Source organism: Megascapheus bottae, chromosome 31 (assembly GCF_031878675.1).
Source record: "Megascapheus bottae isolate mThoBot1 chromosome 31, mThoBot2.hap1, whole genome shotgun sequence".
Lineage (NCBI taxonomy): Eukaryota > Metazoa > Chordata > Mammalia > Rodentia > Geomyidae > Megascapheus > Megascapheus bottae.
This window is the reverse complement of record NC_143539.1, coordinates 6,226,781-6,280,981: the sequence shown is the minus strand read 5'-3', so window position 1 is coordinate 6,280,981 and position 54,201 is coordinate 6,226,781. Positions and strand designations below refer to the sequence as shown.

The following is a 54,201-nucleotide window of genomic DNA, read 5'->3' as shown; positions in this document are numbered from 1 at the left end:
AACACCAGCCCTGAGTTTAAGTCCCAGTACAACACACACAGACACACAGACACAGACACACACACACACACAGACACACACACACAGAGACAGAGTCCTTAATACAGGACATGGGCAAACAAACACTCACAAGAACCACATTTATAGACACCATCCTATACACAGTGTTAGTTTAGCTGTTTTTTTTTTAATGTATGTATGTATGTACGTACTGAGGCTTGAACTCAGGGCCTGGGCACTGCCCAGCTTTTTCATGAAAAGCTGGTATTTTACCACTTGAGCCACAGCGCTGATTCTTTTTTTTTTCCCCCTGATTAATTGGAGATAAGAGTTTTAGTCATGGTATTTTCTTTTCCTGGCCTGGCTTTGAATTGAAATCCTCCAGATCTCAGTCTCCTGGGTAGGTAGAACGGCAGGCATGAGCCTTAGCACCTGGCCTCATTTTAACTCTTGACCTCAGATTTACAGAGGAAGAATGTACAGTCCAAAGACTCTAATGGTCTCCTAAGACACACATGAAGGAAGTGTGTCCTAGCTCCTCCTAGCTCTCTGGCTCTAATCCTTTTAAGCTCCATTCTGTCTAATATGTCATGCATATCAGGTATACCTCGAGAGACAGATGACCTGACTTCTCAGGTGACCTGACACAGGGAAGCTTCCACCCTAATCTGTGTGTCAGTCTCCCGTCTGGGAAAACAAAAAAAAAGAGTTGAGGATTTATGAAATCTGGAGGTTAAAGGATTTGAAAACCTTTCAAGGCACTTAAAGGAGTCAGATGCTATCACTTAAAGCTCTGTCTCCGAAAATGTGTTTCTAAGCTTCCGTGACACATCTGCCTTTTTTCACAGGCCTGCTCTCCCTTGCTCTCTACACAGTCACAACAGCCAGGCACCTGTGCTCATGCCTGTAATCCCAGCTACTCAGGAGGCTGAGATCAGAGGGTGGTGATTCAAAGTCAGCCCAGGCAAGAATGTCTCTCTGAGACTCTTCAATTCACCAGCAAAAGAAAAAAAATATACGAAAAAAAGAAAATAAGAAGAAATATATAAAAAAAAACAGCAACAACAGAATTGAAGCCTCTGGCTTACGTGGTAGAGTGCTTGAGCACTAATCTTTGAACACAAAAGCTCGGATTCAATGCCTAGGCCTTAAGTTTAAGCCCCAAGACTGGCACCAAAAAAAAAGAAACAAAAAAAAATAACAAGCTGAAAGTCAAAAGACAGTTTGAGCTTGGCAGAAAGGCATTTGGGAGCTCGGCGTGATGGTTCACACCTGTAAGCCTGGATACCCAGGAGACTGAGATCTGAGGATCACGGTTTAAAGCCAGCCTGGGCACACAAAAGTCCATGAGACTCTTAGCTCCAATTAGCCACCAGAAAAATGGAAGTGGTGCCGTGGCTCCAGGAGTAGGTTGGTAGCCTTGAGCTAAAGAGCTCAGGGACAGCACCCATGCCCAGAGTTCAAGCCCTACAACCAACAAAAAAGAACAAAAGAAAGAAAAGAAAAGAAAGGCATTTGGGGTAGAGCCCGCCACCAGGGCAATGGAGAAAGTCTGGCAGATGTAGATCTAGAGTTTGTCTTTCTAAGGATTGTTGCTCAAAGCCAGACTGGGCAGGAAAGTCCAGGAGACTCTGATCTCCAGTGAACCACTCGAAAAGCCAGCAGTGGAGCTGTGGTTCAAGTAACACAACACCAACATCGAGCAAGCAAAACTCTCTCTCTCTCTCTCTCTCTCTCTCTCTCTCTCTCTCTCTCTCTCTCTCTCTCTCTCTCTCTCACACACACACACACACACACACACACACACACACACGCACACACACACTCAGAATGAACTCAGAGTGGGATTGGCAGGGCAGATTCAAACCAAAGGCCTCTCTTCCTACAGGAAAAAAAGAGAAACCCCAACACTGAGTTTTCCATGAAGAACCTGGTGATGTCCACACTGAGCCTCTTCTTCGCAGGCTCCGAAACCATCAGCTCCACCCTCCGTTGTGGCTTCCTGCTGCTCCTGAAACATCCAGATGTGGAAGGTAAGGCTGGAGGGCACAAGCAACGGAGTGGGGGAGCCCTTGAAATCCCTCTGACGTTGATCCTCGCGCATGCCTCGCTTTGTGTATTTGAGCATTGTAAGTTGTTAACGCGGCTCAAGTTTCTGGGGCCTGGTGGTCAATCGCAGATATAGATTAAGAATCGGATGTGAAGTCAGACACCGGTGGCTCATACCTGTCATCCCAGCGTACTCAGGGGGCTGAGATCTGAGGAACGCGATTGGAAGCCAGCCCAGGCAGGAAAATCTATGAGACACCTCCCCCAGTGAAGCACCCCCCAAAGCCACGCGTAGTGCTAAGGCACAAGTGGGAGGGCATTAATCAGATTCTCATCCCCGCGTCCCTAAGCACACACCCCCTCTGCCTCAGCCAAGGTCCACGAAGAGATTGACCGGGTGATCGGGAAGAACCGGCAGCCTCAGTTCGAGGACCGCCACAAGATGCCCTACACCGAGGCCGTGATCTACGAAATCCAGAGATTTGCCAACTTTGCCCCCATGGGCATTCCTCGCAGGGTCACTATGGACACCAGATTTCGAGGCTTCTTCCTCCCTAAGGTGCACCCCTCTTCTCTCCCTGGGACCCCAGGATGGATTTCCACACGCAGCTTTCCAACCCTCACCCCACTTTCTCACCCAACAATTCCTGATTCCCACTGTGTCACCCCAGCTGCCCCTTTCAAACTACCTGGCATCCTGCTGTCTCCCCCCACCACCACCACCACATGCCTCAAGGGGATTTGAACACCAGAGCCCAATGCCCTGTCTACAGACAACTGACCCTCCTGGTCCAGCCCCCCTCAAAAAAAAAGTACTACCTGGAAAGATACCAGCTATAGCTGGGCACCAGTGATCACGCCTGTAATCCTGGCTACTCAGGGGATGGAAGTTCAAAGCCAGCCTGGGCAGGAATGTCCATAAGACTCTGATCTCCAGCTACCTAGCAAACAGCCAGAAGTGGAGCTGTGACTCAAGTGGTAAAGCATCACCCTTGAGTGCAAAAACTCAGGGACAGATCCCAGGTCCTGAGTTCAAATCCAGGACTTCCTGCTTCAGGAGACTCAGATGTAATATTTCCCATGCTTCTGCCTCAAGGATATAGCAGTCTTGCTCCCCCAAGTTCCCTCCCTCATGGACCCCCAGCTCTGCCGCCTCTGTTTCTCCTCACCTGGGTCTGTGTAACCCACACACACACACACACACTCCCATCATCTTAGTAGAGACAAGTCTCTGCCTTGAGCACACTGATCGTTTGGTCTTCCTAATCAAATCTCCCTTCCTCCTCCTCCTCCTCCTCCTCCTCCTCTTTCTCCTCCTCTTTTCAGGGTACTGAGGTGTTCCCCATGCTGGGTTCTGTGCTGTACGACCCCAAGTTCTTCCCCAACCCTGAAGATTTCAACCCTCACCACTTCCTGGATGACAAGGGACAGTTTAAGAAGAGTGATGCCTTTGTCCCCTTTTCCATCGGTAAGTGACCAGCGCTGGCCACCAGGCCAAGGCACACAGCAAAGGGCACAGCTGTGGGTGCCAGCCCCCTCTCTGGACCACAGCCTCATTAATACCTTTCTCCAGCTTGGAAGTTCTTCTTAGATCCACTCTGTGATCCACTACATGCAAACTTCCATAATTCCCAAACATCCTATATGGGAGTCGAGGAAAGAAGACAACCAAATCTCATTCAGAGAAGAGCAAAAATCAAGAACAGATTGAGTTAGCTAGATTGTCTGTGGCTCACACGTGTCATGCTAGCTACTCAGGAGGCTGAGATCTGAGGAACATAGTTCAAAGCCAGCCCGGGGGAGGAAAGTCCATATGACTTTGATCTCCAATGAACTTTTTTTTTTTTTGCCAGTCCTGGGGACTGAGCTCAGGGCCTGAGCACTGTTCTTGAGCTTTTTCCTCAAGGCTAGCACTCTGCCACTTAAGCCACAACACCATTTCTGGCTTTTTCTATGTGTGTGGTACCAAGGATTCGAACCCTGGGTCTTCGTGTATGCTAGGCAAGCACTCTACCTCTAGGCCAAACTCCTGGCCCTCTCCAATGAACTTTTATCTCAATGAACTTCTGGCTCTTTAGCCCGAAGTAGAGGTGTGGCTCAAGTGGTAGAGTACTATCCTTGAGCAAAAAAAAAAAATTTAAAGGGAAGGATAAATGCCCAGATTCTGAGTTCAAGACTGAGGACTGGCACAAAAGAAAAGGCAGACAGGAAAGGAGGAAGGAAGGAAGGAAGGAAGGAAGGAAGGAAGGAAGGAAGGAAGGAAGGAAGGAAGGAAGGAAGGAAGGAAAGAAGGAAGGAAGGAAGGAAGGAGGGAGGGAGGGAGGGAGGGAGGGAGGGAGGGAGGGAGGGAAGGAGGGAGGGAGGGAGGGAAGGAAGGAAGGAAGGAAGGAAAGAAGGAAGGAAGGAAGGAAAGAAGGAAGGAAGAGAGGGAGGAAGGGAGGGAGGGGGAGGAGGAGGGAAGGAGGGAGGGAAAGGAAGGACATGGTAGCACAGTGGCCTTATTTGAGAGTAGTTTGGGGGTATAGGTATCTAGATTCCCCATTGCTTCAGCCTGGCATGGATCACCCCAGCTTTTATATGAGTGACTCTGAGCTCAGAATTCAAATCTTCCTGGAAAGTCTCTCTGAGATATGGAGCCCTCCCCTCCCTTACAGAATCCAGCTTGAGGCTCCATAATGAAACTAGGCCCCAAGTGGTTGGCTTCACCCCTACTCCTTCCTCTTCTCTGCAGGAAAGCGGTACTGCTTGGGAGAAGGCCTGGCTAAAATGGAGCTCTTTCTCCTCCTCACCACCATCTTGCAAAACTTCCGCTTCAAGTCCCCAAAGGCTCCCCAGGACATCAAAGTGTCCCCCGATTCCTTTGGCTTTACCAGAATCATACCAAAATACACTTTGGGTTTTCTGCCTCTCTGAGCCAGGCCTGTGCTCAGGAAGGAAGAATGGATGGGGCTGGGGGAAGATGGAGGGGGGCTGTGAGTGGACCAGATGCATAGGAGAAGGAAAAAGAAGAAAAGTGAGGGAAGGAGTGAGAAGGGGAAGATGAGGTGACCCTGATCTAGAGACATTTTATTCATAAAATGCTTTGTCAGGTGGCAACTCCTCTGTACAACTAATTAACGATATTTTTTTAAACAAAAAAGAAAAAAAAACATACCTCGCAAAGGAATAGAAAAGGGTTGCTGCACTCTACTGAGGAAAAATATAATAATAATAATAATAATAATAGATAATAATAATAGATACTAGAATGCTACTACTGCTAATAATAGATAGCTTTTCATTCTGCTAAAGATAACTTCTGTTCCCCTCACTTAAATACTTGCAATCCATGAGAAGTGTGCCAGCCCACTTTATAACAAACAAAGCTTCCAGGAGGCAATGGCTCACGACTGTCATCCTACCTACTGGGGAGGCTGAGATCTGAGGATCACAGTTCAAAGCCAACCAGGAAAGTCCATGTGACTCTAATCACCAATAAACTACTCAGAAAATCTGGAAGTGGTGCTGTAGCTCAAGTGGTAGAACACTAGCCTTGTGCACAAAGTGGGTCAGGGACAAGGCCCAAGCCCTGAGTTCAAGCCCACGCCAGGAAGAAAAAGGGAAAGGCAAGCAAAAGCAAGGAAAGGAAAAGAAGAAAGCCTAAGCTTAGAAAGTTATGACAAGCTGAACACTGAAATCTGAGGATAGGGGTAGGGTGGTAGCTTTGAGCTGAAGAACTCAGGGCAGATCCCAGACCAAGAGTTCAATCCCCACGACCAACCAAAAAAAAAACAATCTGAGGATCACAGTTCAAAGCCAACCCAAGCAAAAAAAGTCCATGAGACTCAAATGAACAAGCAAAAAGCCAGAGATATTTTAGGGATATCAAAAAAAATGTTATGAAGTTGAGCATTGTATCCACAACCATGTGAATATAAACATCACTTAATCATGCATATTAACTGGGTAAATTGTATGGTATGTTAATTATCTCTTAATAAAACTTTTCAAAAATAAAGCCAGATGGAAGTGTGACTTAAGTGGCAAAGTACCAGCTTTGAGGGAAAAAGCCAAGCAAGAACTGAAACCTTGAGTTCAAGGCCAAGTACTAGAACACACACACACACACACACACACACACACACACACACACACACAAATTCAAAACAGAACAGGATAGTGATCAAAACAAGCATATGAAGCAAAAATCAGGTCTCCTGGGAAATATAGATAAATTGATCTATCAATAGATAGATAAATATCCCAAGTACATGTTATACATTACTACATATTATATTATATAATAGATAATGTATATCATTTATATAACATAATTTATATTAAATATATAATAGTATAATTTATGTACTATAATATGTATGATATATTATACTATAACATAGACTATATTATATATAATATGACATATATAATACTATATAGTATAAAAGTATATATAGTATCATAGCATATGCTATATAACATAATAGTATACATACTATATACTAGTATATATACTAGTATATATTATATACTATATATAACATATGTTATAAACTGTAATATATGATATGGTATGAAATACATATTGTTTATAATATATGTAATCATGTCATTTTTATATTAATTACATTATATATGCATTATATATACCAAAATGCACACATATGCACATACATACAGAAATCCTTCACCTATGGCAGGAGTTACATTCCAGGGACCCCTGCAATAGGTGAAAAACAGAGAAGCCACCGTGTTATATTTATTTTATTATTTCTATATATTTTAAGGCTTTATAAGCCCTTCCCACTATCCTATAAACCTTTCCTACTCTCCTATTAACCGTTATTAACATTTTATATTGTTTTAACTTTTTTAGGCAACAGTGATTAAAACTGTATGTATGATATACATACCTACCTACACCGCAAAATTCTGCAACATAGCGAAAACTAATTTGATTTTTTTTTTGCAATGATGCCTCAAGAAGTGAGTCTAGGGGCTGGGAGTGTGGCTTAGTGGTAGAGTACTTGCCTAGCATTCATGAAGCCCTGGGTTCCGTGCCTCAGTACCACATACGCAGAAAAAGCTGGAAGTGGCGCTGTGGCTTAAGTGGTAGAGTGCTGGCCTTGAGCAAAAGAAGCTCAGGACAGCACCCAGGCCCTGAGCTCAAGCTGCAGGACTGGCACCAGCAGAAAAAGAAAAATGAATATGGGAGGGACAACTGCATGTATCCCTCCATGGTTGGGTCTTAGTCTACTTATCTTAGTTGTTGTGCAAAGGCCAAAAATTTTAGAACTCTAAATTCTGGTGCAAGAGATCTTGATGGAGCTGAGGCTGGGTGAGCTCTGCCCAGTTCTGGTCCCTGCATGGGGCCAGGGAGGCCCTGGGCAACCCCCCTCTCCCCCTACCCTCCCACCCTCCCTCATCCTCCCACCCAGCCCAGGATTCACCACAGCCCTGGCCTCCATCCATGCAGGCCTGTGGCCTGTACTGGGGACCTGAAGGGCAGTGGCTTGCTGCTTGGGAAGTGGTGGCCCAGGGTGCAGTGCTAGCAGGCCAGTTGTACAGGGATGTCCCCTCCACGGCTTCCAAGGTCTGCAGTGGAGCCTTAAACCCCTGGGGAGCTCTTCCATGTGTCCAGATCGTAGGGAGCGCTTCAGAGGACAGCTTCCTACATGAAGGAGCCTTGGTGCCGCCCCCCAATCAAGACCACAGGGACCTGGGGTGGGGAGTGGGGGAAAGGGGAATCTGTGGATCCATTCTGCCCATAGCTTAACAGCCTGGTGGGATGGTCTCAACACTGCTGGACCCAGGGCCCTGTTGTAGCAGCTTCTCATGAATTTGGGTGTGGAAACTGTTACATAGGGGCATGTGTGTGCATTTGTGTGTGTGAGCATGCCAAATGTCTTATCATCTTGGACGGCCTAAAATTTGTATTCCCTCTGCGTCTCTATCGTATGTGTGTATCAAGGTTATGCTGATTAAGAAAGTGATTAAGAAATTTTCTTTCTCAGAAGAGCTTGACAAAGATGAGTGTCAATTCTTGAGACATTTAGTAACATTTATGATGGCATAAATCTGTTTTTGATTTTTAAAAGCTTTTTGCTTTCTTGCTTTTTTTGTGTGTGGGTCATGGGGCTTGAACTCTGGCCTGGGTGCTGTCCCTGAGCTCTTCAGCTCAAGGCTACCACCCTACCCCTGGGTCCACAGCTCCACTTCCCATTTTCTAGAGGTTAATTGGAGATAAGAGTTTCATGGACTTTAGTGCCCAGGCTGGCTTTGAACCGTGATCCTCAGATCTCAGCCCCTGAGTAGCTAGGGTTATAGGTGTGAGCCATTGCGCCCAGTGTTTTCTTGTTTTTTGTGATGACTGGCTCTGTTTTGATTGTTCAGTTCTGTTTCTTCATCAGTCCATTTAGTTTATTTGGGGCATTTTTAGGTGTGTTTATTTTTTCTTTTCATTTATCATTTACTTTTTTTTTTGCCAGTACTGGAGCTTAAACTCAGGGCCTGGGCACTGTCCTGGGACACTTTTTTTTTTCTCAAGGCTACTTCTTTGCCATCTGAATCACAGCACCACTCTCCAGCTTTTCTGTGTATGTGGTATTAAGGAATCAAATCTAGGGCTTCGTGCATGCTAGGCAAGCACTCTACCACAAGGCTACACTCCCAGCCTATTTTCTTTATATATATTTTTTTTATTTCTTCATTTTCATTTATGGCTTGTAATTTGCTTATGGTATTCCGTTTTATGTTTGTTTTCAGTTAGAATGTACTAGCACCCCACATTTCTTTATGTACAGAATTACATTGATTCTGTTCAATCAATCACATTTTTTCACCACTTTTGAGGCTTGAACTCAGGGCCTGGGCACTGTCCCTGAGCTTCTTTTGCTCAAGGCTAGCACTCTTCCATTTGAGCCACAGCGCCACTCCCAGCTTTCTCTGTGTAGGTGGTACTGAGGAATGGAACCCAGGGCTTCATGCATACCAGGCAGGCACTCTACCACTACATTCCCAGCCCTCAGTCACCTTTTGCATCATTGTTCCCACCTACTGGTTTTCTTGTTTGATTTATTTTTCATCTTATATACTAGGCTTTGGACTCAGAGCCTCCCACTTGCTAGGCTGGTACTCTACCACTTGAACCAGGCATCCAGCCCAGCTTTTTGCTAGTTAATTAGAGATGGAGTTCAACATACTTTCCTGCTCCAACTGACTTCAAACTGTGATCCTTAGATCTCAGCTTCCTGAGTGGCTAGAATGACAGGCATCTTAGCAGGTCCTGGTACGTATAAGGCCCCCGAAGGGTGCTGGAGAAGGGTGACCTTAGTTCCTCCCCGACTGAATCACTGCCCAGGGCACCAAGCTGGGTGCAGTACTGAACGGTGGCTGCTCCAGTAAAGGGAAATGCTCTCATTCCAGAAGTCTATGAGCTTTCCATAGTGGAGAGACCAAATATTAGAGTCCCCTACACCCCGTTCATGAGCCCTTTCCGCTAAGCCTGAACTCAGAAATGCCTAGGAAGGAAAGTTCACTTGACGCGCGTGCGTGCGTGCGTGTGTGCGTGCGTGTGTGTGATCACCAGTGAACCAGCAGAAAACTAGAAGTGGCACTGTGGCTCAAAGTGGTAAAGCACTAGCCTTAAACAAAAGAACTCGGGAATAGTTCCCAGGCTCTGAGCTCACAAACCATGATCCATTGGAGCCAGGAGTTTAGCCTAGTGGTAGAGTGCTTGCCTAGCATGCACGAAGACCCTGGTGTAATTCTTTGGTACCACATACATAGAAGAGCCAGAAGTAGTGCTGTGGCTCAAGTGGTAGAGATCTAGCCTTGAGGAAAGCCCAAGGACAGTGCTCAGGCCATGAGTTCAGTCTCCAGAACTAGTGGAGAAGAAGAAGGAGAGGAGGAGAAGGAGAAGGGGAGAAAGAGGGGAGGAGGAGGAGGAGGAGGAGGAGGAGGAGGAGGAGGAGGAGGAGGAGGAGGAGGAAGAGGAGGATCCATGAAAAGAATCAATTACCTGTATGAAGGACATGTTGGGAAAGAGCTTTGAAACTACCAGTGGAAAAACAAGACTAGTCATGTCTTGCAAAGAGGATAAAAACAGGACAAATTTATTTTTCAGAGATAAGAGGACTTGGTTTATTAGTCACAAAGTGAATTTGCTAACTACCGCTAACTCTCACACAGTTGGGAATTCACAAATCTCAACATAGACATTCTAGACAAAATGGATCCCCCTTCCTGAAGCTGTGTTGAAGTTTGTGCTTCTAAAATTGCAAGACTTGGAAAGTAATTGCATACATGAATCCCTGGGTTTGATTCCTCAGTACCACATAAACAGAAAAGGCCAGAGGTGGCCCTGGGGCTCAAATGGTAGAATGCTAACCCTGAGCAAAAGACAGTACCAGGCCCTAAGTTCACAACTTACACACACACACACACACACACACACACACACACACACACACACACACACGATCCTAGTAGCTACAGAAATATCAAATATTGGGCCGGGAGTTTGGCCTAGTGGTTAAAGTGCTTGCCTAGCATGCACGAAGACCCGGGTTCGATTCCTCGATACCACATACATAGAAAAAAGCCGGAAGTGGTGCTGAGGCTCAAGTGGTAGAGCTCTAGCCTTGAGAAAGTCCAAGGACAGTGCTCAGGCCCTGAGCTCAAGCCCAGGACTGGCAAAAAAAAAAGAAATATCAAATATTCTATTTCTCTGCTATCAATTCTGTCCCATTGGCCCCCATGTTTGTTTTTCTATAAGGGTCCTGGAGCTTGAACTCAGGGCCTGAGTCCTGTCCCTGAAATTTTGTACTCAAGACTAGCGCTCTATTACTTGAGCCACAGCTCCACTTCCAGCTTTTTTTTTGCCAGTCCTGGGCTTGAGCTCAGGGCCTGAGCACTGTCCTTGGACTTTCTCAAGGCTGGAGCTCTACCACTTGAGCCTCAGCATCACTTCCGGCTTTTTTCTATATATGTGGTACCGAGGAATCGAACCCTGGTCTTCATGCATGCTAGGCAAGCACTTTAACCACTAGGCCAAACTCCCGGCCCCACTTCCAGCTTTTTTATTTACTTATTTATTTTGGTGGGAGGAATCACTGGAGATAAGAATCTCACAGACTTTCCTCCTGCCTGGGCTGGCTTTGAACCATGCTCCTCAGACCTCAGCCTTCTGGGTAGCTAGAGTGCCAAGTGTGAACCACTGGCTCACTATTTTTTTAATTTATTTTGTTATGAAGGTCTACTTTAATTCTATTATGTTCAGAAAAGGTGTTTGTTGCCAGGCACAGTGGCTCACGCCTGTAATCCTAGCTACTCAGGAGGCTGAGATCTGAGGATCAAGGTTCAAAGCCAGCCAAGCACTAAGAAGTCCATGAGACTCTCATCTCCAGTTAACCACCAGAAAACCAGAAGTGGCCCTGTGGTTCAAACGGTAGGGTGGTAACCTTGAGCTGAAGAGCTCAGGGACAATTCCCAGACCCAGAGTTCAAGTCCCACGACCACCACCAACAACAACCAACAAGGTACTTGTGTTTATATGGTTTGGACAATTGAAAGTTTTCCTGAGCCTTACTTGGTAACTCTGAGTGGAGAATGTTTCAGTATGGCTCAGAAGCAGACATTCTTGGCTCTGATTGCTCCGAGGGCCTCTCAGGCCACTGAAGTTGTGAAAAAGACCCAAGAAAGTGACAAAGGCCTCTCCTCATTGATACATGTAAATTGTGAAATCTTAGTTCTCTGTTACCCAAAGTTGACTCTGTGTATTTGGTTTATTATTGACTCCACGAAGAAGAAAATCATTTACTAATTGCAAAAGGTGTTCACACCTGCAATGCAAACTACGCAGGAGGGAGAGATTTCAGGATCTCAGCCTGGAGAAGGAAAGTCTGTGCAATCATTTGGGTATTTCCAGCTGCCCCTCTTGGGCCCTTATCTCTTCAGAGATCCCTCCCCAAATCATCTTACAACAACAGCCTAAAGCCAGCTAATCCTCAGAGTTACAACTGAGCTGGCCCCACAGTAGCAAAGGGGCTCAGGCAATTATTCTGTTTGCATATGGCAATATGATACAAATAATCCTCACAATATATAATTTGCATACTTCTTCCATTTAAGTCATTGTCTTGCCTATGTGTGCTCTCCTCTGAAAGCTAATTTGGAAAGGTAAGTAGGAGTAGATATTCTAACATGAAGCCAGCGACTCAGGAGGTGGAGATCTGAGGATGGAGATTCAAAGCCAACTCAGGCAGGAAAGTCTGTGATACTCTTACAAAGTGGAGCTGTGACTCAAAGTGGTAGAACACTTGTCTTGAACCAAAGAGCTTAGAAACAGTGCCAAAGGAAACTTAGACAAGGATGTTATTTTAACTTCTGACATAATATTGTAACCCACACAATTAAATCCATGTCTAATTTTCATCCTGTGGCAATATAAAGGAAAGATTCCTACAGGGTTGGACTGAAGCTTCCTGGTTCACTGATTTAGACATAGTTCTTTGGTTGTTGCTGGTTGGTTGGTTGGTTTTATTTTTATTTTTATAGTTTTGGTCAATCATGCGGCTTGAACTCAAGGATTGGGTGGTATCTCTGAATCTCTTAGCTTGAGGCTAACTCCCTACCATGTTGAGCCACAGCACCACTTCCCATTTTCTAGTGGCTAATTGGAGATAAGAGTCTCAATGGACTTTCCTGATCAGTCTGGCTTTGCACTGCGATCCTCAGACCTCAGCCTCCTGAGTAGTTTGGGAGACAGGCGTGAACCACCAGTTCGTGGCTTCAGACAATGAGTTTGAACACAGAGCTGGCCTTGTTCTCTTCTCTCTCTCTCTCTCTCTCTCTCTCTCTCTCTCTCTCTCTCTCTCTCTCTCTCTCTCTCTCTCTCTCTCTCTCTCTGTCTCTCTCTCTCTCTCTCTCTGTCTCTCTCTCGCCAGTCCTGGGGCTTAAACTCAGGGCCTGAGCACTGTCCTTGGGCTTTTTTCTTGAGGCTAGGGCTCTACCACTTGAGCCACAGCACCACTTCTGGCTTTTCTATGTATGTGGTACCTAGGAATTGAACCCAGGTCTTCATGCATGCTAGGCAGGCACTCTACTACTAGGCCACACTCCTGGCCCTTGCCTTGGATTTTCTACAGTCATTCTGTGCATCTCTTCCACTGCTACTGTGACAATCATTATTATCACCTTGCAGGAGAGAAAACATGAGTGTCAGAGGCTCTGACAGACAACTTCAGGCTTAAGTCTCACAAGCTTTGCTCTTTCCAGAGCTTTCCGGTTCTACAGGCAGACCAGGGGCTTCAGTGACTAAGTAACCGAATCTCTTGGGCCCTGTGTGTGTCATAATATGGCAGAGTAAACAAGTCCCAAATACTTCCAGATTTTCAACAGGGGTTTAGGTTCCAGCATTGGCTGCTTTCACTGTCTAGGTAGGACAAGAAGATGGGAAAGGAGCCATTAGTGTCATGTGTCATGTTTCATAACCAGCAAGGTCATAGCACGGTCTGCCACCCCTGAACACTGGAACAAACAGGGAACCTTAGATGTACCCAGTGTTCAACTCAGGGCAGAAAGAGATAGGAATCTTTGCAGGCTAACCAGAATGGGAAAAATAAGAAAAGGGAGGGGAAGGAGGAGGGAGGAGGAAGGAAGAAAGGAAGGAAGGAAGGAAGGAAGGAAGGAAGGAAGGAAGGAAGGAAGGAAAGGAGGGAGGGAGGGAGGGAGGGAGGGAGGGAGGGAGGGAGGGAGGGAGGGAGGGAAGGGGAAATGTCACTGTGGTTGGACGTGGTAGAACACTAGGTTTGAGCAAAAGAGCTTAGGGACAAGGCCCAGGCCTCTAGATCAAGCCCCATGGTGAAAAAGAAAGAAAGAAGGAAACCAGGCACGGATGGCTCAAGTCTGTAATCCTAGCTACTCAGGAGGCTGAGATCTGAGGATTGCAGTTCCAAGCTAGTCCAGGCAGAAAAGTTCCTGTGAAACTCTAATCTTCAATGAACCATTCAAACACCAGAAGTGGTGCTGTGGCTTATGTGGTAGAGTGCTAGCCTTGAGCACAAAGAAGCTCAGGTATAGTACCCAGGACCTGAGTCCAAGCCCTACAACTGACAAAAGAAAAATAAAAGGAAAGGAAATAAATCAGGCACATATGATTTATTTCTCAGCTGCTCAGGAAGTTGAGGAGAAAGAGGAAGAGGAGAGAAAATATTAAGAAATGATCTGGCAATGCAAGAATCCTCAGTACACAATTTAGAAATAAATAATTATTGAGCTGGGAACATCTATGGTTTGAGCAAACCAAACCCATTCAATATATTCATAATTTTTTTGGCCTGTCATGGGGCTTGAACTCAGGGCCTGAGCATTGCCCTTAGTCTTTTCTCAAGGCTTGAGCTCTACCACTTAAGCCACAAAACCACTTCCAGCTTTTTTCTATGCATGTGGTACTGAGGAATCGAACCCAGGCCTTCATGCATGCTAGGCAAACACTCTAGCACTAGGCCAAACTCCCAACACCATGTTCATCATTTTTATCACTCAATAAACTCATCTTGTGGGGCTGGGAAGTTTGGCATAGTGGTAGAGTGCTTTTCTAGCATTCTACGAAGACCCGTGTTTGATTCTTCAGTTCCACATACATAGAAAAAGCTGGAAGTGGTGCTGTGTCTCAAGTGGTAGAAATCTAGCCTTGAGAAAGCCCAAGGACAGGGCTCAGGCCCTGAGTTCAAGCCCCAGGACTGGAAAAAAAAAGAAGATTAAAAAAATAGACTCATCTTGTTATTCTAATCATCAAGGAACAATCCACTCTCAGAAACTTTTATGTGGAAATTGGCCACATCAATATTCTGTTTATCCTTCTTGGTATACAGGAGAGATTTTTAATTGCAAGGTGCTCTCGGTTTTTAATTTAACTTTGTGTGTCTGTCTGTGTGTGTATGTGTGTGTGTGTGTGTGTGTGTGTGTGTGTGTGTGTGTGTGTGTGTGTGTGTGTACTGGTCCTGGGGCTTGAACTCAGGGTCTGAGCACTATCCCTGAGCTTTTTCATTCAAAGCTAGTGCTCTACCACTTGTGCCATAGCTTCACTTCCAGCTTTTGGATGGCTCATTGGAAATGAGAATCTCATCAACTTTCCAACCCATGCTGGCTTAGAATTGCGAGGCTGAGATCTCAGCCTCCTGAATGGCTTGGATAACAAATGCCAGACACAGAATTCTGCAGGATCTCCTTAGGTTTTGCCTCTATTCCAAGAATACTTCTCAGCCCATTCAATTCTCAACATACTATCCTGATCTCAAAACCCTAACAGATGATGCATGCCTCTAATTCCAGTGCTCACGAGGCTGAAGCAGGTGTGTGGAGAGTTTCAGCTCCATAGTGAGAATTTTTCTCAATGAACAACCAAAAAAAAAACCCACCCTATTTTTAATTTAAAATTGTTAATGTAAAGGGGATGTCCAGAGATGGGATTACTGTTATATAAGTCAAATGATGAGTACAATTCTTCTTTCTTTCTTTTTGTCATCATAAGACTGGAACTCAGAGCCTGGTCACTGCCCCTGCGTCTTTTTTTTTTTTGCTGGAGACATGGTCAGGTCTTTTGGTGGTTAATTGGTGATAAGAGTCTCACAGACTTTCCTAGTTAGCTTCAAACTGTGATCCTCAAATCTCAGCCTCCTGAGTAGCTAGGAGTATATGACCCACAGGCGCTCGACATGAGTACATGTCTTTTGGGACAACGTCACCCTGTCTCTCGCTCACTCGACATGAGTACATGCCTTTTGGGACCACGTCACCCTGTCTCTCGCTCTCTCCCAGTGATTTTTTTCCCTCCTGTCCCCACCCACAAGTTGTAATCGTTCATTTTCCATATAGTACATCACGAGTATCATTGATGTAACTATTTTACATTAATTTTTTTCACACAAGAAGAGGATGAAGTTACAAAAATCCCAATGCTGTGAAGACTCAAACTCCATGTGGCTTGAGAGTTGATCTTCAGACATAGCACTTTGGAAGCAAATAGTTACCCAAAGGATAGATAGAAACTTCAGTGGGTGTAGAGGGGAAAATATTGTGAGGTGGATTCAAACAGTACAGGAACTGAGATTGTGGCCTAATGGTAGAGTGCTTGCCTAGCACGCATAAACCCCTGGGTTTGATTCCTGAGTACCACATACACAGAAAACATCAAAAGTGCTGTGGCTCAAGTGGTAGAGCACTAGTCTGGAGGAAAGCCCAGGGACAGTGCTCAGGCCCTGAACTCAAGCCCCAGGACAGTACAAAACTATGAATAGTAGTGCATGGGAAGCAGAGGTAGAAGGATCATGGTCTAAGATCTACCTTGAAAAAGAAAAATAGGAAGCCAGGTGCAGTGGCTCACACCCGTAATCCTAGCTACTCAGGAGGGTGAGATCTGAGGATCAAGGTTCAAAGCCAGCCCGGGCACTAAAGACCATGAGACTCTTATCTCCAATTAACCACTGGAAAACTGGAAGTGGTACTGTGGCTCAAGGGGTAGGGTGGTAGCCTTGAGCTGAAGAGTTCAGGGATAGCACCCAGGCCCAGAGTTCAAGGCCCACGACCAACAGAAAAAAAAGAAGGAGCCCAATCTGAAAAGCAAATGAAAAGCAAAAAGGGAAGAGAGAATGACTCAAGTACAAAAAGTGCTGGCCTAGAAAGTATAAGTTCAAATCCTACTATCACTATAAACAACAACAACAATGAAAAAGAATCAAAAAGCAGAGTACTGCCAGGAGTTTGGCCTAGTGCTTAGAGTGCTTGCCTAGCGTATATGAAGACCCAGGTTCGATTCCTCAGTACCACATCCATAGAGAAAAGCCAGAAGTGAAGCTATGGCTCAAGTGGTAGAGCTCTAGCCTTGAGAAAAAAGCCCAAGGAAAGTGCTCAAGCCCTGAACTCAGGCCCTGAGAATGGCAAAATAATCATCATCATCATAATCATAATAAGCAGAGTACCAAGGCGATCCATTCAAAGCACTTATTAGAGGTCTTACTCTTATTTACAGAGGGCCTGCAGTTCTCACCATGGACAGAAAAGTAGTTTCTTAGGTATGTCAGAAAGGAGACTGGCTATGCATTTGGTTTACATAAGGCATTAAGGAGTTTTGGGTTCAGAATAAGGTCAGATTCCTGCAGGACTGTGAACAACAGGAGAGGCCTATGTCAGCTCATTACAAAGAAAGCTTGTAGGGAGTGCAAGCATTCAGGACTTTTGTTTTTGTCCATGCATGTGCCAGTCCAGGGCCTTGAACCTAGGGCCTGGGTTCTGTCCCTGAGCTTTTAGGCTCCAGTCTAGTGCTCTAACACTTGAGCCACACCAGCTCATTTTGGTAATTCAGTGGAGATAAGAATCAGACACACCTGGCCAGGAGTGTGACCTAGTGGTAGTGTTTGCCTAACATGCATGAAGCCCTGGGTTCCATTCCCCAGTACCACATACACAGAAAAATCGGGAAGTGATGCTATGGCTCTAGTGGTTGAGTTCTGGCCTTGAAAAAAGCCCAAGGACAGTGCTCAGGTCCTGAGTTCAAGCTCCAGGATTGGCAAAAAGAAAAAAAAATATCTCACAGACCTTTTTGCCTGGTCTGGCTTTGAACCTTAATCTTTAGATCTCCGCCGCAAATTCCATGGCTTTTGGTCACAAAAAGAAAGTATGAAAGTTTTGGGCTGCATTCGGGCCTGATTTTCAGCAAGAAGATGGAAGAAAAAAAGAGAATAAAGGAGGAGGAGAAGGAAGAGAAGAAGGAGGAGGAGAAGGAGAAGGAGGAGGAGGAAAGGGGAGGAGGAGGAGGAGGAAAGGGGAGGAGGAAGAGGAAAAAGAAGAGAGGAGAAAGAGGAAGAAGAGGAGGACAAGGAAGAGCAAGAGGAGAGGAGAAGAAGGAAGATGTCTAGGAGGAAGGAGAAGGCAAGGGAGGTGATCTGGGGTCCACCCTCGCTCACTTCCGTAACTGAACTGACTCGTACCTCTCACAGGCTCAGCTCCTCATCCCAGCCCCAAGGGCTGGCAGGAGAGGGTGGGATCCCTGCCAGGTCCTTTTCCCTGGGTTTATAAAACATCGCAAACAAATCCCACGCCTACAGTAAATACAGGTGCACAATACAGGAGCGAAACTCACCTTTCTGAAGCAAGGCATGCCAGCAGAGCTGTCTACCCACGGACACCGTTCTGACAACGAGGGCTTGCTACAGCTCACCAGGGGTCCCACGGTCTGACCCATTCCCTTCAGTGGCCCTGAGATAGAGAAACAACTTTCTAGTTGTAGCTTTGTGGTTGTCATTTGCTTGTGGTGGTGATGTTTTGAGACAGGGTTGCTGTGGCCTGGACCTCACCATCCTCCCAGTTCCGCCTCATCAGTGCTGGGATTACAGGTGTCTGCTACCACTCCCAGCTTAGCATGCATTTTTCTTCTGAAAGGGCCCAGCTTTGCCCTGGTGTGGTGGTTGCACATGTAAAGCCCTCTGGCCCCGGGGTGGGGGGGGTCCAATCTCCCTTGGACTTCTGCTTTCTGCCTCCTATCAGCAGAGACCCCCCTCTCCCCAGAGAAACCAGTGCAGCCCATAACAGGCCCACCAAGGACTGAGGCAAGCTCAGAGGTAGAGGTCCTGCTAAAATGTGTGGGCCATGGAATCGATCCTTAGCGATGCACACAAACATTGTGGTCGTTATTAATATTGCCAACCATCACCTTTATCAATTCTGTCATCAGCAGCAGCAGCATAATCATCAACATCCCTATCACCACCAGTATCATCATCCCACTAAGACTAAACAGACAGTTATGGGGCCAGGAGCGTGGCCCAGTGGTAGTGTCTTTGCCTACCAGGCACAAAGCCCTGAGTTCGATTCCCCAGAACCACATACACAGAAAAATCCAGAAGTGGTGCTGTGGTTCAAGTGGTGGAGTGCTAGCCTTGAGCAAAAAGTGTCCAAGGACAGTGCCCAGGCCCTAAGTTCAAGCCCTAAGACTGGAAAAAAAAATAGAGGAAAAAAAACGGTCATTTTCACTAGCCCCTCCTCCACTCCCAGAGGTTCTAAAATCAGTCACAGGACACTGGGGGTGCCCAATCCAAGCCCCTCAGTAAGAAGGCAACATGAAATATTCCTGGACTAGGGTGGGGGCCCTCAGGACGACCACATTTTCTCTTTACTGACACCGTGGGACCACATTTTCTCTTTACTGACACCATGGATTAGACCAAAGTGTCTCTGCATTCACGAAGAACAAGCCCAAGTTCTGTTTGACATTCCTCGGTTTGAACCTGGGATTTAAGAAGGCAAACCCTCCACTGCTTGAGTCACTACTTCCCAACCTAGATCTAAGCTCTTGTAGACACTGGGGAGAGGGCACCTTCTGTTCTGTCTCCAACCCCATCACCTTCAAATGCCCCCTTTCTGGAAGTGCACCAACTATTCAAAGGGTGGAGGCTAAATAATTGTTCCATGACATTTTATATGTCAGAGCCCACATAGACGTGTTCAGAGCTTCCAGAAAAAATATTCAGTGTGGGCAGGACGCTGAGGGCTTGACTACTCGAGTACTCGTGAGGCTCAATTACTAACATGAAAAAAAAAACAAAGGCTATAAATCTCAGCCGTGGCATCTCCAAGTAGGCGCTGGTTGGATCTTCCTGCTTTCTGCTTATTCTGCACATACAGAAGTTTAGAATACACAATACAAACATTTCCATCTCTTAAAAGAATGAGGTGTTTTGTAAATTTGGGGCAAGGAGTACAGCAAACACAGGAGGACAAACTAAAGTGGGAATGCAAACAAAGCCTCCAGAATTAAATTCCTACAGCCAGGAGAGTAAGCCGCTTCCCCCAACTACCATGTTCTCTTTAAGATCTGACACCAAAGTCTTAAGAAGATTGGCTTCTCGGATGCAAGTATTCACACCCTTAATCCCCCCAGCTACCACTCGGGAGGCTGAGATCTGAGGGTTGAGTTTCAAGCCAGTCTGGGCAGGAAAATCCATGAGATGAGATTCTTATCTCCAACTAGCCAACAAAAAAAAAAGCTGGAAGTAGAGCTTCAATTGGTAGAGGAAATAGGCACACACACACACACACACACACACACACACACACACACAGTCAGCACTAACAGTGCTCAAAAGGACATAAGTCCTCCCAAGATATACTTTCATTGTTGCCAAATCCCCAAGCCAAAGGCTTTGGCTATCTCACTTCTCTACCATGCATGGCTACTCAGTATCCCGGCCATGCTTACCAAGACTGATTTTGTTTTCCCATCTCAACAACAAAGACAAAGATGGCTCTGTGGAGTTTTAGGATTCACTGGATACTGTAGAAAATGGATACCTAACTTGAGGCGGGGGCGGGAGGGGGAGACAGAGACAGAGACAGAAAGGGAGAGATGGAGGAGGGAGGGAGGGAGACAAGAGGAAAAAATGAAGAGGAAGGAAAGGAGGGAGGGAGGGAGGGGCGGAGGGACGGAGGGACAGAGGGACGGAGGGACGGAGGGAAAGAGGAAGGGGAATGGGAGATGGAGGGAAAAAAGGAAGAAAGGGGAGAGGAAGGGACAGAGAGGGCAGGGAAGGGGAGGGCAGTGGAGCAGAAGGCAAGGGAGGGGAGGTCAGGGAAGAGAAAGAAAAAGAGGAAGGGAGGGGAGGGTCTTGCATGCCTGGGGTGGGGGGGGTCTGCTCTGGACCATGTCTGTCTCCTGTCACCCCCTCTCCCTGGCTGTCACCTGTGTTGACTTTCCTCCCCTCAGGAGGACTTGTGGTGATGGCAGGGAGCCATGTCTGGGATCACTGGGGGCATGGTGGCACGGCTTGTGGCCTGATGAACCCCTGGGAGTGAGGGGCCATGTGGAAAAGCGACAGCCCATCCCGCCTCAGCCCTCTCCCCCACTCCAACTTCCAGACCCTGACAAGCACTCAAAACCCCTTCTGAACTCCCTGGGTGAAGGCCAGTCTCCCCCAAGGGAGGCCGGCTACCCTCAGATCCCTCTTAATCCAGTTCCAAGTCAGGGAAAACTGCTGAGAGGGCTGGAGTGGGTCCAGACTACGCCCTTCCCCAGAGGAGGCAGTGAGGTCCTGGGAAAGCCGAGATCCCTAATCCCATAATCCCCCTCTCCCAGCCTTGCCAAACCAGACTTTCAGGACGGAATCCACACCATCTCCCCCCCCCCTCCAGCTCTCAGGTGCCTGACACCTGGGATGTCACCTTCCCCCAGGGCTCCCAGCCTTTCTTCCTTTGCCCCCCCCCCAGAGGAACAGGGCATAAATCCAGAACTGTGGGAGGTTGCCCCCACCTCCATCAGCTCCTCCAGACCCTTGGCCTCCAGAGCCCTCTGCCAAGCTCTGCTTTTGACACTCTGTCCTCTGACTTGGATGCCAGTTGGGTAAGGAAGCAAGACCCAGCAGATGGAGAACTCTGAGGGATTGGAAGAGAACTTGGAGGAAGAGAGGGTGGGAGGGAGGAAGGGAAGGCGAGAGAGAAAGAGAAAAGAGAGAGAAAGAGAGAGAACATAAGTATCAGGAGAGAGACAATGAAAAGGAGCACAAAGCAAGGCAAAGACCCAGAGACACAGAGGAAGAGAGAGAGAAGCAACTAGAACCAAGAGCAGAGACCCCCCTGTCCTGACAGAAGCCAAGTGAGATCCCACAAAATCTCCAAGTCAAGCTCTAAGATAGAGAACCAAAGACTAGCTACAAAGGGCATAGAGCTGCAGCTCAAGTGGTAGAGCACCAGCCTGGAGCAGAAATAAAGCTAGCAGACACAACCTAGGCCCTGAGCTCAATCCTAAGGACCAATACAATATAGACACGAATATAGATATGAATATGTGTATGAATGTGAATGTATCTGTGCTCATATGTATGAATATGTATATATGAATATAAAGAAGGAGTCGGGATTGTGGCTTAGTAACATGCATGAAGCCCTGGGTTCGATTCCTCAGCACCACACAATCAGAAAAAGCCAGAAGTACAGAGCACTGGGGTTCATACTCAGGAGGCTGAGAACTGAGGCTTGCAGTTCAAAGCCAGCTGGGCCATGAAAATCTGAGAGACTCATCTCCAATTAACCACCAGAAAATCAGAAGTGGCACTGTGGCTCAAGGGGTAGAGCGTAGAACCGAAGAGCTCAAGGACGACACCTAGGCCCACAAGTCAAGCCCCATAACCAACAAGAAGAAAAGAAAAAGCCAGAAATGGCACTGTGGCTCAAGTGATCTGAGTGCTAGCCTTGAGCAAAAAGCAGTTCAGGGGAGCTGAGGGAAGTGGCTCACACCTGTAATCCTAGCTAATCAGGAGACTGAGATCTGAGGATGATGGTTCAAAGTCAGCCTGGGCACGAAAGTCCATGAGACTCTTATCTCCAGTGAATCACTAGAAAACTGGAAGTGGTACTGTGGCTCAAGGGGTAGGGCAGTAGCCTTGAGCTGAAGAACTCAGGGACAATGCCCAGGCCCAGAGTTCAAACCCCACAACCAACAACAACAACAAAAAAGAAGGGCCAGGAGTTTGGCCTAGTGGTAGAGTGCTTGCCTAGTATGCACGAAGGCCCAGGTTCAATTCCTCGGTACCATATACATAGGAAAAAGCCGGAAGTGGTGCGGAGGCTCAAGTGGTAGAGCTCCAGCCTTGAGAAAGTCCAAGGACAGTGCTCAGGCCCTGAGCTCAAGCCCAGGACTGGCAAAAAAAAGAAAGAAAGAAAATTCCAGGGAAGAAAATGACTTCTGATCAGTTGGTCAGTAAGGCTGGCAACACTGGCCTTCAACCCAGAGAAATAAAAACCAAAGTGTCCAAAATGACAAAGGAACTCAGCGCAGCACTGGATCTGCTCCTGTCCAGGCCAGGCCCCTCCTGCAGTCACCCCCCACAACCCCACAACCCCACCCCTCCCCAGAGCCCAGCCTAGAGCAGAAGAGCCTTTGCCCTGATCTGGGACACACATCTAACATGACCACAGCTCAGCCTGCAGGCTATAAGGCCCCAGATAAAGGAGGGTTCCTGGGCTATGGCCACCCCTCTTCCATGACTGCTGACCCAGAGAATGGTGGGAAGGTGGGTGGGGATAAGGTAGGTGCAGATAAAAACAACTTGAGAAGTCACCACCCCCTAGATCTCCCAAAGTTACCTCAGCTGTGCACAGCAGGTAAGGGAGAAACAGAGGAGGACAAGGGACTCCCCAAAGCTAAGGCTGTGGGATCCATATCACCCTCACCCCAAACCTACCTGCCAGTCTTTGTGGGAATCAAGGTGTCTCTGGGTGTGTGTTCTGTCGCTGTGGCTCTTTTACTTCTAAGTCAGTTAGACTTTGTCTCTTTCCTTCTCCATTCCCCTCAACCCCCCAGCCCCAAATCACCCCCCCATCACTTGTTTTCTCTTCTCTTAATCTTGCGGTCTGTCTCTGGGTATTTTTCTTTTTCTTCTGTTTTTGTTGTTTTTAAGACAAAACCTGCTTCCTTCTGTGGTTGTGGTGGTTGTTTTAAAAAATTGTACCTCTCCTCTATCTCTCCTTTCTCAGGCTCTGATTCTGCATCTTTCAGCCTCCTTAGATTTTCTTTCTTCCCTCTCCATATGGCTCAATCTCTGCATTTTAATTTGCCTCATCTCTTTGTCTATGTAAATTTATCTGCCCTTATCTATCCAGGTGTGGAGTTGCTATCTTATTTTTTTCTTTGCCAGTACTGGGGCTTGAACTTGGAGCCTGCCCTAGAGCTTTCTCAAGGCTAGTGCACTCTACTATTTGAGCCATAGCACCTCTTCCAGCCTTTCCTATGCATGTGGTACAAAGTAATCAAACCCAGGGCTTCATGCTTGCTAGGCAGGCACTCTACTACTAGGCCACACTGACAGCCCAGGAGTTGGTATCTTTAGAGATACATATACATACATACATAGACCTACAGACCAGACGGACATCTAAGAATACAAAGACATCCGTGTCCAGTAATATCTAAGTCTCAGTCTCTCTAATCTTCATCTACCTGTGTCTCATTGTAACTACTATCCTGCCTCTATTTTATGCTCCCAAACCCCTCCCCTCCTATTTTGTCCCCTCCCCTCTCTTCTCTCCTCTCCTCTCCACTGACCTGCCTCTCTCCACCTCCTTTCTCCCTCTCTCTGCGCCAGTGCAGTGACCTGAGGAAGGAAGACTCCAGGAGGACAGAGAGGAGCTGCTCTCACCTGCCTTTGCCTTGCAGAGCCAGAGGCTGCCTGGCATGGACGGCGTGGGCACGGCGGTGCTGCTCCTGCTGCTGGCAGGGGTCTCCCTGCTCCTGTCCTTGGGCTCTCGGGGCAAGGGCCGGCTGCCCCCAGGGCCCAGGCCTCTCCCAGTTCTGGGGAACCTGCTGCAACTCCGCTCCCAAGACTTGCTGACCTCCCTCACCAAGGTGGGGGACGGGCCCTTGGGGGTGGGAGGAGGGGGCAAGAGCCCCCGTGACCTCCTCCTCCCCTCCTCAGCTGAGCAAGGAATACGGCTCCGTGTACACCGTGTACCTGGGGCCCAGGCGTGTGGTGGTGCTGAGCGGGTACCAAACAGTGAAGGAGGCGCTGGTGGACCAGGGCGAGGACTTCAGTGGCCGTGGAGATTACCCAGTGTTTTTCAACTTCACCAAGGGCGATGGTGAGTGTCTCCCCTCCTCCTCCTCCTCCTCCATGCCCCAAGCTTTCCCACCTCCAGTCACCCCAGGACCTTGAACTGCAGCTCCATCCCAACCCCATCACTATCCAACTCCAGCTCTTGTGCTTAAGTCTAGTGCTCTGCCACTTGAGCCAAGCACCACTCTGGCTTTTTTGGTGGCTCATTGAACATAAAAGTCTCACAGACTTTTCTGCCCAAGCTGGCTTTGAATAATGATCTTCAGATTTCAGTCTTCTGAGAAGCCAGCACTCAGCAGTCATAGGGTCCTTAAAGAAAGAGTCAGAGTGTCCAGAAGAGAGGAAAGGAAAGCCCATGGCCCCATGGAAACTCAAAGAAAACAGTTTCACTCAGGCTGGCGGCTTCCTGAAAAGAGACTCAGTCTCTTTTCCAGCAAACATTAGGAAAGAGGGGACTCAAGGACTGAGTTGTCTATTGGGCTAACCACTCCTCTTCTCCTTAGGCATTGCTTTCTCCAATGGAGAACGGTGGAAGGTCCTGAGAAAGTTCTCTATCCAGATTCTACGGAACTTTGGGATGGGAAAGAAAAGCATTGAAGAGCGGATCCTGGAGGAAGGAAGTTTCCTGTTGGAATCGTTGCAGAACACACAAGGTCAGGGCAGTAAAGGGGTCCTTAGTGAATGCAGTCCACACCCCTCATCAACATGCATCCTTCTTAATAGGGGCTGTTGTGAATGCAAAACTTGGAGAGTCCTTACTTGATTCACGAGGACAATGACGCCCCTAGAGGAGGCTCCACTTGTGACCAAGATTTCAGGAATGGGGCACCAAGCTCCTGGCTCTCAGATTATTATTTTTACCATTTTCTTTTGTTTTCTTTCTTTCCTTCTTGGCCAGCCATGGAGCTTGAACTGGGGGCCTGGATACTGTCCCTGTGCTCTTTTGCATAAGGCTTTCTACCACTTTGAACCACAGTTCCACTTTTGGCTTTTTCTGTGATTAACTGGAGATCAGAGTCTCACAGACTTTCCTACTTGGGCTGGCATTGAATCATGATGCTTAGAACTCAGCCTCCTGAGTAGCTAGGATTATAAGCATGAGAAACAAGTGCCTGGCTTTCCCCATTCTTTATCACATCTGCAAATTCCCTTTTACTATGAAAAGCAAGGTGTTCTATTCACGGGTTGTAGGGAAGGAAACATGGAGGTATTTAATCCAGTCTCCTAGTGGGTCAGATCTTACCCAGGAGATTCCCCCCAACACACACGCACACAAAGTCCATTTGACAGCAGACAAAACTAGGCTTCAGGGAACAGGATTCCTTGTGGGCCAGGTCACTTCAAATTAAGTCTCCTTAGCAGCAGACTGGGCTGGGACTAGTGGGTCAGAGTGGCTCTGTTGAGATGGTTCCTCTGCCTCTGTTGACTGTGGCCTGTGTGGCTGTTAGAGGTGGCAAGTATTGTGTTCCTCTGTGTGTGTGTGTGTGTGTGAGAGAGAGAGAGAGAGAGAGAGAGAGAGAGAGAGAGAGAGAGAGAGAGAGAGAGAGAGAGAGAGAGAGAGAGAGAAAGCAGCTACATGTGTTCTGTCAAGTCTGATCATCTGGAACGTCCTGTGATGGCAGGAAAAACCCGTTCTGTTGGTGGGGTCTTGTGGAAATCTGCAGAATGCTGTGGTTTTCAGAGGCCCAGTGTCTCGCTGAGTACTTTCCGGGTCTGGTGCACAGCCTGTCTGGCGGGTGGCGATGTGGCTGCCACAACTTGTGAGCTGGGTCTGTGGCTGCATGGCCAGCCAGCATGCCAGTTGGAGCCGAGGCAGCATGGGGCTGAGAGGCCTGGGTGGCACAGGGTGTCTTCCACAGCTGGACACCTGACTCTGTCCCCTTCCCCCCTTCTCCACGCCTCAGGGGAGCCCTTCGACCCAGTGTTCATACTGAGCCGCTCCGTGTCCAACATCATCTGCTCGGTGATCTTCGGCCACCGCTTCGATTACAGCGACGAGCGCCTGCTGACCATTATCCGCTTCATCAACGACAACTTCCAGATCATGAGCAGTCCCTGGGGCGAGGTCAGCAGCTGAGGCGGGACAGAGCCGGGCTGGGGGTGAGGTGGGAGGGTTGGGGATTGTTCACAGGTTCAAACACAAATTAGAAATAACCTGCAGAGACCAACATCCAGGCAGTGTGGCCACTCCTACAACGCGCCACAACCCTCTGCAGAAGGAATGCCAAGACCCAGCTTTCCCATGTCAGTTCTTACGTGGCCCTGCTCCCACATGCCAAGGAACCTCCACTGCCCCAATCAGGTCACATACCCCACGGCCACCCACCTGCTCTAACGCTCTGGCCATGTTAGACATTACTGGTGTCCAGGCTGCCTAAAGCACTCAATTTCCTCTTGCCCCCCCCTCCACTGATCTAGTCTGGACAGCCCTGTTCTTATTTGGCCACATACCTCCTGAGAAGGAAACTTCATTGCCCCTAGAGTGGTGAAGAGCCACCCAACCACCCACAGCCTCTTACATCTGCTTTAAGACTGGCCACATCGGAGGTATCCTGGCGTTTAATTTACCCTGTTTGTCCTTTCTTCCTCCGTCCACATACCCTGCTCCCAAAATCCCCCTGTAATACTATTGATTGATTCATTCACGCCTATAATCGAGGGACCCAGTAAGGCCACGTCTCCCGGTCTCCACAGATTGAGATCTGAAAAATCCTGTTCAAAGCCAACCCAGACCAAAAGAAGTGTATGAAACTCTGATTTCCCATTAAACAAAATAGTCAAGGGGCCTGGAGTTTGGCCTAGTGGTAGAGTGCTTGCCTCGCATGCATGAAGACCAAGGTTCAATTCCTCGGTACCACATACATAGAAAAAGCCAGAAGTGGTGCTGAGGCTCAAGCGGTAGAGCTCTAGCCTTGAGAAAGTCCAAGGACAGTGCTCAGGCCCTGAGCTCAAGCCCAGGACTGGCAAAAAAAAAAGAAGAAAAGAAAAGAGTTTTTAAGAAATTACCAAAAGTAGAAGTGAGTTTCAGGTAGTAAAAAGCTACCCTTGAGCAAAAAAGGTCAGGGAAAATACCCAGCCCCTGAGTTCAAGTCCCAGGACAGGCAACACAGGAAAGTAAAGAAAGAACACAAACACGCCCTGCCTAATCCTCCAAGCCCCTCCAACTCTTCCCCATCCCCAGCTCTACAACATCTTCCCGGGTCTTCTCGACTGGCTGCCTGTGGGGTCACACCGACGAATGTTCCAGAACTTCAGAGGTTTGAAAGATCTGATCGCCCGCAGCGTCCGCGAACACCAGGCTTCTCTAGACCCCGACAACCCCCGGGACTTCATCGATTGTTTCCTCACCAAGATGGCAGAGGTAATCCTTGCCTTGGAAATCCCACCTGTAGTCGAGCCTGAAACTCTCTCGCTACCCGGACCACAAACCTCCAGCGATCCCAGATTGTGCAGGGGCTGAACAATTTTCTCCTGGAAGACCATTTGGGGTACTGGGCTCTGTTGAGAGTCCTAATTAACGGCTCATTGCCAGTGCTGACTTCATCCTGAATTCTGGGACTGAGGTTTTCCCCAGCTAGACTCTGCCCCCTCCCAAGCCGCACTCCCAACCCGCCCCATCTCCCTGGAAAGGTAACCAGGGAGTGAGCCCACCTGGCACCCAGCACCGTGGCGCAGGGCTGGGAGTGGAATCCCTGGGCCCTGACCTGTACCATCCCGTGTCAACCTCTGCAGGAGAAGAAGGACCCGCTCACCCACTTCCAAATGAACACCCTGCTGATGACCACGCATAACCTGCTTTTCGGTGGCACGGAGACGCTGGGCACCACGCTGCGTCATTCCTTCCTCATACTCATGAAATACCCCAAAATTCAAGGTACAAACTGGTGCTGATTACCACCCACATAGCGCGAAAGCTGCAGTCGGCCCAGGCAAAGAGGCAGGGTCCAAGCCTCCTACCTGGGATCCAGATTCACCCGCACTGCAACAGTCCCACTTTTGAGCCCATTCCTAAGTCCTCAAAGCCCCGCCAAAGGCCACCCCCAAGCATCATCAAGACCGTCCTCCTGACCACAAGTCCACCTCCAGCTGCGCCACTCACCACACTCCGACCACGCCCCAGAGCTCATCCAAGCCACGCCCTACCCTGTAAAGGCCACGCCCATAACCACGCCCTCTATCAGATCTCTCGACTCCCGCCTATAGCCACGCCCCCAATTCATCTCCCCAGCCACGCCCCCAAGCCACGCCTCCCAAGCCCCAGCTCTGAAAAGGTCCAAGGCTACACACCCCTCCTTTATCTCCCCACGCCCACAAGGCCCAGTGTGGGACTCCCTATTTCTCCACCCCTGGCCCCTGGATTGATCCCCAAGATTCTTCCCGCTCACACACAGGCGCGCACCATCCCACCACGACGCCCATCAGTCACGGGCCCGGTCCTGGAAGCCCCGCCCACAGGACCCCAGCAGCGGCCGGAAGTCCCGCCCACACAGCCCCTCCCTCAGGCGCCCGCGCGCCCACCTGCTCCGCGCGCACTCTCGCTCAGCCCTGCACACCCACGGGTCCTCTCTAGGGCCCCTCCCGGGCTCCCGGCTCACCCTGGTGACCGGCCCGCCCCGCCTTCCCCCTCGGCCTCCAGCCCGCGTGCAGGAAGAGATCGACAAGGTGGTGGGGCACTCGCGCCAGCCCACGCTGGAGGACCGCGCCGCCATGCCCTACACCGACGCCGTGATCCACGAGGTGCAGCGCTTCGCTGACGTCATCCCCATGAGCCTGCCGCACCGCGTCATCAAGGACACGGAGTTCCGCGGCTTCCTGATCCCCGAGGTGCGCTCCCACCCGACCCGCCTCCCGCTCTTCCCCCTGCCCGTGGCGCCCGGGCCTCGCCACAGGGCAGCCCTCCAACCCAGCCCCTTCCAGGACCTGGGAATCCCACACCCCTGGCCTGCCACCAGCACGCGCCGCCGGGGCTCCTCGTTCCAGTCCCCGGGGGTGCGCACTGCGTCCTAGGATCTCCTGTGGCCAAAACCCCGGTTCTGAGACGTCTCCCCACCTAGACACTGAGCATCTGCTTATACGGGCGGGAGGCCCCCCCTTCCTTCCTCAGACGCCACCACACACACCAGCATCACGGGAACCCCAGATGGAGTCCCGTGGCCTCTCCTCTGCCCCTTCCATGTGCCCGCGAACTCCAGGTATCTATAAAGTGCAAATGTCAGCTTGCACAAAGCCAACCCCTCCCCATCCTCACAGGGCACCGATGTCATCACCCTCCTTAACACCGTGCACCAAGACCCCAGCCAGTTCAAGACTCCCCATGAATTCAACCCCGACCATTTTCTAGAAGCCAATCAGTCTTTCAAGAAGAGTCCAGCCTTAATGCCCTTCTCAGCTGGTGAGTACATAACACAGTCTTCCTAGCCTTAGAATGTTTCTTGTTTGTTGGTTTTGTTTCTGTTGTGTGTATTTGTCAGTAACTGAAATTTGAACTCAAGACCTTGTATTTTCACTTGATATTTCCCCCAATGCTTACCCTCTACCACTCCAGCCACAGCTCCACTTCCAGCCTTTTGATGGTTAATTGGAGACGTTTCATGGACTTTCCTGCTCTGGCTGACTTTGAAAAAAACATCCTCAGATTTCAGCCTCCTGAGTAGCTACAGAGCAGTCCTAGTTCTAATTTCACCAAATAAACTCTCTTGCTTCTCCATCCCACACCATGCTTATCCTTGAATGCACAGAGATTCACTCACACTCCCAACTCTAAAGTAACTTAAAAGTTTTGCCACTAGCCTGGTGAGGTAGCACACACCTGTAATCCTAGCTACTCAGGAGGCTGAGATCTGAGGATCACACTTCAAAGCCAGCCCAGGCACTAAAAACTGGGAGACTCGTATCTCCAATTAACCACTAGAAAACTGGAAGAGGGGCTGTGGCTCAAGGGATAGGGAGGTAACTTTGAGCTGAAGAGCTCAGGCGCAGCACCCAGGCCTAGAGTTCAAGCCCCACAACCAACAACAAAAACCATAAAAGCTCTGCCACTAAGAGGCACAGGTGAAGCACTTCCAGCTTTGGTGCTTTATTTTGGTTCAATTATGCTTTTAGGGGGAACATTGCCATTTTCTCTGGAGCAAGGAAAAATAATTTAAAAAATGACCATATTCACTTGTACGAGCCCCACCATGCCTGGGAGCTGGAGCTGGGCTCACAGCTGCCCACCCAGATGGTTTGCACCCCCCACCCCATCCTGTCGATGTGATCTTGGATTTGTTTCTTCCCTTCTCTTAGCCTCAACTCCTACACCCATGAATATGCAGATTATAAATCAGACTCTGGGGCTCACTTTTGTAATCCTACTTCCTTAAGAGGCTGAGAGCTGCAGGGTCACAGCTGAAGGCTAGCTAGGACAGAAAAGACCATCAGTCTCTTAGCTGTAATTAACCCCCCAAAGAAGCTAGAAGAAGGGCTATGGTTGAAGTAGTAGAGAGCCAGCCTTGTGTGAAAAAGCCAAGGGACGACTCCCAGGAGCTGAGTTCAAGCTCTAGCCCAGCAATGCACACTCAAAATGCCCAGAAACTGTCTTGCCTAACAGCAGAAAAATTATTTCTGACATTGTCCAAATTTGAACCCGGGACAGCTGCTGTGCTTTGAATTTGCATTTGCTCCAATTTCTCCAAGCACCTTCCTAGCCTCAGGGTTTCCTCTGAGGGTTTGGGGGAGCAAGGTGCAGTCCCTCAACCCCTTATCTGGCCTTCACTCCTCCGGTCCCTCCTCTGTCACCCCCGCAGGGCGCAGGCTGTGTCTGGGGGAGTCTCTGGCCAGAATGGAACTCTTCCTCTTCTTCACCGCCATCCTGCAGCGTTTCACCTTGCAGCCGCTGGTGGCGCCCGAGGACATCGACCTGACTCCACTCAGCTCTGGGCTGGGCAATGTGCCCAGGCCTTTCAAGTTGAAGATGATCCCCCGCTGACACCCCTACACCTGGAAGCCTGTCCTGTGAGCTTGGTGGCGGGTGTCTAGGGAATATTCTGCCCTCCTCCACCTCCCCTTCATGTCTGGTAGTCACGTGTCCTTCCCCTGTCAACCCATGTCCGTCCTGTACCTGTATGCACTGTGAGTTCAGACAGAATCACTTTGGCATGGAAACCCCTCACCCTGTGCCCAGGACCTGTTCAGTGTGTTCTGTGACTCTCCCTTACTTGCAATTCCTATATCATTTCCCAACAAGTTATCTTTCTAATAGATTTTAACCTGTCTTGGCAGAATTAAATGACACTGATATTGCCTACCAATGGTCAGACTGGCTATCATTAAGAAAATGAGGGGCCGGGAGTGTGGCCTAATGGTATAGTGCTTGTCTAGTATGCATAAAGCCCTAGGTTCGATTCTGTGGTACCACATACACAGAAAAAGCCATAAGTGGTGCTGTGGCTCAAGTGGTAGAGCACTAGCCCTGAGCAAGCTCAAGGACAGTGCCCAGGCCCTGAGTTCAAGCCCCAAAACTGTCCAAAAAAATTAATGAGAAATTGGGCACTGGTGGCTCACACTTGTAATCCTAACTCCTCAGGAGGCTGAGATCTGAAGCTCGGAGTTCAAAGCCAGGCTGGTTCAGGAAGTCTTTGAGACTCTTTATCTCCAGTAAAACCACCAAAAAGCCAGAAGTAGGGGTATGGCTCAAGAGGTAGAGCACCAGCCTTGAATGAAAAAGGTCAGGTACAGCTCTGATACACACGCATGCACGCGTGTGCACAGACACACACACACCATAGTAGCCACCAGTGCCCGGATAGTATTGTAACAGGAAATAAGTACAAGAGGGAGGAGAGAGGGGATGGTCTAATGATGTTACTTGTGGTATAGGGAACAAGTAAACTTCTAGCCAGGAGTCTATACTATCTACTCAGGGTGCTGAAAGCTAAAAATTGTGTTTTGTTTTGTTTGTGGGTCATGGGGCTTAAACTCTGGGCCTAGGCACTGTCCCAGAGCTCAACTGAAGGCTACCACCCTACCCCTGGAGCCACAGCACCACTTCCCGTTTTCCAGTGGTTGGAGATAAAAGTCTCACAGGCTTTAGTGCCCGGGATATCTTTGAACCACGATCCTCAGCCTCCTGAATAGTTAGGATTACAGGCACGAGTCACTACGTCTGGGTTTTTTTTGTTTGCTTGCTTGCTTGTCAGTCCTGAGGCTTCAGCTCAGAGCCTAGGCACTGTCCTTGGGCTTTCTCAAGGCTAGAGCTCTACCACTTGAGCCCCAACACCTCTCTGGCTTCTTTTTTTCTATGTATGTGGTACCGAGGAATTGAACCCTGGTCTTCGTGCATGCTAGGCAAGCACTCTACCACTAGGCCAAACTTCCGGCCCCCAAAACTATGGTTTGAAGCCATTCTAGGCAGACAAATTTGAAAGACTCTATATCTCCATTGAACCAACAAAAAGCTAAACGTATAGGTGTGGCTCTGTTGTCAGGGTGCCAGCCATGAGCAAAAGAAAAATGATAAATAACTCTAAGCCAAAATGTACAGTCCTGAACTCAAGTCCTGGTACTGGCATTTAAATATAAAAATTTGGCTGGGAATGTTTCTTAATGGTAGAGTGCTTGCCTACCATGTATGAATCCCTGAATTCAATTCCTCAGTACTGCAGAAAAACCTGGAAGTAGTACTGTGAACCAACTGGTAGAGTACTAGACTTTAGCAAAAGAAGCTCAGGGAAAGCACACAGTCTGTCAAGCCCCAGGACTGGCAAAAATAAATAAATAAGTATGTTTAAGAAGTCAAAAGGTGACTTGGGTGAGGATGTGATTTCAACTTTTGATGTAATTCTGCAGTGCACACAATGAAACTTATGTGTGATTTTCACCCTGTAGCAATACAAAGGAAGAGTCTCCTATGGGGATAGACAGAAGCTTCCAGGTTCACTGATTTAGAGGGAGAATCTGGAGGCAGAGCTTGCCTTGATTTTTCTACAGTCCTTCAGTGCATCTCTTCCACAGCTACTGAGACAATCATTTTTGTCACCTTGCAGGTGAGAAAACATGAGTGTCAGAGGCTCTGATTGACAGCTGCAGGCCTGAGTCTCACAAGCTTTATTCTTTCCAGAGCTTTCCGGTTCTACAGGCAGACCAGGGGCTTCAGTGACAAACTAACCAAATCTCTTGGGCCCTGTGTGTGTCATAATATGGCAGAGTAAACAAGTCCCAAATACTTCGCTTTTCAGCAGGGTCTAGGTCCCAGCACTGGCTGATTTAACTGTTTGGACAGGACAAGAAGATTGGAGAGGAGCCATTAGTGTCATGTGTCATGTTTCATAACCAGCAAGGTCATAGCACAGTTTGCCACCCCTGAACACTGGAGCAAACAGGGAACCTTATATGTACCCAGTGTTCAACTCAGGGCAGACAGAGTCCAGAATACATGCTGCAGGCTGTCTGGCGAGGGGACAGCGCAGTGGGGTGGCGAGGTGGGGGGAGAATAAGAAGGTAGAGGCAAAAAAGAAAGGAAGGAAGTTCAAATGAACAAACGAAAGATCAAAAACAAAAAGTGTCATGAATTTTGCAAGCTGGGAAAGAAAGAAAGGAAGACAGGAGGGAGGGAAGGAGGGGGAAGGAAGAAGATGAGGGAGGAAGGAAAAGAGAGGCAGGGGAAAGGAATGGGAGGGAGGAGAAAGGGGGGACAAAGGAAGGATAGGTAGATTGGGGAGAGAGAAACAGGAAGAAAGAGAGAGCATGGTAGCAAGAATTTATCAGGAGATTGATGGAAGAGAGACAGAAAGGAGACAGCAAGCCCGGAATGGTGGCTCACACTTGCAATCCTGTTGTACCCGAATTCTGAAGACCCCCAAAAGGACCACCAGAGATCGAAGTCAAAGCAAAGCAGCAAGGGTTGTTTATTGTGAGTTCGAACTCAGTCCTCCGTGTACTTGTTGCTGGTGACGCTAAGAGGCCCCAAGCAGAGATTACACACAGCTTTTATTGAACCACTGGTGACTTCAGGATTGGTCAGAGCTCAGGTGTCTAACCTTGGGGCGATGAACCGTTGCCACCTGGGCTTCACGTCCCGGTTAATAAGTGTTTTCTGCATTTTTTTTGATTCCCAGAACAAGGCCTGGGGTGAGGGAGCTTATTTCACCAACAAGTATTTTTCCATTCTTCATTTCTTCCTCTCACATGATGCTTCTAGAGCCGATCTTGGATCTATCTCTATAGACTAGAATAATTTTGTAATTCCTGGCCATCTAGGGACTGGTACTGTGTTTTTAACACAAGCTGGACAGTATTAATCCTGTTCTTAACAAAAGTAATTAACTTATTAATCACACAAGGGCCTATGATCAAAGCTAGTAATAACAAAAGTAAGCACACTAAGAAACCAAAGCTCAAAATAAGCATAATTAGTTTCTGGCGGCTCAACTTAATCTTCAGCAGGCTGCTTTTGGTCCAGTCAATTTTCCAAGTTGTCTCAACTGAGGGATCTATGAGGTCTGGAAACGAGTCCACTGGCTTGGTGTGGGTGTAATGGATCCAAGAAGCTAGTCTGTCTACCTTGAGGGCGGTGGGTGTCGTTAAGATGACCTGGAAGGGTCCTTTCCACCGTCGCTCCAGATTTTCTTGCCGGTGGCGTTTCACGAGTACCCAATCACCCGGTCTGTAGTGGTGAGGCACAGGAGGTGGTTCCATCTTGTACAGGTCCCTCAGCTTGGGCCAGACCTCTTGGTGAGCCCTTTGCAGGGCTTGGAGTGAAAACAAAAGTTCAAAATCACCATCCTCTTCTTTTTTTAACAAGGTTTTCTTTAAGATTGGGTATTATAGGGGGCAGTCTACCAAACATTATTTCATAGGGGGTCCCAGTTTAAAGGGGGAATTTCCAACCCTGTACAGGGCATAGGGGAGAAGAGCTACTTAATTTGTGCCAGTCTCCATGGTCAATTTAGTTAGGGTCTCTTTTAATGTTCTGTTCATTCTCTCTACCTGTCCTGAACTTTGGGGTCTGTAAGCGCAATGTAATTTCCAATTTGTCCCAAGTATGGAAGCCAATCCCTGACTTATCTTCCAGACAAATGCAGGCCCATTGTCCAAACCTATCAGTACTGGAAAGCCATACCTGAGTTAAGATGTCCTCTAGTATATCTTCTCGGCCACTATCTGCGCAGTTTCACCTTTTGTGGGGAAGGCCTCTAACCAGCCTGAGAAGGTATCTACAAAAACTAGCAAATACTTATATCCATACTTTCCTGGCTTTATTTCATTAAAGTCAACCTCCCAATAGGCTCCTGGCTTATCCCCCCACTGCCTTGCCCCTGGATTTTGCTGATTTCTCCCTGCATTATTTAGCTGACATACTCTGCAGCCTGAGACAATCCGATCGATTTTGCCGGCTGTCTCCTTAATTTGTAGTCCAGTTTGTCTTATTAAGTCTTGCATTTTTCTGGCTCCCAGATGGTACTATGGTGGACTCTTTGCAGCACCTTCATCCCTAATTTCTCAGGGAGTGCTATGTGACACCTGGAGTGTCTCCACCATCCGTCGAGGAGCTGTGCCATAGGGAGTTTTTGGATCCATTGCAAGTCTCCCTCCGTGTACCCTGGGATCAGTGGTAAGGCTCTGGGTCCCGGGTCTGGGAGCTGGAGGGCTAGAGCTGGGGCTGGAGATAAGGTCACCTCCAGGGCAATCTGGTCAGCCAGGTGATTGCCTCTGGACACGAGGTCTACAGGTTTCTGGTGTCCTGGGCAGTGGACTATTGCCAGTTTCTTTGCTTCTCAAAGAGCAGCCAGGAGTGCCAATATTTCCTCCTTATTTTTGAGGAGGCCCCTCTCTGTATATTGTTCCATGTACGTGGGCGGTGGCAAAGGTATACTGACTGTCTGTATAAACTGTCAGTCTTTTATCCTTACCCAGTCTTAGAGCTTGGATTAAAGCCACCAGTTCTGCTCTTTGTGCTGATGTTCCCACAGGTAGGGACTTCAGTCTCTGAGACTACTGCAGCCCCCACTGGCCTTGGTGCATAAAGCTGCTACCATCGGTAAACCAGACAATCTCCGCATCTAGCAGAGGCTCATCTTGCAAATCTTCTCTGACTCCATGCACTTGGGCCAAAACCTCAGCACAGTCATGAAGTGGGGCTTCCAGGTCTGGATCGGGCAGTAGTGAGGCCGGGTTAGAATTCTGAGAGGGTTTAACAACAGTCCTTGATAATGAGTGAGCCGGGCGTTACTGAGCCATGGGTCTGGGGGCTGTTTGAGAATGCCCTCAATACTCCTGCCCCATGGCCACAATCATTCGGAGGTAGGGAGGCCATCCAGCTGCCATGGAGTCAAGCTTTGTAGACAGATAGGCGATGGGTCACCTCCAGGGACCCAGGTGTTGGGTCAGAACTCCTTTAGCTATCCCCTTGCTCTCATCCACAAACAGTTGGAAGGGCTTGGAAATGTTCTGGCATCCTAGTGCTGGGGCAGACAGTAAGGCTGTCTTTATTTGTTGGAAAGCCTATTCGGCTTCCTCTGTCCAGCAAAAGGGTTGCTGGTCCTTGGAGCCAAGTACAGGGGCTTGGCCAGTTCCACGAACCCAGGAATCCACAGCTGGCAGAATCTGGCTGACCCCCAAAATTCCCACACCTGTCATTGTGATTGTTGTCTGGGGATGCAGAGCACTGTCTCTTTGCAGGCAGTGGTTAGTCACCTTTGCCCCCCTTTCAGTAGGTACCCTAAATAGGTTACCTCAGTCTTACAGATCTGTGCTTTCTTAGCCGATGCTTGGTAGCCCAGCTTTCCAGAGTCTGTAGGAGGTCCTCTGTCTCTTGGGTGCACCCCTCAAGGGTCTGTGCTGCTACTGGAAGATCATTGACGTACTGCAGGAGATTCAAATCAGGGTGTTAGATCCTCATGGAGGGCCTCGTAGAACAGAGTGGGTGAGTTTTGAAATCCTTGTAGCAGCCAGGTCCAGGTCAGTTGCCCATTAATGCCCCTCTCTGGGTCGGTCCACTCGAACGCGAAGAGTTCTTGAATCTTGGGGGCCAAAGGTAAACTGAAAAAGGCATCTTTCAACTCCAGGACTGTGTACCACTGTTTTTCAGGGCTAAGAGTACTCAGGAGGGTATAAGGATTAGGCACAGTTGGGTGTATGTCCATAACCCACTTGTTAACCTCTCTCAAGTCCTGCACTGGCCGGTAGTCTCCAATGTGAGGTTTGTTCCAGGCTAACCGACAGGATCGTAGCACTCCCTGGTCCAGGAGGCGGTGGATGTGAGGGGTTATTCCCACCTGAGCCTCCAGAGACATGGGGGTACTGTTGGACCCAGACAGGGTCGGCCCCAGGTTTTGTTTCTTTGTAAAGTGCTTAGCTAATTCCATCCCTCCAGTCTCGGCCCATGCTTCTGGGAACTGTTTGAGCCAGGTGTCGATTCTCTGGTCAGGGGGGGTTTTGCTGATGGAGGTGGTATTCATCCTCTAATGCTAGGGTCAGTATTGACAGTGGCCCACTCTGGGAGTTTGTCACCTTGGGCCCATCTGGCAGGAAATAAATCTGAGCCCCCATCTTGGTTAATAAGTCTCTTCCCAGTAAGGGGTAGGGGCATTCAGGGATAACCAGGAAGGAATGTGACACCTTACTGGTTCCCAGGTCCACAGTCCTTTGAGTTGTCCAGGGGTATTTCTTTATTCCCATATCCCCTTGCACCCACAACGTGGCTGCAGAGAGTTTTCCTTGGGGCTTAGTGAGAACTGAATGCTGAGCTCCTGTGTCCACTAAAAGCTGGACAGGCGTCCCCTCCACCTGCAGAGTTTCCCTAGGTTCGGGGAGGGGATCTGAACCCCGTCTCCCCTAGTCCTCCGCGTCATGAGTAACCAACATGGAAGGTTTCTGTTGCCACTGGTCCGACCTGTTCTTTTTCTTTTTCGGGCATTCCCTGACCCAGTGACCCAACTCTTTACAGTAGGCACATTGATCTTTACTCAAATTTCATCCTGGGGGCCTCGAAGGTTGTGGGCCTCGTGAACCTCTTTGTGGTGATCTTCCCTGGTGAACTACAGCAGCCAGTACTTTAGTCATTCTCTCTGTTGCTCTCAGCTGTGTCTCCTCCGGGGCATCCCTGTTATTAAAAACTCTCTGAGCAATCCTGAGAAAGTCTTGGATACTTTTCCCTTCTAGGTCCTCTAAATTCCGTAGCTTCCTCTTAATATCCAGAGCTGCCTGGTTAACAAAGGACATGACCACAGCTGCCTGATTCTCAGGGGCCTCAGGGGCCTCAGGGCCCATTGGGGGGAACTGTCTAAAGGCTTCCATTAATCTCTCTAAGTACCCTGAGGGAGTTTCTGCTTTACCTTGAAGAACGGAATACACCTTGGCCAAATTAGTGGGCTTGCAAACAGCAGCCCGGAGACCCGCCATTAGAGACCCGCCATTAGAGTCTGGTGATAAACTCGTAGCTTTCCCCTACTTTCCACCGTGTTGTAGTCCCATTCCTCCCGGGGAGGTCTGGTTAAGGGAAAAGTATCATTAAGTCTGGGTTGACAGTGGGCTGCCCATCGTTGCCAGGGACCAGTTTCCTGGCCTCCACTTGGATCCCTTCCGCCTCCTCTGTGGTGAACAGGATTGGGAGGAGTTGCTGACAATCATCCCAGGTGGGCTGGTGAGTGAACATAACACTGTCTAGAAGAGAGATCAGATCTTTGGGGTTATCAGAAAAATGGGCATTCTGGGTTTTCCAGTTGTAGAGGTCACTGGTGGAGAAAGGCCAGTACGGAGGCTCGGGTTCCCAGTGTCATCTGGAAGACCTATTTCTCACAGCGGGAGGGCCACCGTGGAGTCAGGAAGGTGCAGGCTCACCGCTCACTGGGCACATCCCCGCGTCCTGCCTGCTGGGCCTTCAGTGTTGATTTCTCTCACAGGGTCCGGGGCAGCCATGTTTGCCTCTCCCTCGTTAGGGGAAGGCGCCTCTGCTCCTCCTGCTGGCATTGCAGGAGGTTGTGGATTGAGAGGAGGAGGAAGGAATGGAGGGGGTTCAAGGAGTAGTGGGTCTGTGCTGTCAGCCAGGACAGGGTAAAGGGGAGCTGAGGGCTTGGGTGGTCGGGGGGCATCAGCCTGGCACAGGGACAAGACATCACTGGTTCCTGGTTGGGGGATAGAAAGGGAGATAACCAGGCAGAGGGGTCCTCTACCAGGTTCTGCCAAACAAGAATGTAAGGAATCTGATCAGGGTGGCCAAACCATCCTGGTAAAAAGATCTTCTCCCTTATCGTCCATATGATGGGGAGGTTGAATGTGCCCTCTGAGGGCCATCCAACGTCAACGGTCAGCCACTCCGGGTTACAAAGGGTAATGAGTGTCCCTTTCTTGACTTCCACACCCAAGTCAGAGCCCCTGCCTCTAACATCCTTAAAATTTGCCATTAGGAGAGTAAGTGGGGTACTCTGTGTTTGACCCATCTCGGAAGAGAATTCCCAAATCAAAAGAGAAATAGTCAAAGATCGAGAAGAGTTGACACAGTCGCCACCTTCCTGGGTTGGAGATGACAGCGCAGCAGATGGTCTCCGCAGGGGAACGAGTTGGAGTGACCTGCAATAGACCAAAAGGATGAATAATTCTGGCCAGGGGCCCGGAATGTCTGAGTCCTCTGGCAAGAGCGGGACGGGTCCTTCTCCTTCCCGGTCCAGCGTCATTGTGATCTGAAAGTGGAACTGTTGAGATGAACAAACAGAAATACGTGGAGCGGACACAGACACAGACCACAAGCGCGCTTCAGGCTAAGTCCTGCCGGACCAGACGGGCTATTACAGATAGCCCTAGATGGGGTCCGGGGGACATCTCCCACCAACCCTGCCGACAGCCTTATAGCACGTCCGCCAGGACTCTTTGTTGGCCCAGATGCAGAGCCTGCAGGCAATCCAGAATAACAGACAATACACAGAGACAGAGTCGAATCACTTACCAGCCGACTTCCTACGACCCATTGACCAGGCGTCTGGGTGGGCTTGGGGGATCCCGGACGAGCCCCCAAGTGTACCCGAATTCCGAAGACCCCCAAAAGGACCACCAGAGACCGAAGTCAAATCAAAGCAGCAAGGGTCGTTTATTGCGAGTTCGAACTCGGTCCTCCACGCACTCCTTGCCGGTGATGCTAAGAGGCCCGGAGCAGAGATTACACACAGCTTTTATTGAACCACTGGTGACTTCAGGATTGGTCAGAGCTCAGGTGTCTAACCGCCGGGCGATGAACCGTTGCCACCTGGGCTTCACGTCCCGGTTAATAAGTGTTTTCTGCGGTTTTTTGATTCCCAGAACAAGGCCTGGGGCGAGGGAGGTTATTTCACCAACAAGTATTTTTCCACTCTTCAATCCTAGCTCCTCAGGAGGCTGAGATCTGAGGATCATGGTTCAAAGCCAGCCCTGGCACTAAGGACTGTGAGATCTTATCTTCGGTTAATCACTAGAAAACGCAAAGTGAGGCTGGACTATAGCCTTGAGTTGGAGAGCTCGGGGACAATGCTTGGGCCCAGAGTTCAAGGCTCATGACCCACAAAAACAAACAACAAAAAAAAAACCTGCTCCTAGGCTGGGAGTTTGGCCTAGTGATAGAGTGCTTCCCTAGCATGCATGAAGACCTGGGTTCGATTCCTCAGTACCACATACAAAATAAAAAACTGCAAGCAGTGCTGTGGCTCAAGTCGCAGATCACTAGCCTTGAGAAAGCCCAAGGACAGTGCTCAGGCCCTGACTTCAAACCCCAGGACTGGCAAAAAAAAAGGAGAAAGCAAGGCAAAGATGCAAGACACAAATGAAGGAGAGAACCAACAGGAATTTGCATGAGGTCCTCCCTGCCCACCCACGCCTCCCCTGGCCCCAAGACAGAAGCCTAATGAGATCCCACAAAATTTGAGACAAACGGGGCCGGGAGTTTGGCCTAGTGGTAGAGTGCTTGCCTAGCATGCATGAAGACCTGGGTTCAATTCCTCCGTACCCCGCATACATAGCAAAAAGCTGGAAGTGGTGCTGAGGCTCAAGTGGTAGAGCTCTAGCCTTGAGAAAGTCCAAGGACAGTGCTCAGGCCCTGAGCTCAAGCCCAGGACTGGCAAAAAAAAAATTTGAGACAAACATCTTTTAAGATGAAGAAACAAAGACTAGATATAAAGGACATGGAGCTGTGGCACAAGTGGTAGAGCACAAGTCTTGAGCAAAAATAAAGCTAGGGAACATAACCTAGGCTCTGAGTTGAATCCAAAGGACCAGCAGACTTTCTCTCCATAGACAGACAGACAGACAGACAGACAGACAGACAGACAGATAGATAGAGATATGTGTGTGTATGAGTGTATATATATATATGTATATATATGTATGAATGTATGTAAAGAGGAGGAGGAGGAAGAAGAGGAGATGAGGAGAGGATGGAAACAGAAGCTCTGGAAACTCAGCCTCCTAGACACAAGAAAATTCCAGGGAAGAATTTGGCTTCCCCAAGGTCTCTGGCCAGTAAGTTGCAGCATTGGCCTTAAACCCAGAGACATAAAAACCAAAGTTTCCAAAATGACAAAGGAGAGAGTTGCTAATGTCTCACAACTCTCATCCTAGCTACTGGGGAAGCTGAGATCTAAGGATCAGGGTTCAAAGCCAGCTTGGGCACAAAAGTCTATGAGACTCTTATCTCCAGTGAACTACCAGAAAAATGGAAATAATGCCCTGGTTCAAAGTGGTAGTAGCTTTGAACAAAAGGAGCTCAAAGACAGAGGCCAAGACTTGAGTTGAAACCCATGACCAAAAAAAATGACAAAGGAACTCAGCGCAGCACTGGATCTGCTCCTGTCCAGGCCAGCCCCCTCCTGCAGTCACACCCCCCAACCCCACCCTCCCCAGAGCCCAGCCTAGAGCAGAAGAGCCTTTGCCCTGATCTGGGACCCACATCTAACACTGACCACAGCTGGGAGAGCCCAGCTCAGCCTGCAGGCTAGAAGGCCCCAGGTAAAGGAGGGTTCCTGGGCTATGGCCACCCCTCTTCCATGACTGCTGGCCCAGAGCATGGTGGGAAGGTGGGTGGGGATAGGGTAGGTGCAGATAAAAACAACTTGAGAAGTCACCACCCCCTAGATCTCCCAAAGTTACCTCAGCTGTGAATGGCAGGCAGTGGAAGGAGGGCTCGGAGAAGGGGGGACTCCCCAAAGCTAAGGCTGTAGATTCCATATCAACCTCACCCCAACCTTACCTGCCAGCCTGTGTGGGAATCAAGGTGTCTCTGGGTGTGTGTTCTGTTTCTGTGGCTCTTTTTCTTCTACTCAGTATTTTCTTTCTTTTTCTGTCTCTCTCTGTGTCTCTCTCTGTGTCTCTCTCTGTCTCTCTCTCTCTCTCTCTCTCTCTCTCTCTCTCTCTCTCTCTCTCTCTCTCTCTCTCTCTCTCTCTCTTCTCACTCTCCTGAAATATTTCTGCTTTTGTTGTTCCTTTGGGGGGGTGTTTTTATTTTTGTTGTTGAGTGAAAGCTTGGCTCCATTTGTGCTTGTTGCCCCCTTCATTTTTTCTAAGTAACTGAACCTCTCTGTTTCCTCATCTCCATCTCTCCTGTCTTTCTAAGAGTCCCTCCAGAGAGAAAGGTCCAATGTACCTCAATCTCTATATTTTGGTTTGTCTAATCTCTGTGCCTAGAAACAGTAGATAGATAACTAACTTGATAGATAACTAACTAGCTGAGTAAATGATAGAGATAGATAGATAGATAGATAGATAGATAGATAGATAGATAGATAGATAGATAGACAGACAGACAGACAGACATCTAACTAAGAACACATAGCTGTCTGTGCCCTGTTATTTCTCAGACTCTCTGATCTTCACCTCTGTCTGTTTCTACTATCTTGCCTCTGTTTTGTCCTCCCTTCCCCTCCCCTCCCTTCCTCTCCCCTGCCCTCCCCTCTTCTCCTCTCCTCTTCTCTCCTCTTCTCTCCTCTCCTCTGACCTCTCTGCTTCCCTCCACCTCCTTTCTCCCTCTCTCTGCCCCATTGCAGTGACCTGAAGAAGGAAGACTCCAGGAGGACAGGAGGACAGAGAGGAGCTGCTCTCACCTGCCTTTGCCTTGCAGAGCCAGAGGCTGCCTGGCATGGACGGCGTGGGCACGGCGGTGCTGCTCCTGCTGCTGGCAGGGGTCTCCCTGCTCCTGTCCTTGGGCTCTTGGGGCAAGGGCCGGCTGCCCCCAGGGCCCAGGCCTCTCCCGGTTCTGGGGAACCTGCTGCAGCTCCGCTCCCAAGACTTGCTGACCTCCCTCACCAAGGTGGGGGACGGACCCTTGGGGGTGGGAGGAGGGGGCAAGAGCCCCCGTGACCTCCTCCTCCCCTCCTCAGCTGAGCAAGGAATACGGCTCCGTGTACACCGTGTACCTGGGGCCCAGGCGCGTGGTGGTGCTGAGCGGGTACCAAACAGTGAAGGAGGCGCTGGTGGACCAGGGCGAGGACTTCAGTGGCCGTGGACATTACCCAGTGTTTTTCAACTTTACCAAGGGCGATGGTGAGTGTCTCCCCTCCTCCTCCTCCACCATGCCCCAAGCTTTCCCACCTCCAGTCACCCCAGGACCTTGAACTGCAGCTCCATCCCAACCCCATTACTATCCAACTCCAGCTCTGTGCTTAAGTCTAGTGCTCTGCCACTTGAGCCAAGCTCCACTCTGGCTTTTTTGGTGGTTCATTGGACATAGAGTCTCACAGACTTTCCTGCCCATTGAACACGATCCTCAGATCTGACCCTCCTGAGTAGCTATATCACTAACCAGCATCCAATTTTTTTTGGCCAGTCCTGGGGCTTGAACTTACAGCCTGGGCACTGTCCTTGACCTTCTTTTACTCAAGGCTAACACTACCACTTGAGCCACAGCACCACTGCTGGCTTTTTCTGTGTATGAGGTACTGATGAAGCAAACCGTGGGTTTCATGCATGCTAGGCGTACACTACCACTAGGCCACATTCCCAGCCCCCTCTCTTCTTAAATTCTACTATCAGCCCCACCTTAATCTCATTACACTGAATTCTCTAGTCATTTCTCCCCATCCTCCACCAGTCAAATCTTCCATCCTAATTACTCACCTAAGTTGCCAAACCTCACTGTTTTCAACACAAGTCCAAACTTCATTTTCAACCTTAATCTCACTGTCATTGCCAAAGTCAAACTCAAGTCCAAACTCCCAAGTCCTTCTTCCACCGACCCCCATTCCCCCACCCAGCCTCGAGCCCAGTCTATCATCAGCCTCATTACCTTCTCTCTCCTTGTTCTCACCACTCTAGTGAGCATCTCAACCCAGACTCACCTCTGCGCTCCACCATTCAATAGCTCATATCACACATTCTAAAATCCTCCTCTGCTCAGTCCCCCATGAACTTGGAAATCAACATTTTTGAAGCATACATCTCTCATTCAAGGGAAACTATGTGATAAGGACTATTGACTGACCTCAAAAGTCATTGCAAAGCCAGGCACTGGTGGTATGTTTGTAATCCTAGCTAATCAGAAGGCTAACATGTAGAAGATCACAGTGCAAAGAAAGTCCAGGAAGGAGAGTCTATGAGACTGGAGTCTCCAATCAACCACCAGAAAGCCAGAAGCGGAACTGTGACTTTGTAATAGAGTGCTAGAATTAAGGGGTGAAAAGACATCTCAAGGACACTGCCCAGGCACTGAGTGTAAACCCCAGCATATAATATGTTTGAAAAGCAATCCAGGCACAGAAGCTCACACCTGTAATCCTAAATACTGAGCAAGCTGAGATCTGAGGTTCATGGTTCAAAGCCAGCCCGGGCACTAAAAAAAGTCCATGAGATTCTTACCTCCAATTAATCACCAGAAAAAAAAAACAGAAGGGGCGCCCAGGCCCAGAGTTCAAGTCCCATGACCTCCAAAAAAAAAAAAGTTTGAAAAACAAATTCAAGGTATTATCCTATGGTTCAAAGTCAATTGGGAAATGCAACTCAATATGACACTGTCTATCAGTATGAAGCTAGTAGTAGGCCAGGGGTCTATAGTAATTAGGAGGAAGAATACGATAACCTTCAAGAAGGACTTGGCAAATACCCAGCAGCCAGTCTTGTTCTAGGTCAGGATCCCAGTGACCCAAGGTTTATTTTCCTTGTTTATTCTCTCTTATTTGTGCAATGCTTAATGCGTAATCACCAACAAGGCTCCCACTAGGCAAAAGCAAGGAGAGTAGGGACCGTCCTAAGCCTCTGTCCTGGCTTCTGACTAGCACTTCACTAAATACTTAGGAGAGTCTTTATGTGTGGCTTAAACTCAGAAACTGAGTGCTGGCCCTCAGCTTTTATGCCCCAAGATAGTTGCTCTAACACTTGAGCCCAGCTCCACTTCCAACTATTTTTTTGTGGCTCATTGCATGTAAGACTCTGGCAGACTTCCCTGCCCAGGTTGGGTTGGAGTCATGATCCTCAGATCTCAGCCTGGGAGTAGCTAGGATGACAGGTGTGAGCCATCAGCACTCAGCAGTCATGAGGTTCTTAAAGAGTCAGGATGTCCAGAAGTGAGGAAAGGAAATCCCAAGGCCCTGTGGAAACTCAAACAAAACAATCTCACCCACCCTGGAGGTTTCCTGAAAAGAGAATCAGTCTATCTTCCAGGAAACACCAGGAAAAGGGGGATTCCGGGACTGAGATGTCCATTGGGCTAACCACTCCTCTTCTCCTTAGGCCTTGCTTTCTCCAATGGAGAACGGTGGAAGGTCCTGAGAAAGTTCTCTGTCCAGATTCTACGGAACTTTGGGATGGGAAAGAGAAGCATGGAGGAGAGGATCCTGGAGGAAGGCAGCTTCCTGCTAGAGTCCCTGCAGAAGACACAAGGTCAGGGTGGAAAAGGAGTCCTTAGTGAATGCAGTCTCCACCCCTAATCAACATGCACCCTTCTTAGTAGGCACTGATGTGAATGCAAAACCTCTGGAGGGCCCTCACTTGACTCATTATGAGAATGGCGCCCCTAGAGGCCCTTCTGCTTATGACCGAGATTTCAGGCGTGAGGCACCAGCTCCTCCTGGCTGTCTCCATTCTTTATCACATCTGAAAGTCCCTTTTACTGTGAAAAGCACAGGTTACAACTTTATTTTTTTGCCAGTCCTGGGCCTTGAAGTCAGGGCCGGGACACTGCCTTTGGACTCTCTCAAGGCTAGAGCTTTACCACTTGAACCACACAACCATTTCTGGCTTTTGTCTATGTATGTGGTACTGAGGAATTTAACCTGGGTCTTTGTGCATGCTAGGCAAGCACTCTACCGCTAGGCCAACACATGGCCCTGAAAAGCACAGGTTGTAAGGAAGGGGACATGGACTTCTTGAGGGGAGGGGGAAGCATTATTCCACAGTCTCCTAATGGGTCAGATCACACCCAGGAGACCCCGCCCACCATCACTGACCTCTTCCAATTGCCTCATGAAGGGGGTGATTCCACGAAGTCCATTTGACTGCAGACAAAACTGAGCTTAAGGGAACTGGACTTCTGCAGGCCCAGGTCACCTGAGGACCTGGGGAGCCCAAGTCAGGCTTCAAACACAGTGTCCTTAGCAGTAGACTGGGCTGGGACTAATGGGTCTGGGTGGCTCTGTTCAGATGGTTCCTCTGCCCCTGTTGACTGTGGCCTGTGTGGCTCTTGGAGACTGTGAGCATTGTGTTCCTCTGTGTAGGGGTGTGTGTGTGTGTGTGTGTGTGTGTGAGAGAGAGAGAGAGAGAGAGAGAGAGAGAGGCAGCTACATGTGTTCTGTCAAGTCTGATCATCTGGAACGTGCTGTGATGGCAGGAAAAACCCGTTCTGTTGGTGGGGTCTTGTGAAAATCTGCAGAATGCTGTGGTTTTCAGAGGCCCAGTGTCTTCCTGAGTACTTTCTGGGTCTGGTGCGCAGCCTGCCTGGCGGGTGGCAATGTGGCTGCCACAACTTGTGAGCTGGGTCTGTGGCTGCATGGCCAGCCAGCGTGCCAGTTGGAGCCGAGGCAGCATGGGGCTGAGAGGCCTGGGTGGCACAGGGTGTCTTCCACAGCTGGACACCTGACTCCGTCCCCTTCCCCCCTCCTCCACCCCTCAGGGGAGCCCTTCGACCCAGTGTTCATACTGAGCCGCTCCGTGTCCAACATCATCTGCTCGGTGATCTTCGGCCACCGCTTCGATTACAGCGACGAGCGCCTGCTGACCATTATCCGCTTCATCAACGACAACTTCCAGATCATGAGCAGTCCCTGGGGCGAGGTCAGCAGCTGAGGCGGGACAGAGCCAGGCTGGGGGTGAGGTGGGAGGGGTGGTTACTAAGATTGAAATGCCACTGGAAAGAGCCCGCACAGAAAATGCTGCGCCTGGATTCACTCTGGCCCCGCCCATCTGACCACGCCCCTCTGAAGAAGGGACCTCTATTGGTCCAGTCTGGTCACGCCCCCCTCTGGCCACGCCCCTGTGGAGAAGAGGCATCTATTGGTCCAGTCTGGTCCCACCCTTCTGGGATAGAACGTCCACGGACTCAATCCCAGCAAGACTTCTTATATGGCCACATTCTCTGTTGAAAGAACCTTCATTAACCCAGTCTGCATACCTCCCCCCATCGCCCCCCGGTCCCCAACCCCCACTCTCTGCCATTCACATTTCCTCTAAGGCTCTGGTCACTCCCGACCATATAGGTGTCCTGTCTCCTTAAAGCTCTTGATTTACAGCATGTCTCTTTCCAACCCTCCCCCCCACAAATACCATACCAGCACTCCCGCCTATAATTCTAGCTACTGAGTAGGGACAGATCTGAGAAATCCAGTTCAAACCCAGCCCAGACAAAAAAGTCTGTGAGACGCTTATTTCCCATTAACCACCCAAATACCCAAAATGAAAAGTGTGGTTGAAGTGAGAGCTAGCCTTGAGCAAAAACAATCAGGGAGAGGAGCCAGGACCTGAGTTCAAGCTCGAGGACAGGCAACACAGGAAAGTAAAGAAAGAACACAAACACGCCCTGCCTAATCCTCCAAGCCCCTCCAACTCTTCCCCATCCCCAGCTCTACAACATCTTCCCGGGTCTTCTCGACTGGCTGCCTGTGGGGTCACACCGACGAATGTTCCAGAACTTCAGAGGTATGAAAGATCTGATCGCCCGCAGCGTCCGCGAACACCAGGCTTCTCTAGACCCCGACAACCCCCGGGACTTCATCGATTGTTTCCTCACCAAGATGGCAGAGGTAATCCTTGCCTTGGAAATCCCACCTGTAGTCGAGCCTGAAACTCTCTCGCTACCCGGACCACAAACCTCCAGCGATCCCAGATTGTGCAGGGGCTGAACAATTTTCTCCTGGAAGACCATTTGGGGTACTGGGCTCTGTTGAGAGTTCTAATTAACGGCTCATTGCCAGTGCTGACTTCATCCTGAATTCTGGGGCTGAGGTTTTCCCCAGCTAGACTCTGCCCCCTCCCAAGCCGCGCCCCCAACCCGCCCCATCTCCCTGGAAAGGTAACCAGGGAGTAAGCCCACCTGGCACCCAGCACCGTGGCGCAGGGCTGGGAGTGGAATCCCTGGGCCCTGACCTGTACCATCCCGTGTCAATCTCTGCAGGAGAAGAAGGACCCGCTCACCCACTTCCAAATGAACACCCTGCTGATGACCACGCATAACCTGCTTTTCGGTGGCACGGAGACAGTGGGCACCACGATGCGCTACGCCTTCCTCATACTCATGAAATACCCCAAAATTCAAGGTGCGAGCTGGCTCTGATTACGACCACATAGCGGTAAAGCCTGAGGCGCCCCGGGAAAGTGGGCAGGGTCCACGCCTCCTAGCCAGATCTAACCGGGTGTGTAGGGATCCAGCCTTGGAGCACAATTCCCTGGTCTTCCCAAAACCTTGCCCAAAGCCACACCCCAAGTCCACCTCCAGCTGTGCTTCTAACCACACCCCCGACCATGCCGTGGATCTCACCCAAGCCACGCCCCTGCCATGCACAAGCCACGCCTACAACCACGCCCTCCAACAGACCTCTCAACCCATAGCCACCCCTCCTTTATCTCCCCACGCCCACAAGGCCCAGTGTGGGACTCCCTATTTCTCCACCCCTGGCCCCTGGATTGATCCCCAAGATTCTTCCCGCTCACACACAGGCGCGCACCATCCCACCACGACGCCCATCAGTCACCAGCCCAGTCCTGGGAGCCCCGCCCACAGGACCCCAGCAGCGGCCGGAAGTCCCGCCCACACAGCCCCTCCCTCGGGCGCCCGCGCGCCCACCCGCTCCGCGCGCACTCTCGCTCAGCCCTGCACACCCACGGGTCCTCTCTAGGGCCCCTCCCGGGCTCCCGGCTCACCCTGGTGACCGGCCCGCCCCGCCTTCCCCCTCGGCCTCCAGCCCGCGTGCAGGAAGAGATCGACAAGGTGGTGGGGCACTCGCGCCAGCCCACGCTGGAGGACCGCGCCGCCATGCCCTACACCGACGCCGTGATCCACGAGGTGCAGCGCTTCGCTGACGTCATCCCCATGAGCCTGCCGCACCGCGTCATCAAGGACACGGAGTTCCGCGGCTTCCTGATCCCCGAGGTGCGCTCCCACCCGACCCGCCTCCCGCTCTTCCCCCTGCCCGTGGCGCCCGGGCCTCGCCACAGGGCAGCCCTCCACCCCAGCCCCTTCCCCTGGCCTGCCACCAGCACGCGCCGCCGGGGCTCCTCGTTCCAGTCCCCGGGGGTGCGCACTGCGTCCTAGGATCTCCTGTGGCCAGAACCCCGGTTCTGAGACGTCTCCCCACCTAGACACTGAGCATCTGCTTATACGGGCGGGACGCCCCCCCTTCCTTCCTCAGACGCCACCACACACACCAGCATCACGGGAACCCCAGATGGAGTCCCGTGGCCTCTCCTCTGCCCCTTCCATGTGCCCTCGAACTCCAGGTATCTATAAAGTGCAAATGTCAGCTTGCACAAAGCCAACCCCTCCCCATCCTCACAGGGCACTGATGTCATCACCCTCCTTAACACCGTGCACCAAGACCCCAGCCAGTTCAAGACTCCCCATGAATTCAACCCTGACCATTTTCTAGAAGCCAATCAGTCTTTCAAGAAGAGTCCAGCCTTAATGCCCTTCTCAGCTGGTGAGTACATAACACAGTCTTCCTAGCCTTAGAATGTTTCTTGTTTGTTGGTTTTGTTTCTGTTGTGTGTATTTGTCAGTAACTGAAATTTGAACTCAAGGCCTTGTATTTTCACTTGATATTTCCCCCAATGCTTATCCTCTACCACTCCAGCCACAGCTCCACTTCCAGCCTTTTGCTGGTTAATTGGAGACGTTTCATGGACTTTCCTGCTCTGGCTGATTTTGAAAAAAACATCCTCAGATTTCAGCCTCCTGAGTAGCTACAGAGCAGTCCTAGTTCTAATTTCACCAAATAAACTCTCTTGCTTCTCCATCCCACACCATGCTTATCCTTGAATGCACAGAGATTCACTCACACTCCCAACTCTAAAGTAACTTAAAAGTTTTGCCACTAGCCTGGTGAGGTAGCACACACCTGTAATCCTAGCTACTCAGGAGGCTGAGATCTGAGGATCACACTTCAAAGCCAGCCCAGGCACTAAAAACTGGGAGACTCGTATCTCCAATTAACCACTAGAAAACTGGAAGAGGGGCTGTGACTCAAGGGATAGGGAGGTAACTTTGATCTGAAGAGCTCAGGCGCAGCACCCAGGCCTAGAGTTCAAGCCCCACAACCAACAACAAAAACCATAAAAGCTCTGCCACTAAGAGGCACAGGTGAAGCACTTCCAGCTTTGGTGCTTTATTTTGGTTCAATTATGCTTTTAGGGGGAACATTGCCATTTTCTCTGGAGCAAGGAAAAATAATTTAAAAAATGACCATATTCACTTGTACGAGCCCCACCATGCCTGGGAGCTGGAGCTGGGCTCACAGCTGCCCACCCAGATGGTTTGCACCCCCCACCCCATCCTGTCGGTGTGATCTTGGATTTGTTTCTTCCCTTCTCTTAGCCTCAACTCCTACACCCATGAATATGCAGATTATAAATCAGACTCTGGGGCTCACTTTTGTAATCCTACTTCCTTATGAGGCTGAGAGCTGCAGGGTCACAGCTGAAGGCTAGCTAGGACAGAAAAGACCATCAGTCTCTTAGCTGTAATTAACCCCCCAAAGAAGCTAGAAGAAGGGCTATGGTTGAAGTAGTAGAGAGCCAGCCTTGTGTGAAAAAGCCAAGGGACGACTCCCAGGAGCTGAGTTCAAGCTCTAGCCCAGCAATGCACACTCAAAATGCCCAGAAACTGTCTTGCCTAACAGCAGAAAAATTATTTCTGACATTGTCCAAATTTGAACCCGGGACAGCTGCTGTGCTTTGAATTTGCATTTGCTCCAATTTCTCCAAGCACCTTCCTAGCCTCAGGGTTTCCTCTGAGGGTTTGGGGGAGCAAGGTGCAGTCCCTCAACCCCTTATCTGGCCTTCACTCCTCCGGTCCCTCCTCTGTCACCCCTGCAGGGCGCAGGCTGTGTCTGGGGGAGTCTCTGGCCAGAATGGAACTCTTCCTCTTCTTCACCGCCATCCTGCAGCGTTTCACCTTGCAGCCGCTGGTGGCGCCCGAGGACATCGACCTGACTCCACTCAGCTCTGGGCTGGGCAGTGTGCCCAGGCCTTTCAAGTTGAAAATGATCCCCCGCTGACACCCCTACACCTGGAAGCCTGTCCTGTGAGCTTGGTGGCGGGTGTCTAGGGAATATTCTGTCCTCCTCCACCTCCCCTTCGTGTCTGGTAGTCACGTGTCCTTCCCCTGTCAACCCATGTCCATCCTGTACCTGTATGCACTGTGAGTTCAGACAGAATCACTTTGGCATGAAAACCCCTCACCCTGTGCCCGGGACCTGTTCCCTTACTTGCAATTCCTGTATCATTTCCCAACAAGTTATCTTTCTAATAGATTTTAACCTGTCTTGGCAGAATTAAATGACACTGATATTGCCTACCAATGGTCAGACTGGCTATCATTAAGAAAATGAGGGGCCAGGAGTGTGGCCTAATGGTATAGTGCTTGTCTAGTATGCATAAAGCCCTAGGTTCAATTCTGTGGTACCACATACACAGAAAAAGCCATAAGTGGTGCTGTGGCTCAAGTGGTAGAGCACTAGCCCTGAGCAAGCTCAAGGACGGTGCCCAGGCCCTGAGTTCAAGCCCCAAAACTGTCCAAAAAAATTAATGAGAAATTGGGCACTGGTGGCTCACACTTGTAATCCTAACTCCTCAGGAGGCTGAGATTGAAGCTCGGAGTTCAAAGCCAGGCTGGTTCAGGAAGTCTTTGAGACTCTTTATCTCCAGTAAAACCACCAAAAAGCCAGAAGTAGGGGTATGGCTCAAGAGGTAGAGCATCAGCCTTGAATGAAAAAGGTCAGGCACAGCTCTGATACACACGCATGCATGCGTGTGCACAAACACACACACCCCATAGTAGCCACCAGTGCCTGGATAGTATTGTAATAGGAAATAAGTACAAGAGGGAGGAGAGAGGGGATGGTCTAATGATGTTACTTGTGGTATAGAGATCAAGTAAACTTCTAGCCAGGAGTCTATACTATCTACTCAGGGTGCTGAAAGCTAAAAATTGTGTTTTGTTTTGTTTGTGGGTCATGGGGCTTAAACTCTGGGCCTAGGCACTGTCCCAGAGCTCTTCAATTGAAGGCTACCACCCTACCCCTGGAGCCACAGCACCACTTCCCATTTTCCAGTGGTTGGAGATAAAAGTCTCACAGGCCCGGGATATCTTTGAACCACAGTCCTCAGCCTCCTGAATAGTTAGGATTACAGGCACGAGTCACTACGTCTGGGTTTTTTTGTTTGCCTGCTTGCTTGTCAGTCCTGCGGCTTCAGCTCAGAGCCTAGGCACTGTCCTTGGGCTTTCTCGAGGCTAGAGCTCTACCACTTGAGCCCCAATACCTCTCTGGCTTCTTTTTTTCTATGTATGTGGTACCGAGGAATTGAACCCTGGTCTTCGTGCATGCTAGGCAAGCACTTTAACCACTAGGCCAAACTTCCGGCCCCCAAAACTATGGTTTGAAGCCATTCTAGGCAGACAAATTTGAAAGACTCTTTATCTCCATTGAACCAACAAAAAGCTAAACGTATAGGTGTGGCTCTGTTGTCAGAGTGCCAGCCATGAGCAAAAGAAAAACGATAAATAACTCTAAGCCAAAGTGTACAGTCCTGAACTCAAGTCCTGGTACTGGTATTTAAATATAAAAATTTGGCTGGGAATGTTTCTTAATGGTAGAGTGTTTGCCTGCCATGCATGAATCCCTGAATTCAATTCCTCAGTACTGCAGAAAAACCTGGAAGTAGTACTGTGAACCAACTGGTAGAGTACTAGACTTTAGCAAAAGAAGCTCAGGGAAAGCACACAGTCCCTGAGTTCAAGCCCCAGGACTGGCAAAAATAAATAAATATGTTTAAGAAGTCAAAAGGTGACTTGGGTGAGGATGTGATTTCAACTTTTGATGTAATTCTGCAGTGCACACAATGAAACTTATGTGTGATTTTCACCCTGTAGCAATACGAAGGAAGAGTCTCCTATGGGGATAGACAGAAGCTTCCAGGTTCACTGATTTAGAGGGAG

At 49.4% G+C, this 54,201-nt stretch overlaps 3 protein-coding genes and 1 pseudogene across 5 annotated transcripts in view; 3 read left to right on the top strand and 1 right to left on the bottom strand.

The window, feature by feature from the left end:
• Nucleotides 1–5,260, top strand: part of LOC150043814 (cytochrome P450 2A5-like) — a 9,923-nt gene extending 4,663 nt beyond the window's left edge. For both annotated transcript variants that reach the window (XM_090322006.1, XM_090322007.1), the window contains 4 exons: nucleotides 1,889–2,033; nucleotides 2,421–2,608; nucleotides 3,376–3,517; nucleotides 4,781–5,260. In XM_090322006.1, coding sequence (XP_090178132.1) covers nucleotides 1,889–2,033; nucleotides 2,421–2,608; nucleotides 3,376–3,517; nucleotides 4,781–4,962 — 657 coding nt within the window. In that variant the 3' untranslated portion in view covers nucleotides 4,963–5,260. The remainder of the gene's footprint in view (nucleotides 1–1,888; nucleotides 2,034–2,420; nucleotides 2,609–3,375; nucleotides 3,518–4,780) is intronic.
• Nucleotides 5,261–23,119: 17,859 nt separating this feature from the next.
• LOC150043813 (cytochrome P450 2F2-like) lies at nucleotides 23,120–31,917 on the top strand. 2 transcript variants are annotated; one of them, XM_090322907.1, is made up of 10 exons: nucleotides 23,120–23,184; nucleotides 24,165–24,424; nucleotides 24,495–24,657; nucleotides 25,136–25,285; nucleotides 26,537–26,697; nucleotides 27,814–27,993; nucleotides 28,365–28,506; nucleotides 29,269–29,456; nucleotides 29,883–30,024; nucleotides 31,418–31,917. In XM_090322907.1, exons 2-10 carry the CDS (start codon nucleotides 24,254–24,256, stop codon nucleotides 31,597–31,599), a joined length of 1,479 nt encoding a protein of 492 aa, XP_090179033.1. In that variant the 5' UTR covers nucleotides 23,120–23,184; nucleotides 24,165–24,253; the 3' UTR covers nucleotides 31,600–31,917. The 2 variants fall into 2 exon arrangements, with proteins under 2 accessions (XP_090179033.1, XP_090179034.1); XM_090322908.1 differs by having other exon boundaries at nucleotides 23,168–23,184; nucleotides 24,170–24,424.
• A 6,665-nt stretch (nucleotides 31,918–38,582) lies between these two features.
• On the bottom strand, nucleotides 38,583–39,381 carry LOC150043812 (uncharacterized; annotated as a pseudogene).
• Nucleotides 39,382–44,029: 4,648 nt separating this feature from the next.
• Nucleotides 44,030–52,564, top strand: LOC150043811 (cytochrome P450 2F2-like). Its single transcript, XM_090322896.1, has 8 exons — nucleotides 44,030–44,108; nucleotides 46,290–46,439; nucleotides 47,668–47,828; nucleotides 48,614–48,793; nucleotides 49,165–49,306; nucleotides 49,952–50,139; nucleotides 50,545–50,686; nucleotides 52,080–52,564. Exons 2-8 carry the CDS (start codon nucleotides 46,364–46,366, stop codon nucleotides 52,259–52,261), a joined length of 1,071 nt encoding a protein of 356 aa, XP_090179022.1. The 5' UTR covers nucleotides 44,030–44,108; nucleotides 46,290–46,363; the 3' UTR covers nucleotides 52,262–52,564.
• The last annotated feature ends 1,637 nt before the right edge of the window (nucleotides 52,565–54,201 follow it).

Bases quoted from the DNA above. Each gene is read 5' to 3' on its own strand.
- LOC150043813 (XM_090322907.1), top strand. From the start codon at position 24,254: ATGGACGGCGTGGGCACGGCGGTGCTGCTCCTGCTGCTGGCAGGGGTC. The intron at 24,658-25,135 runs GTGAGTGTCTCC...TCTTCTCCTTAG, and splicing joins CAACTTCACCAAGGGCGATG to GCATTGCTTTCTCCAATGGA. The intron at 30,025-31,417 runs GTGAGTACATAA...TCACCCCCGCAG, and splicing joins CTTAATGCCCTTCTCAGCTG to GGCGCAGGCTGTGTCTGGGG.
- LOC150043811 (XM_090322896.1), top strand. From the start codon at position 46,364: ATGGGAAAGAGAAGCATGGAGGAGAGGATCCTGGAGGAAGGCAGCTTC. The intron at 49,307-49,951 runs GTGCGAGCTGGC...CTCGGCCTCCAG, and splicing joins GAAATACCCCAAAATTCAAG to CCCGCGTGCAGGAAGAGATC. The intron at 50,687-52,079 runs GTGAGTACATAA...TCACCCCTGCAG, and splicing joins CTTAATGCCCTTCTCAGCTG to GGCGCAGGCTGTGTCTGGGG.